Source organism: Delphinus delphis, chromosome 1 (assembly GCF_949987515.2).
Source record: "Delphinus delphis chromosome 1, mDelDel1.2, whole genome shotgun sequence".
NCBI lineage: Eukaryota > Metazoa > Chordata > Mammalia > Artiodactyla > Delphinidae > Delphinus > Delphinus delphis.
In genome coordinates this window covers 59,360,018-59,432,106 of record NC_082683.1, presented here as the reverse complement: position 1 = coordinate 59,432,106, position 72,089 = coordinate 59,360,018, and positions in this window count along the sequence as shown.

Here is a 72,089-nt window from a genome sequence, read left to right as displayed (position 1 = left end):
TATAGGATATTTCCTCTGATCTTCAATTTTTTTAAACTGCCCATTATGTTAAAATTGCTTTTTAGTTCTCAGGAAGCAGACTGTAAAAACACAAGCTTTCCCAAGACCAAGTGGGTAGGTCACATTATTCTTTAAAACTTCTACTGCTTGCATTTATGTCCTAGAGCAGGTCACTTATCTTTAAAGTTTAGATCCTCTGTAAAAGAAAATAATTTATTGAAATGTTATGATAATATACAACAAAGGTAGCATTCTTGTTTAGAAAGGTATAATAATATACTTATGTATTAATATAAATTTCTGCTATGAGCATGTTTATCTAATAAAAATCCAGATTTTAACCATAGAAAAGTTTACCTTTCTAATCATAGCCTAAAACCCAAACTTTTTTATTAGTTGCATTCATCATCTTGTCTTTCTTTTATAAAGAATTGTCAAAATAAAGAAAAAAATGTCCATAGGAATTTGAGACTGTAGTATAACATTCATGGCATTTTCCACTTGAAATAAAGTTAAATCCTTTCTTCTTTTCTCAAGAAATTTTTTCTGTTATGCCCCTTTGTTTTCACTATAGAAGTCCCTTTCCATATCCAGTTCATAATAGCTAATTTTCCCCATCAATGATTCCATCTTCCTTTCACATGTGCATAAATTATGGCTGATGTTCTAAGCAGTGGGTGACAAGAAGTGTGATGCAAAGAAAAGTGAGAAATGAAAAACTGTACAGATTTTGTGTTATTAAACACATCCAGGCTTGCTAGATTGAAAAGAAAATAAAGGTACCACCAGAGTAGACTGTGGTAACAAATAACTCAAATTCTCAGTGATTTGAATATCATGGTTTTTTTTCTTGTTCATGTAGGTCAATAGGGAGCTCTCTTCATCTTAATGTCCCAGGGACCCAGAGGACAGAGCAGCAACATCTCAAATGAAATAAGTTACCATACCAGAGTGAAAGGAGGACTGAAAATGCCACTTAAGCAATTAAATGCTCTGTGGCTGAACTGGTAAATGTCACTTTCACTCAAATCCATTGGTCAAGAATAATCATCTGGCCCCACTAAATCACAAATTGTTCCTGGAGAGTAGATAGAAGAAAGCCAGAAATATTTGGTACATAGCACCATTAATGACTGCCACAGAAACTGAGGCAGATAATTAATTCTGTAAGATTTTTATAAATGGTATTATTTGGGTTGCACTAAGTGGGTCATACTCATATGTTGTATTGGGCTTTACCTACATGAAGCAATTTAGAGAAATTGGCTTCTTTTATACGGGAAATGATTAATGTCTACAGGTATAGCTATTGTATCCAATGTTCTTTTCATTATAAGATCACTCATGTATTTACTGAATATCCAGCATATATAAGGCACTCAGGAATACGAAGATGAATCATCATGTATGGTGTACTCAGGGAATTCACACCATGCAAAAGGAGATAAGATAGATGCATATTATTATAGAACTTATGAAATACTAAATGTGAGAATCTGAATCAGGAAAAGATTACTTTGGACTGGGCAGGGAAATGAGAGTAGAAGAGATCATATTTTTGTTGGGTCTTGAAGATTGAGTATCAGTTGAATACCTGTAGAAATATGGGAGCATTGTAGAGAAAAGAATGGCATGAACAAAGCAATGGTGGTAGAACATTGTGGTTTGTGTGAGAAACAGAGGATATCAGCAAAAAATATGTGAAGTGAAAAGAGAGAATATTGCAAGTGTAGTAAAAAGCATGGCAATAAAGCAGATGAACTTAACTGCAAATATCAGCAAAGAATTTCATCTGATTTCATTTCAAATGTTATAAAGTTTAGAAAATGATCTAGGGGATCTCAGGTAAGCCAAAAGATGAAATAATACCTCTATTTTATGATATGACATTGAGGAAATTAGGAAATTTAGCTGTGAATGAATTTTGAAACAGCGTTCTCAGGGAAAAAGTTCAAAATGATTTAAGGGTAACTCTAGCACATTTAACGTGTGGAGCTGACACAATTGATTACTAGGTAAGACCAAGACTACAGAGAAAGCTGTAATAAAAATTCATTCATCTGTTCACACATTTATTATTTTAGCAAGCACTCAGTCCAAGAAACCACAAGTAACTCAATGCTGCCAATAATCATGTAAGCCTGGAAGTAGATCCAACCTCAGTTGAGCCTCACATGAGACTGCACCCTGGCGGACAACTTGAGGTGTTGTGAGACCCAGAAACAGAGGACCCAGCTAAGCATTGCCCAATCTACTGAACCACAGAAACCATGAAATAATAAATGTGCATTGTTTTAAGCCACTAAGTGTGTGGTAATTGTTATACAGCAATAGACAAGAAATACAGTGACTGAGCCTAGACTTTAGGCCTGCACACTATCTATAAGAGAAGTTGGAAAAATAAGCATTTGAACTTGTTAATTTCTCAAACACAGGAGATAGTCTCAGAGGTTGGGAACCTGTCTGTATTTTTTGTTTCCTAAGGTTGATGCAACAAATTACTACCAACATGGGGATGTAAAACAAAAGCAATTTATTCTCCAAAAGTTTTGGGGGTCAGAAGTCCAAAATCAAGGTGTTTCCTGGACCAAACTCCCTCCAAAGGGACAAATCTGCTTTGCTGTTTTCAGCTTCTGGTGGCTTCTGGCATTCATTGGCTTGTGGCAACGTAACTTAAATCTCTGTCTCTGTTTTCAAATCATCTTCTTTTCTGTGTCTCTTTTTCTGTGTTTTATAAGCCCACTCTCATTAAATTTAAGGCCCATCTTAATCCAGTATGACATCATTTCAGTCCTTACCTTAATTACCTTCACACTAAATTTCCATAAACACAAATGTGCTTCCTGACCAGGATGAAGTTCTCCAAAAGTATTGCCATGTGATTAATTTACTATATCTTGATTTACCTGGTAAAGGTGACCTAGACAGGCCATTTTTTTTTCAGTATGGCTTGAACTACTTATTTATAATTCAATACTTCAATCAAACACACATTTTGGGGAGATTTAGGGGAGATTTCATCTTTGCAGGAGAAAATATCTTAGAGCTTAATACCAAACCAATGATTTCTCTATTTTAATTTAAGCTCCCATCCTTGCTCTGTTCAACACTTACATGTGAAGCAAGAGTTCATATGCAAGTCCACTGAAATATAGAAGGGAATACAACTATACATTTGTAGCAGTGACATGAAGACCCTAAAATAATGCTCTGATTAGAAGAAGGAAATGGAAGATTTTTCTTTGAATAGGAAGTTGTTTGAACTCTGAGGGTATTTCTGATTGTCCTTCATTCAACTTCAAAGGCAAAAAGTTTTGCCAGAGCATTTTGAAGTCAAATGATTCTTTGCTTGTGAATTATGGCCAGTGAGGTCATGTTTATTGTTTTAAAGGTTCTGTCTGTATTCTGATAGTGAGCTCCAATAAAGAACCCTCCATATATTTTCTTTTGAATTTCAAAATGCTCAGCAGGATTGAGTTCTGGAGGCAGGAGGAGAGTTTATAAAGGAAAAACATTATTTTTGACATGATTTACTATAAGACAGAATAGCCACTTTTTGTGATTCAAAATAAAACCAGCTTCTGAAATTCTATGTAAAATTTTATAAGGATCTGGTTATGAAGCCAACCTTTAGGTTGATTCTACTAGACGTTGAAGATGGATGTGAGCTATCCTCAAACTGCGAGCTATACACTCTGCCACCACTTTTTATCAACTATGTTTTCTACATCCCTTCCTTATCTGAAATCAGGTATTATCTTCTGCTTATGTAACGAACTCTTAAAGTAATATTGATTTGGGGTTATTAAGTGTCAATCCTCCTACTTCATATATTGACTGATTCTCTGCTTTTCAAGCATTAAATTAAGAAATACTTTGTACTGTCAGTCAACATCATGCTATAGCTTAATGGTATTAAGTAGAATCATGATATAGCATGTAGTCTTGACAAATGCAATTTTTATTTACTGTACAATATTGAAAGTTGTTAGTATATTCTCCTATTATAGAGTAAGCTCTTGAGCAATGCACGAATAAAGAAGGAATGTAAGTTTGAATTATATAACTCAAAATTTTTATTGGCAATCTTCTAAACATTGTTAAATTATATCAACTTCAAATTTGACTATATTTGTCACTTATTAATCCCAAGATTGATGCAGTATCAAATTCTAGTTCAAGGTATAGAAACCAAATCCAACATGTTGTCTCTATTATTCAGTTTAAATATAGATGTAATTGTGACCTCAAAATCTATATTTGGACTGGTATCAAATATTCTTTAATTGCCAACTTTCTTCTGATGGGAAGAAAAGATAACCAACAGGATTCTTTAAAGATATATGTCTAAGGCTTCCCTGGTGGCGCAGTGATTGAGAGTCCGCCTGCCGATGCAGGGGACACGGGTTCGTGCCCCAGTCCGAGAGGATACCGCATGCCGCAGAGCGGCTGGGCCCGTGAGCCATAGCCGCTGAGCCTGCGCGTCCAGAGCCTGTGCTCCGCAATGGGAGAGGCCACAGCAGTGACAGGCCCGTGTACCGCAAAAAAAAAAAAAAAAAAAGATATATGTCTAATCAGTCAACCCAGCCAAAACTTAACACCATTCAAAGGAGCTTCCTAGAGGTAAGAATGTCTTACTTATTCATTCATTTAAAAATCTTCCTTAATCTGCCACTATGGATCAGCCCCTGTGATAGGTGTTTTTACCCTGTATCAGGTGTTTTGTTGTCCTTTGTCCTCATAATTCTTCAGAGTAGCTGGAATTTTCTTCTTTTTGCAGATAAAAAAGAGAGAATCAGAAAGGTTAAATGAATTTATCAAATAAATTATTTGACTTTAACCAAACATACTCTATAGATTTATGTATAGTTAAGATTTACATAAAATAAATAAACATTATATGCTAATTAGGAACACTTTTTTTTAACAGCAAATAAACTAAAAGTGAATTAAGCAATTTGAGGTTACTTTTATCATATGTCAGATATCTATAGATTTCTGCTGACATTGGTTGAATAGCTCAAATATATAGAAACCAATATTTCTGAAATTCCCTACCCTACATCCCTGCCCCAGCTACAAGAATTATCATATACACATTCCAGGAAAAAGAAAAGAGGAAGAAAGTGGTGGCGATGATACTGATTCAATCCTTTTAACCTAGAAAGCAAGAGCTTTCCCAGGAGCCATTCTAGCGGATTTCCAATTATACATCAAGATCTGTATCACATGACCACTCTCTTCTTACAAAAGAATACGAGAAAGTGAATATTCTTTCAGCCTCAGTGATAGAAAGAGCAAAGGGAAAAGGGTAGGAAATGGGTGTTGGATTTCTCATACAATGCAACCAGAAATCATCACAATACTTGTCTAAAAATATTGCCTATACTTCATGGTAGGAAAGAAAAAAATCCACAAACACAAACAAAACAACAAATAGTAAGTCAGTTCGGAAAAGAGTGTGTCAAAGTGTGTGTACACGTGTTCATTTACATGTGGGCCTGTATGTGTGTGGGAAAGGTGAGTGAAATATAAAGATCAATATCTGGAACCTACATAAAAGATATAGACATAGGAAACAGGACCAGGAAAAAACAATAAAGGTTAGTTTTTAAATATGACAGCTAATTTGTAATCCAGGAGAAGTTGCAGAAAACACACTCCACATAATATCATTCTCTCAGTGGCTTCTCATTGCCTATTAATTTTGGTAGATCCTCCTAACTTGATCTTTAAGGTTCTTCAGTAAATGGTTTCAGACCAATTTTTAGTTTACCTTCTACTCTTAATAATTCTATATTACAGACACTCAGGTCAAACCTATTCCTTGGATATGCTCCATATTTTTCCAACTTACTCATGCTATCCTCCATCTTAATGACCTTTCTTATTTATATTTTCTTGTTTTTAATCAGGATGTCTGCTATTCAAATCTCAGGCTTCCTTTAAGCATGTCTTAGGTGACAGTTTCTCCATGAAGACTTTTAATTTCTCCAGTTGAATGTGAACATTCATACAACTGAATTTTCATAACACTTTAACACTTTTTTCCTTATAGGATGCTTGATGCTTGCATCGCATTTGTTTCATTTAATTATGTGCTTGTTTTCCTTTCATAAGAATATATATTTTTTAACCTTTTGCTACCTTCAGCAGTGAGTCTAGTACCTTGGATAGAAAAAAAAAAAAGACTGAGTGAAAAAAATGTGTTGATTTAATGAACAACACAGAATTTTCTACAGATGACTTTTATTGATGTTTACTTACATCTCATCATACCAGATAAGATTATCAGGAATCCTTAGGCAAGACAAATATTATTCACAGTAGCTGGATGATCTGTATAAACACATTAAAATGGAATAATAGATTATGAGGATGAGAATTGGTGCAATAGGTCTGTTAGAAGTGTAAACGCCCATTTATAAGCATCAATTTGTAGGAAAAGCATTTAGAGCATCTCATTTCCCTTCCCTTCCAAGTACTCTGTGCTATATATAAATTTAAAATGACTTTGAAGTCTGAACTTGATGGCATGAGATCAACTGTTAGATATAAAGGAAAGAGTGATATTATTTTAATAATGTTTTTCTTATAAGACAAAGGACTTTTGTTAGGTTCTGGAAGGGATTTGTTTCAGAAGATTAAACTCTTTCCACTTAATTAATCACTAAAGGTTAATTTTATATAGGATTTATGTCTCATGAGCATGGAATCCATGGTCTCCCAGTTACACGTTGGTCTTGTAGAAAATCCAGCTGCTATCCTTTAGGCCAAGATTAAGGCAGTATCAATTACTTATTAATCATATTACTCTTGAAATATAGCTTTGACATCTGCACTGTGCTCACTAGAAGAGTCATTTACTCCAATACTCTTGATTTTGAACCACTGCACGTGATTCTTCCTCAACAACAGCAGTTCATATTGGATCTCATCCTACTAAAGTAGCTCATTTTTGATCTGTACTGATGGCTTGGCATTAAGCATATCAATTGTATTTCAGAGTTTATTACATGAGTCTGAAGCTCATACAATATTGAGTATAATATGATTACATGATTATTCTGCTAGGCTTCAAATACAATAAATAGGATATAGTTATGGCAGAATGGAGCATATTGAATAACATAGCTCAGCAGGTGTCATGACATCCATATTTCTTCCCAGTGCGGCAGGTACTAATGTCATAAACAGAAAATTAAAAATCAACTCTTTTGTAGGAAAAGTAAAGTTGCCTGCTGTTGTCGCAGTTTGAGTAGAAGACAGAGGCAACTGGAGGAGAAATACGCATGTAGAAAACAGTGCTGAAAGGCATAGCAGGGTGCATACAAAGCACTTTAAAAGAAAGCAAATATCAAGGCTAGTATTTGAAATATTTACCAAGGAATTTTCCTCAGATCTTCTCTTACCCTTTGCACTCCCCCCTTTGGAGGGACAGTGTAGCATAAAAACATTAAAAAAGGTAAATCACTTAGGATTACAAAAGTCTAGTCTTTAGGTGTTTTTTAAGTCTAGACTTTAAAGAGCTCAGATATAACATGCCACAAATGATAACTTTGAAAGAAAAGATGAAGAAATAGACTACCCACCTCATCTCTCTCTCCAGACTAGAAGTAAATGAGAGAAAGACCACAGAGAAAAGTAAATAACTTAATGTATGATGTTTACCTGAGAAGTGGATTTATGCCTTGCCCTTGCCCCACCACATACAGAGCTCTTGGGGAAGGATGGGGAGAATATTCTGGATATACTTGGAGATCTATGAGCAGAGAGGAATTGTAACCTTGTCCCCAGAGTAGAGCCTAGAGTAACCACACAACCAGTATGTTGCTAGAGCAAAAGCCAAAGCAAGAACTAAGCCAACACCCTTCAAAGTAGAAGTACAAAAGTTACCCATAGTCTGATGGGTTTAGAATTAGCAGAATGTATCTTTTGTACATGGAGAGCAGTGTGGCCATGCTGGAGGGATTGGTGCCCTGAGTTTAGAACAAAGAGGGTGAGCAGCTCCCTGGGTGAATCCCTGTCTATAGGTGAGATGGGAACAAGCAATGACTGTTAGAGTAGATAAATGAAAATGGAGATTTTATTGTGCTATCCCACTGTTAACATGGCAAGATCAGAGTGCTACATAGTCCCCTCTTCCTATAAAATTTGGATATAACCCCTGGGAAAGGATGGTGAGACTCCAAGTTAACAGAACATAAATTTCCAATTTCTAGAGGAATGTGGATTTAAAATAAAGTCCATTAATACCAAACATAACACTCCACTTCTTACACACTCCAGTTTATGGCTTGCCCAATATATACAACATATCACTGATAAAGACTTGGTGCTTAACCTGAATTTTAAAGAAAGATAACATGATTTTATCCATCTTGTAACATTAGAACCAAACACAAGATATCACCATTCTACAGCAAGTGGGTTTAAACTAGAGTTCTCCATGACTCAGAATACGACCATATAGGCAGAAGAAGAGTGGGGAGTAGAAGAGGATCAGAATAGAAACTTAAAGATATAGAATTTAATTTTTGTCATTTTTTTAAAATGAGAGAAGTTTAATTTTTTTTTTTTTTTTTTTTTTTTTTTTTTTTTTTGCGGTACGCGGACCTGTCACTGTTGTGGCCTCTCCCATTGTGGAGCACAGGCTCCGGATGCGCAGGCTCAGTGGCCATGGCCCACGGGCCCAGCTGCTCCGCAGCATGTAGGATCTTGCCAGACCGGGGCACGAACCTGTGTCCCCTGCATCGGCAGGCAGACTCTCAACCACTGTGCCACCAGGGAAGCATAGAAGTTTAAATTTTTTATTGTAACCTGGATATATGTTATTAAGAGTAAATAGTATATAATTACATATAGTAAAATAAATTGACTTCTGTTTCTACATCATGGGTTTGGTCATTCTTAACAAATCCTTTTGTCTTAATATGTTCTGAGATTGGGAACATTTTCAGGCATTGTTACAGATCGATATTTGACCAAAGTGTCTCCCATCTGCTTTTTATGATTAGGAGTGCCCTGTGTGAAAAAACTAAATTAGTTATACACCTTATGAAATGTACTTTATCAAGACTTCTTTCTTTCTAGATTTGCTGAATACTAAACATTCATTTTGGAGTCCTTGTATTTAACTTTTTGACCTAGATATTACAAAAGTGTGGTGTTCTAATTAAATATAGATGGATACAATTTTCCCTAAATCTTTATCAAGTACGTATTTGAAAATAAGCAGATTTCATAGGTCTTGAAGAATGGTATTAATATGCCATCTCCCATCAACTCTACTCCAACACCAACATGTTGAAAAAGTATTTTGATACATAACCTAGATCCTTCATGTAGAAGCCTGATATTTTCTCAAAAATATTCAGTGTGTTAGTAGAGAAGTGGGAGAAAAAAGAACTTAATATTCTTCTCCACTTAGAACACGAAATGTCTATCAGTGGAGGGGAAATAACATTTCAAAATGTAAAAAAAATGATACGAATAGACTGAACTATCTACATGTTTAAATGCCCCCCCACACCCCCGCCAAAAGATCTCAGTATAAAAATGTGATATTCTCCACAGTACGTGGCACACCTATTTTAACCAGAAATGTATTAACATAGGACAGGGGGATGATTGGAGGGGTTAGCTGGAGCATGCATAACCAGTTGAGAGATTTTCTTTTTCATTCTGAATCCTAAAATACAATTTTTGAGATAAAGGTGAACAATTTCAAATTAGTCTCATAGTCAATGTTTAACTAAGCTCTCTGGATAAACCTTTAAAAATACTCTTAAACCTACTAAACAAAGGAGAATAGCAACTTAATATTTGTTGTTGTTCTAAGTGTAAGTACACAATTTCAAAATTTTCCACAGGCTGAAAACCTGTGGAAAAAGCATTTTGCTATGAAAATTTGGTATCAGCGTTTTTTTTGTCAGCGTACGTATTCTAGGGCAAGCAAGTGGCCCTCTGTATGGATTCAATGTTTGTATCCTTTCCCCACCCCGAGATTAACGTATTGAAGCTCTAACCATCAATATGATGGTATTTGGAGATGAGTTCTTCGGAAGATAACTAGGGTTAGATGAAGTCATGTGGATGGTGCTCTCATGATGGCATTAATGACCTCATACGAAGAGCCACCAGAGAGCTCACTCTTTCTCTCTTAGCACAAAGAAGAGGTCATATGAACACACAATGAGATGTCTGCAAGCCAGGAAGACAGCTCTCACCAGAACCTGGCCAAGCTGGCACTCAAAGTTTGGAATTCCAGCCTCCAAAACTGTGAGAAAATACATTTCTATTGTTTAAGCCACACAGTTTATGGTATTTTGTTATGGTGTCTTCTACTACAGCCTCTTAAGTAATGAGTAGTATCAGAGTTCCAGGGGGTCAAGAGAGGGAGGGAGGCATTTTCAGCCATAACTTCCTGTGTTGCCCGTGCTTACAAAGCTTCTTAGTCTTGGGGCTCCTACACAATTACCTCTTATATTTCTTCCTAAAAGCCTCCCTTCCTTTTCTCTGTATTTCATGACTTTTGACTTCTGATCTCCTTTGACAATAGCAAGCAATAGGGCTTTCTGGGTTTTTTTTTTTTTTTCTGCTTTTAGTATTGCTGCCTGTGTCTCTGGAACCTACTTTAGATCAGGCATTCATCTGCTCACTGTTATTTCAATGAAGAAGCAGGTAGGGCATTTGAGTGTTTAGGGTGAGGTTGCAAGTAAGATGAAGGGACAGAGAAGAGAAGTAGAAATTATCAATTTACTATGTGAGAAAACAGAAGTAAGTTGAGGAACGATGCACTACTCTTTAAGGGTGATTTAATAGGAAATAAACAAAAGAATTGCAGTTGTTACACAGCCCAGGTTACTGCTAAGAGCTACAACCTGCATACCAGGAATTGGTTGGTTTGCCCACCTTTTAGAGGTGTGAACTTGTTATAATCTTAGGTAGGTCACATCAACTCTCTAGGCCTCAGTTTTCTCATTGGTAAAATTAAAAGTTTGGATCAGATGAATTCTGGGCTTGCTTTCAGATCTTTTTGGAATAGGATGCTTTTATTTTTGCTTTGAATTCTGTCAAACAAAGTTTCTATTAAAAAATAATATAGGTCACCTTTATTCTTTTTTTTTTTTTGGAACCAGTTGATCTGTCCTTCTTTACATCAGAAACCCTACAAGAGGGAATCTTAGACTCTGGGTTCAAAAGGAGTTTAGATCATGTACTCCATTTCACTCAATGCAGCCAATACAAACAATGCAGTCTTGATGTCCAGTAGACACTTGGCAGGCTCCTGGTTAGCTCTCCTAGAAAATGTTCACAAATAATTTTGGAAAAATAAATTGATTTTGTTGAAAAAAATCAAGATCTTTGATATTTCTTCTAAACAGTAATTTGTATTCAGTGTCTACCTATTGGTACTAGTCTGTTAGTGAACACTAAATGTGCTTGATTTCCACCTGAACGTCCTTCATTTCTTGCATCATTCTTCATATGACATGCGTTCTAGAGCCCTCAGGTCAATGTCAAAATTACTATAAAAATGCTCTGTTCTTGAAACATTTCTAATTAATTGTATGGTCTATAGTTAAGTGCTTGTGCCAAAATTCAAGACACCCTACAGCCAATGGAGAGCCTGGGAGTTTCATTCACATTGTAAACCGAGGACAAATCATCATGGGTTACAGTACAGAAGACCATCGTTGGCTAAAGAAACCATGACAAGGTTTGGGGGATTGTAAAGGATACAACTCTGGAGTTTGTGAAACAAAGGGGAAAATGGCTTCATTATAGCTGAATATATGATACACTAAAACTCTGAGAGAAATGACATCCTTTGCAGTTAAAATGAGGGATAATTAGGGGAAAAAAAGGTTTTCTTAATTTGTACTTTAAAAAGCTGTCACAGGTGCAATACTGATGAGACACTTGCCTTAAATCTGCAAGGCATAAATAAATACAAACATGAGTCCATTTACACATCGTTTCTTGACATAAAGGGGAGAAGGCTTGTAATATCTAAAACATCAAACAGTTCTTAACAAATATTTCCAGCCAAAGGCAAATTCCAACATGATAGGATTTTCATAGGATCTTCACATCTGTAAGATCACCTCTGACAAGAAAAGAAGTCTCTTTGAGGTCAAGTCCATTTTATAGTGATATTTTTTTCTTTTTGTGAATAATGCCTCATTTCACACAGAACTGTTTTTAAAGTTCTGCATTACAGTGACAGAAGCTTCTCCTTTAGACATTTCTTGAACTTTGCCATTTTTAAAAATGTGTAATTTTTTCTGTGATTTCCCATTGCCTGTGGAATACCCCACCTCTTATTATGAACTTAAGGTGCGATACACTTCCAGTCCACCCTATTCCTTCCCCTTCCACCTCCCAAGATGATTAAGGTCCTCATCCCATTACAGCTTCAGTTCAAAGTCCAAAACTCCACCACTGAAAGCTTCTAAATAAGGTACCAATGAGTAATCAGTTAAATAAAATTTGGGGCAAAATTCTTCTCCATCCTTGGACTTTTGAAACAAATGAAACAAGTTATCTGCCCCCAAACATCCCAACATATAATCGTGGTGCAGGCATAGGATATAAACATTACTGTTAAAAAAAAAAAAAAAAAAGGTGGAAAATGGAAGGTAAGACAGATTCACGGGTCTAATGTAATTTTGAAATCCATCTGGGCATAATCCAGCCAGAGTTCTTTGATTAGGTTTCAAGGCCTGGGAACTCTCAGTTCTGACTTCTGAGTACTTGCTTATACCCACTGGGCCCTTGGTTCTGCCTTCTGAATCATCATTCCTTTTTCATGAAAAGTAGCAAGTGTTTGCGGCTATTTTTATCAGCCTGCCAGTAGAATTTTGGGAGTCCGGGAGCTTCTTTTAATTTCACACTCTCTGTTTCTTATAGTCCAAGCTGGAAGTGTCTCTGCTGACATAATTTCCACAAGAATCTTGTGGGTCTGTTGTGAATTTCACAGGGACTCATTCCATCACACAAAAACTACATGCACAGATTTTTAAGATAATGCCTTCTCTAGCCCAACCTCCTGTTGAGGTGACTTAGAGAAAATATTCTCAAGCTTCCTAGAGGCCCTCTGGTTTGATTGAGAGGATCTGTAAGCACATCCTTAATCTCTTATGAATGAATCCTCTGATATTTTTGATCTTCCTGAGGTTTCATCAAAGGACTATAGAGTCACGCTCTCAGCCTTTTCTCCAGAGTATGCTTTCCAGACTGTGAGTCTCTTAGTTAAATAGTTCTTCCCTCAATCTGTCTCTTTCCTGTCCCATTTTACCATAAGCAACAAGAAGAGACCAGGTGGAACTTTTTTTTTTTTTTGCGGTATGCGGGCCTCTCACCGCTGTGGCCTCTCCCCTTGTGGAGCACAGGCTCCGGACGCACAGGCTCAGTGGCCATGGCTCAGGGGCCCAGCCACTCCATGGCATGTGGGATCTTCCCGGACCGGGGCACAAACCCGTGTCCCCTGCATCGGCAAGCGGACTCTCAACCACTGCGCCACCAGGGAAGCCCCCAGTGGAACTTTCATATCTTTGCTTGGAAATCTCTTTAGCCATACACCCAGATTCATCACTTACGAGTCCTGCTTTCCACATAACTGCAGGACACAATTTCTGCCACTACGTAGTGAAGATCCATCCTTCTTGCCCTAATTTCCAATAATGACATCCTCACTTCTTCCAGAACCTTCATCAACATCATTCTCAACATCCATGTTTCTCTGAACAGTCTGCTCAAGGTCACTTTGGCTTGCTCAAGCATGCTTCTCACCATTTTCCTTAAACTTCTCCCAGCTTCTGCTCACTGTTCAGTTCCAAAACTATTCCATTTATAAGTATTTATTACAGTAGCACCACACTTCCAGGTCCAAAATTTCTATTAGTTTTCTATGATGATGTAATAAATTACAATTTAGCATCTTAAAACAATGCCTATTTTTAACTCACACAGTATGTAGGTCAGAAATCTGGACATGGCATGGCTGGGTTCTCTATTCAGGGTAGAACAAGGCTGAAAAACAGATTTCTGCTGGGGCAGCACTTCTCATCTGTGGTTTGAGATCCTCCAAACTCACTGATTGTTGGAAGAATTCAGTTCCTAAGGATTGTAGGCCTGAGGTCCCCCTTTCCTTGCTGGCTGTCAGTAGGGCCACTGTCAGCCCCCTGAGGTCACTTGTCTCCTTGGGCAGTTCAACAACATGGATATTTGCTTTCCTCCAGGTCAGCCAGAATGCGTATCTCTGACAATTTATTCTGCGACCAGACAGAGAAAATTCTCTACTTCTAAAGGGCGCTTATGATTATGTCAGGCCCATCTGGACGATCTCCCTTTTTTAAAGTCAACTGAGCCATATGATATAACATAATCACAGGAATAAAATCTATTATTTTCATTAGAGGTACATAATTTACAATTCCTGGAATTATACAGGGCATGTACATCAGAAATCTTGGAATTCTTCCTACTCTTATAATAATATATTAAACAATGTCATCTAGCCCACAGTCTGTCTCTGAAGGCCTGCAAAAATCAGGCTCAATTATTTCTTTTCCCATCCAGATACAATATCAAAGAGACAATAACAAAATTCCCAAAATTACTGTATTATAAGCTTTACTATTTTAAGTAATGCTTAAGGAATCCCAGTGAAATCTATATTGAGATTACAGGATTCAATTAACTAAATATAATACAACAGAAACCTAAATTTTATATATAATCATTTATGAAAAAAAAAAGTCTTTTAAGCACAAGTAATTCAATTTGTACTCAAAGATCAATCATCTTCCTTTCTTACAAAAATTGAGCTTACAGAAATCTTTATGGAAAGAGAAAACAATTATGTGTGCTCTCACATTATACATATTTACATATCAATAAATATAAATGTTGAGTACCAAATGGGAAAAATAGGTTTGTGTATATATGTATATAAATGCAACTGAGAAAGACTTGCAGGTCCTTGCATAGTAGTTCTCAGTCTTGGCTGCCAAAATGTACTCAGGGAGATTGAAAAAGAAACAAACTTCTGGGGACCATCCCTATAGATATTAATTCAGTTGCAGGTCATGGCCTAATTATTCTTGTAAATGTCCTCAAGGAGTTGACAATTTAAAGTGAGAAAAAAGACACTACAAGAGTTAGCTGTTTTCACCAAGGATTTAATATTAACTTTTAAAGTTTAATACAGAGAAGAATGCAAAGTCAAAAGTGTATAGCTCAATAAATGATCACAAAGGAACACACCCATGGAAGGTCCACTCATGTCAAGAACAAAGAACCAGAGCATCCCTCATAATATTTCCAAAGTATTAAATACCTCCTCCCCAAGAACAACCATTTTCTTGAAATTTTAACTTTTGCCTATTTTGAATTTCATACAAATTAAATAACAAAATTTTTAAAATCTGATTGTTTCACTCAACATTATGTGTGTGAGATTCGTTAATGCTGTCGTATGTAGCAGAGATTTGTTTTCTTCCATACTCTATATTTCCTGAATTGTATAAATGTATTACAATTTGTTTACTCCTCACTTACTGGACATTTGGGTTATTTCCCAGTTTGGGACAATTATAATAATGTGATAAACACTCTTGACTTATACATACATGTCTTTTGGTGCACATATGTACACATTGCTAGGTCTGGGATTTCTGGACCATAAAGTATTCACATATTCACTTTAATAGTTACTTCCATGTAGCTTTCTTAGAGTGATTGTATCAATTTATACTCCTACCAGCCTGTGTGATAGTTCTCATTGCTCCACATATTTGCCAACAGGACTATTGCAAATCTTCTCAATTTTTAGCTGTTATAGTAGCTGTGCAGTGATGGCTCATTGCAGTATTATTTTTTATTTCATTCCATTTCTCTGATTGTGGCAATTTGAAAATTCTCTCATATGAAGTGCCTGTTCAAGTCTTTTTGCCCATTTTTCTATTGAGCTGTCTGATTTTTCTTATTGATTTATAGAAGTTCTTTATATAATTTGACCACAAGTTCCTATTTAAGTATGTGTTTTGCAAATGTCAAAACTACATAGATTGGTTTTACCCTCTTTTAAGGGTTTCTTTTTGTTTAAGAGTAATTTTAATTTTACTGTAGTCAAAGATGTACTCCTGGAAACTTATTGTTTCTACCTATAATCTATAAGCCTGACTGTTTGCCTTTCAGTTTAAGCTTTATTAAACATAGTTTTTATGTGTAGATAATTAAGTAAAGATCAAGTCATTGTTTTTCTGCACAGATATCCAGTTAACCCAGCACCATTGGCTGGAAATATTAGATGAAATTCTCTAGAGATAACTTGAGGTTCTAAATAATGTCATCTTACACTAGTGGGGTTTTAAAATTTCTTCTGTAAGATACTAGGTTAAGGGCATTTAACTTTAATGGAAACAGAGATTTCGAAAATTTGAAGCCCCAGGAGGGCTGGTATATTTCAGATTGACCCTTATTCCTGGGGCATAAGTTTTTGGTGTACTATTTTGGGACCCCTCCATTCTTGGTGGGCTCTGATCTGTTTCCCCAGATAGTGAGTCTGCCAAAAGTTCTGTTCACTTTCCTAACCTTTCAGCTACTACTTTCAAATCAGCAAATGCTTGAGGGGAAAGTTGTCCTAAGTGTCAGGTTCACATTTCTATGTTTTCTTCATCTTTGGGAACTTAGTCTGGTGAACTTTACTTCCTTGGTAGCTTACAAACAAGGCTTACACACAGATCTTGTTATTTTGTCTAAATTTTTTCTAGATGTTTTAAGCAGGAGAGTTGGTTCAAAATAAACTAGTCTACATTGTCTAAAACAAAACTTTGTACACACTGCTATATTCAAAAATGTAATTAAGGCACCTAATGGCTATCTAATTTCTTAAAAGAGATAGGAACTCAGTGAATTTCTGTTTATCTGACTTCTCATGATATGGAATAACATGTATGTTTAATTTATTATAAGTACTTAGCTCTTTTAAAAGATGTCAATTTGGAATCAACTGGTGACAAATCAGTGGAAGAAATATATTTTTGGCCAGAGAAGGGAGTCCTTTAGGCACCTTTCAAGTGATAACTCAGAGCTAGATGTTAACTCCGTCTCTGTAAAGGCTCTCCTGGTAATGGGGGTGGTAGAGATTTTCTGTGTTTGTAATAGTGGTGTCTGAAAACTAATGACAACACCAGTTTCTATTGTACAATGACAACTATGGCTCAGCACCTGGTTTTCGGAGAGCAGAAATACTGCGATATCCTTTCTCATTTTGATTTTCCCCCATTTATTGCTCTGTCCTAAATCTTTGTATTGATTAAGAGAAACACAAGTTATGTTTGAAGCTATAGCTAGATGGTTAAGGAGAATCCATAGGTCAGGGGTGTTGCGTAGCTCATTCCAACCAAAACAGATCAGTTTGATCTATATCCCCCTTGTTTTCTCTCTTGGTCTTTCTACTCACGTTTAAGCCTTAAGTATATTTAAGCATATGATGTTATGATGGTTAGGACAATAGAATCTGTCTTTACTTATTAGCACATTAAAGTTTTCAGCTCTTGCTTCACTATTGATAATAATTATGCTAAAAATATTGGGGAGGAAAGGGACATTCTGAATCCATAGAGTTCTCTCAGGGTTTTCATATTCGATAATTTTCAAACATTAGAGAAAAGAATTTGGTACATTTCCTTCTCTTCTGACCAGTAGTAGTACTAAATAACTCAAAAGTATACAATAGGGCTTCCCTGGTGGCGCAGTGGTTGAGAGTCCGCCTGCCGATGCAGGGGACGCGGGTTCGTGCCCCGGTCCGGGAGGGTCCCACATGCCGCAGAGCGGCTGGGCCCGTGAGCCATGGCCGCTGAGCCTGCGCGTCCGGAGCCTGTGCTCCGCAGCGGGAGAGGCCACAGCGGTGAGAGGCCCGCGTACCGCCAAAAAAAAAAAAAAAAAAGTATACAATAAAATGTTGAGATTTCTGAAAGTGTGGTCCAGAGATAAGCTGCACAGAGTCTGAGGGTCTTTAGAATGCATGTTTAATATTTATATTTATAGTCCTCACCCCAGATTTAAGTCTGAATCTCTAGAAAAGGGCCCAGGAACTGGAATTTTAACAACTTTCCTGTGCAAATATGATTTTTATACACATTATTTAACATTTACAGTGGGAAGTTTTTTACATACATTACCTCACAGAGACTTCTAGATAGGTAGGATTATCTCCAATTTCCTAATGGGCAAACTGAGACACAGAGAGGTCAACCACTGGGACAAGCTCACATGTAAGTTGAGCTGACACACCAGCCAGTTCTCCTGCCACCAAGTTCAATGCTTGTCTCACTACATCAGCTTTATTCTCTACAAAGAATTTCTATCTTAGAAAAGAGATTTTTTTCCCCACATACAGCTTTTCTTAAGCTGCATAAGTCCAAACAACCTCATATTTGCTCTGTGATAGCAATTATTGTGACAGGGTATTACTAACAACTTTCAGTGCACACACTGGGTTTTTCGGTCGCAGAGTGCCCAATTTTGTCAAGACATTTTAGTGCTTGCTTGAAGGTTCTGTATATAAAAGCCATGCCCTGGAGAGAGTGCTTTTAACACCCGTGAGCAGCAGTGCAACGTGAGGTCACCAGGAGCAGGGATGCTGCCACTGTTCGAGCAGATACAGATGACTTCTAACAACCTTTGATGAATGACTCAGCCCCAGCTCCACAGAGGTGAAACTCAGCAGAACCACTCAGAATTACCTTCCGGAACAAACAAGAAAAAGTGGCATTTCTTATCTGAGAATAGGAAACTGGCCCGCAAAATAGTTACTGATAGAGACTACTGATTAAATTACTGATAGAATACTACTAATTTACTGGACTGACTGGAATTTGGGGTATTTTTTTTAGTTGTTTATTCCCTCAAGCAAACACATGAAGATAAAAAGTGTGGCTACCACTGACAGCTACTGATACTGAATGCATCATATGCCACAAACTCAATGTAGAGCTTTATAACAACTGTCTTACTTTACTCATCACAACAAACTTATTATTTGTTTTCATAAGAGAAAACTAAAGACTACGGATGTCAAGTAATTTGCCCAGGGCCACCTTGTCTGGTAAATCCTTGTCTACCTGATTCTAGAGCCCATTAACTTAACCACTTTACTACATTTTCTTTCTTGATGTACTGAAGGTCCATTTTCATATGATGTAGATGTGTTATAATTTAAAACAAGTAAAGAGAAAAGACTAGAAAAATCTTTTTTCTCTCACTGAGTGAGAGATTTTCTAGTAGTACAGTACCATGAGAATGCTCTTCTCACTCTAACACAAAGGATTAGGATATGGGGGCACTAGCCTTCATTCTTCTGCCCATTTTTCATTCCTGAAAATTTTATTTTATTTTTTTTTATTTATTTATTTTTTTGCGGTACGCGGGCCTCTCACTGCTATGGCCTCTCCCGTTGCAGAGCACAGGCTCCGGACACACAGGCTCAGCGGCCAGGGCTCACGAGCCCAGCCACTCCGTGGCACGTGGGATCTCCGCAGCACGTGGGATCCTCCTGGACCGGAACATGAACCCGTGCCCCCTGCATCGTTGGGTGGACTCCCAACCACTGCGCCACCAGGGAAGCCCGGAAATTTTAATTTTTTGAGGAATCTCCATATTGTTTTCCATAGAGGCTGCATCAATTTACATTCCCACTAACAGGGTATAAGGGTTCCCTTTCTCCACATCCTCACCAGCACCTTCTGTCTTTTGTCTTCTTGATGACAGCCATTCTAATTGGGAGCATGACTGTTAAATTTTAAGTGTGAATTTGATTAACTGGTCATGCAGGCTAAAGATATATGGTGGCCAGTAATTGGCTTGGCTATCTATCAGGCCAGCTGGCCAGTAAAACATCTAGAGTTTTAATATTGTAGAAAAGGCAAGAGATTTTACGGGTTAAAGGGGAAAAGGAGACATTTACATGCCCAAAGAGAAAACACAGTTTTGAGAGTATATGCCACTAAATTCAAGACCAAAAGAAACATAGGGTGGCTGTGTCCTGCATAACTGAATTTAACTCTCAGATGTGCAGAGTGCAAAGGAATAAGAAATGCAATGAATGTAGTCCAGGCAAAAATAGCAGTAGCAGTAAAAGTATTCTCTTAGGAGTTTTCCTGATCCATATTAGTAGGCAGAGCCACATCTTTAGAGGAAATTAGGTATAATTTAGGAGTTACATCTCTTGAATGGCTCTGATTCAAACATGCAGAACAACTTTGCAGCCCTGCTGGGCAGAAGGAAATTTTATTATTGCATGGTATTGTTCTCTGAAGTTATATAAATTGTCTATTTGGTAATGTTATTGGTATCCACACTTTCCTTTTTCCTTATTCCACAATGACTACTGTATCACTTATTTTCAGATAATGATTTTATACAATTACATTTTTCATATTTCATATCCATGACTATTCAAAAATATTTTTTTTCAGATAAGAAATTAAGACAATTTATATTCTAATCTTTATAAATCCCAAAATGGCTGAGCAAACTGGAGGGTAAAATTTCTAAAAATAAATATGGCTAAAATATTACATACTGGCACTTGACCATTACTAATGGGGATCATGCTCTCAGGGTATAGCATTACCAAAGAATATCACTGTATCAGTTAGCTATTGTTAACCACCCCATAATTTAGTAGATTAAAAAAAAACTTTTAGGGAAGGCAGAGACAAGATGGCGGTGTGGGAAGACATGGAGTTAGCATTTCCCCACAACTAGGGCACCTGCCGGTGGCTGGCAGGACTCTGACACCCAAGAAGAAGGGAGGAACCCTAAAGTGAACTGGTAGGACGTAGTGGGACTGAGGAGTGGGGAGAAGTGGAGGATAGAGAGGATAGATACCTCTGAGGCCAGGGAGATCAAGAGAGGCAGGTGGGAGGAGCTAACCAGGAGGAGCAGGAGAGGAGAGGAGGGATTTTATCCCACCCACTTGAGCCCAGGAAGTCTGCTGGGCTCCCACATGAGGTCCCCTGACTTCTGAGACCAGGGGTAGGGAGCACGCCTGGGCCCCTTCTGTTCCTTGAGCCTAAGCCCCGCTGCCCAGCCCCCAGGACCTTTTCCATCCCTGTGCATCTTAAGCATAGGCCCCACCCACTGCCCAAACCTCACCCTTGCTTAGGCCCTGCCCTCCACAACCAAGGCCTTTTCCCCCTTGTTTTTTTTTTTTTTTTTTTATTTTCCCTCTGCCTCTTTTTTTACTATTGTGATACTGATGTACCTTCCGGTTGTTGATTCATCTAAATTTTTATTTTTATATTCTTTCTAACATATCTGTTAGTTTCCTAGCCTAATTTTATTTTTTATTTTGTTATTGCTCTCTCTTTTTTTTTTTTTTTTTGCCACTCCACGCCGCTTGTGGGATCTTGGTTCAGGAGCCACAGATTGGGTCAAAGCTAATGCAGTGGGAGCTCTGAGTCTGAACCACTGGACTAACAGAGAACCTCAGACCCCAGGGAATATTCATCAGAGTGAGGTCTCCCAGAGCTCCTCATATCAGCACCAAGACACAGCTCTACCAAATAGCCTACAAACTCCAGTGTTGGAAGCCTCAGACCAAACAACCAGTAAGACAGGAACACAAGCCCACTCATTAAAAAAAAAAAAAAAAAAAAAAAGAGAGACAGAAAAAAATATGTCACAGATGAAGGAACAAGGTAAAAACCTGCAAGACCAAATAAATGAAGAGGAAATAGGCAATCTACCTGGAAAAGAATTCAGAGTAGTGATAGTAAAGATGATCCAGAATCTTGGAAATAGAATGGAGGCATGGATGAGAAAATACAAGAAATATTTAACAAAGATCTAGAAGAACTAAACAACAAACAAACAGAGATGAACAACAAAATATGTGAAATGAAAAGTACACTAGAAGGAATCAATAACAGAATAACTGAGGCAGAAGAACGAATAAGTGAGCTAAAGACAAAATGGTGGAAATAACTGCTGAGGAGCAGAAAAAGAGAAAAAAAAAATGAAAAGAATTGAAGACACTCTCAGAGACCTCTGAGAAAACACTAAATGCACCAACATTCGAATTATACGAATCCCAGAAGAAGAAGAGATAAAGAAAGGATCTGAGAAAATATTTGAGGAGATTATAGTCAAAAACTTCCCTAACGAGGGGAAAGGAAATAGTCACCAAGTCCAGGAAGGACAGAGAGTCCCATACAAGATAAAGCCTAGGAGAAACACACCAAGACACATATTAATCAAACAAACAAAAATTAAATTCAAAGAAAAAATATTAAAAGCAGTAAGGAAAAACAAAAACAACATAGAAAGGAATCCCCATAAGGTTATCAGCTGATTTTCCAGCAGCCACTCTGTAGGCCAGAAGAGAGTGGCAGGGTATACTTAAAGTGATGAAAGAGAAAAACTTATAACCAAGATTACTCTATCCAGCAGGGATCTCATTCAGATTCAAATGAGAAATCAAAAGCTTTTCAGAAAAGCAAAACAGAAGAGAATTCAGCACCACCAAACCAGCTTTACAACAAATGCTAAAGAAACTTCACTAGGTGGGAAACACAAGAAAAGAAAAAGACCCACAAAAACAAACCCAAAACAGTTAAGAAAATGATAATAGGAACATACATATCAATAATAACCTTGAATGTCAATGGATTAAATGCCCCAACGAAAAGACACAGACTGGCTGAAGGCATACAAAAACAAGACCCATATATATGCTGTCTACAAGAGCCCCACTTCAGACCTAGGGACACATACAGACTGAAAGTGAAGGGATGGAAAAGAGATTCCATACAAATGGAAATCAAATAAAGCTGGAGTAGCAATACTTGTATCAGATAAAATAGACTTTAAAATAAAGACTGTTACAAGAGATAAGGAGGGACACTACATAATGATCAAAGGATCAATCCAAGAAGATATAACAATTATAAACGTTTATGCACCCAATGTAAGAGCACCTCAATGCATAAGGCAAATTCTAACAACTATGAAAGGAGAAATCAACAGTAACACAATAAGAGTAGGGGATTTTAACACCCCACTTACACCAATGGACAGATCATCCAAACAGAAAATAAAGAAGGAAACACAAGCTTTAAATGACACAATAGACCAGATAGATTTAATTGATATTTAAAGAACATTCCACCCAAAAGTGGCAGAATACATTTTCTTCTCAAGTGCACATGGAACATTCTCCAGGATAGATAACATCTTGGGTCACAAATCAAGTCTCAGAAAAGTGAAATCATCTCAAGCATCTTTTCTGACCACAACACAATGAGATTGGAAACCAACTACGGAAAAAAAAAAAATTGTAAAAAACACAAATACATGGAGGCTAGACAGTGTGTTACTAAATAACCATGAGATCACTGAAGAAATCAAAGAAGAAATTAAAAAATACATAGAAATAAATGACAACGAAAACACAACAACTCAAAACCTTTGGGAAGCAGTAAAAGCAGTTCTAAGAGGGAAGTTTATAGCAATTCAATCTCACCTCAAGAAACAAGAAAAATCTCAAATAAACAACCTAACCCTACACCTAAAACAACTAGATAAAGAAGAACAAAGAAAACCCAAAGTCAGTAGAAGGAAAGCAATCATAAAGATCAGAACAGAAATAAATGAAATAGAAACGAAGAAAACAATAGCAAAGATCAATAAAACTAAAAGCTGGTTCTTTGAGAAGATAAACAAAATTGATAAACCCTTAGTCAGACTCATCAAGGAATAAAGGGAGAGGATGCAAATCAATAAAATTAGAAATGATAAAGAAGAAATCACAATGAACACTGCAGAAATACAAAGGATTATTAGAGACTGCTACAAACAACTATATGCCCATAAAATGGACAACCACGAAGAAATAAACAAATTCTTGGAAAGGTACAATTTTCCAAGACTGAACCAGGAAGAATTAGAAAATATAAGCAGTCTTATCACAAGTAATGAAATTGAAACTGTAATTAAAAATCTTCCAACAAACAAAAGTACAGGACCAGATGGCTTCACAGGCTAATTCTATCAAATATTTGGAGAACAGCTAACACGGATCCTTCTCAAACTCTTCCAAAAAATTGCAGAGGGAGGAACACTCCCAAATTCATTCTACAAAGCTACCATCACACTGATACTAAAACCAGAGAAAGATATCACAAAAGAAGAAAATTAGAGACGAATATCACTGATGAATATAGATGCAAAAATCCTGAACAAAATACTAGCAAACAGAATCCAACAGCACATTAAAAGGATCATACAGCATGATTAAGTGGGATTTATCCCAGGGATGCAAGGATTCTTCAATATACGCAAATCAATCAAGGTGACACACCACATTAACAAATTAAGGAATAAAAACCATATGATCATCTCAATAGATGAAGAAAAAGCTTTTGACAAAATTCAAAACCAATTTATGATAAAAACTCTCCAGAAAATGGACATAGAGGGAACCTACCTCAATATAATAAAGGCCATGTATGACAAATCCACAGCAAGCATCATACTTAATGGTGAAAAACTAAAAGCTTTTCCACTAAGATCAGGAATAAGACAAGGATGGCCACTCTCGCCACTCTCATTCAACATAGTTTTGGAAGTCCTAGCCACAGGAATCCGAGAAAAAAAAAAATAATAGGAATACAAGTTGGAAAAGAAGAAGTAAAACTGTCACTGTTTGCTGATAACATGATACTATACATAGAAATTCCTAAAGATGCCACCAGAAAACTACTAGAACTAATCAATGAATTTGGTAAGGTTGCAGGATACAAAATTAATGCACAGAAATCTCTGGCAGTCCTATACACCAACAACAAAAAATCAGAAAGAGAAATTAAGGAAACACTCCCATTTACCATTGCATAAAAAGAATAAATACCTAGGAATAAACCTGCCTAAGAAGGCAAAAGACTTGTACTCAGAAAACTATAAAACACTGATGAAAGAAATCAAAGATGACATAAACAGATGGAGAAATATACCATGTTCTTGGATTGGAAGAAGCAATATTGTGAAAATGACTATTCTGCCCAAAGCAATCTGCAGATTCAGTGCAATCCTTCTCAAACTACCAATGGCATTCTTCACAGAATTAGAACAAAAAATTTTACAATTCGTTTGGAAACACAAAAGGCCCCGAATAGCCAAAGAAATCTTGAGAAAGAAAAACTGAGCTGGAGGAATCAGTCTCCCTGACTTCAAACAATACCACAAAGCTGCAGTAATCAAGACAGTATGGTACCAGCACAAAAACAGAAATTAGATCAATGGTACAGGATAGAATGCCCAGAGATAAACCCATGCACATATTGTCACCTAATTTATGACAAAGGAGGCAAGAACATACAATGGAGAAAAGACAGCTTCTTCAATAAGTGGTGCTGGGAAAACTCAACAGCTACATGTAAAAGAATGAAATTAGAACACTACCTAATACCATACACAGAAATAAACTCCAAATGGATTAAAGCTTAAATGCAAGACCAGACACTATAAAACTCTTAGAGGAAAACATAGGAAAAACACTCTTTGACATAAACCACAGCAAGATATTTTTTGACTCACCTCCTAGAGTAACGGAAATAAAAACAAAACTAAACAAATGGGACAATTAAACTTAAAAACTTTTGCACAGCAAAGGAAACCATAAACAAGGCAAAAAGGCAACACTCAGAATGGGAGAAAATATTTGCAAGGGAAACAACAGACAAAGGATTAATCTCTAAAATATACAAACAGCTTATGGAGCTCAATATCAAAAAAACAAACAATCCAGTTTAAAAATGCACAGAAGACCTAAATAGACATTTCAGCAAGGAAGACATACAGATAGCCAAGCAACACATAAAAAGATGCTCAACATCATTAATTGTTAAAGAAATGCAAATCAAAACTACAATGAGGTACCATCTCACACCAGTCAGAATAGACATTATCAAAAAATCTAGAAACAATAAATTCTGGAAAGGGTGTGGTGAAAAGGGAACACTCCTGCACTCTTGGTGGGAATGTAAATTGATACAACCACTATGGAGAACAGTATTGAGGTTCCTTAAAAAACTAAAAATAGAATACCATATGACCCAGCAATCCCACTACTGGGCATATACCCTGAGAAAACCATAATTTAAACAGAGACATGTGTCACAATGTTCATTGCAGCATTATTTACAATAGCCATGACATGGAAGCTACCTAAATGTCCATCAAGAGATGAATGGATAAAGAAGATGTGGCACATATATACGATAGAATATTGATCAGCCATTAAATAAACAAAATTGAGTTATTTTTAGTGAGGTGGATGGACCTAGAGTCTGTCATAGAGAGTGAAGTAAGTAAGAAAGAAAAACAAATATTGTATTCTAATGCATATATATGGAATCTAAAAAAAGAAAACGGTACTGATGAACCTAGTTGCAGGGCAGGAATAAAAAGGTAGACATAGAGAATGGACTTGATGACATGGGGTGGGAGGGCGAAGCTGGGGTGAAGTGAGAGTAGCAACGACATATATACACTACCAAATATAAAATAGTTGGCTGGTGGGAAGCAGCAGCATAGCTCAGTGCTTTGCGATGACCTAGAGGGGTGGGATAGGGAGGATGGGAGGGAGGCTTAAGAGGGAGGGGATATAGGGACATGTGTATGCATATGGCTGATTCGCTTTGTTGTGCAACAGAAACTAACACAGTATTGTGAAGAAATTATACTCCAATAAAGATCTATTTTTAAAAAATAGACTTTTACTTGTTCAAGGTTTTGTGGGTTGGCTGGGTGATTTTTCCAGTGTGGGTTCATTCATGCAATTACATTCAGCTGGTGGGTTTGCAGGGGGACTGGGCATCCAGCAGGGAGGGCTGGAAAGCTGGGCCTCTTTTTCCTTGTAGGGATTCATCTTCAAGGACACTAGACTGGGTTCCTTCACGTGCGGTTTCAGGCACTTTTAAAAGAGTGCAATCCTCAATGACTATCAAACATGTACTGCATTCAATTTATCCTACTGTACAAAACTAAATGATGTGGCCAAGCCCTGCATCAATGTCCAAGGGGACTAAATGAGGGTGTGGATACCAGATGTAATTCACTGGGGGCCTTGAGAATAACAATCTACCACCAGCCATAGCTCCCCTTCTCTCTGATTTCATATGAGGAGTATTAACCAAGCATTTCTACCTCACATTCCCAAGTTAAGTCATGCTTGAGGACGGACTAATGCCCAAGTAGAAAAGATAAAATTCCCATAGTGGGGGCAAAAGTTGCTTCATGTGTCAAGGATTTCACCTGATTATTGTTGCCTCCACTCCATTCCTCTGTTCCCTTACCTACTCTCCCTTTCACTGACTTCTCACTTGCTATAGACATCCTTTCCCTTGTCTTCTCTTTTAGCACTTGTCTCAGTTAAGGCTCAACCAGAGAAGAAGATAGGAGATAGATATTAAAATATTTATTGCCAGACTCATGTTGATTGTGGGAGCTGGTTAGGAAAGTCCAAAATTCATAGCACAGGACATCAGGAAGGGCAAACTGAACTCTGGGATTCTGGGTCGTGAGATGAAGCAGCTATCCACAAATGGTATTTCTTCTTCAGGACAACTTCAGCTCTTAAAGAATCAGGCACACCCAGATTATCTAGGATAATCTCCCTAACATCAAGTCAACAGTCAAGATGTGATTAAGGACTTTAATCACATCTACAAAATACCTTCACAGGAACATGTAGATCGCTATTTGATTGAATAACTGGGGATTGTAGTCTAGCCAAGTTGACACATCCAAAGACCAGCACAACATTTTTCAATACTTGCTATACAGTAGCAAATTTGATATCTCTTATTGACTTGACTAGCCACTACTGCATTTTCTTTTTCCTAAAAACTGTGGTTTTTTTCTACAAGTTCTAGCTTGGCTGCCTAACCCTGACTCATGATATTCGTTTATCTAATCTTACGTTCTTGTACTGTTTTATTTTCTCTGACTTAGGGGTAGAAACTGGTCATGGATGCTTCTAATTTTCAGTTCACTTCACTGTTTTTTGTTTTTATTTTTCCCCAGTTTCCCAACAACTGTAAGTGCTTACAACAGTGTAATTAATTCCTTACATAAAACACCTTACCTGGTTGTTGTTTTCATGACAGAACCCTGACAAAGGCAGTATGTATAGTATAACATGTAGTTCATTATAGTAACTCAATGTATATTGTTATTTCATAAAAGAAAAAAATATATATATATGAGCTGCTGGGTTTGAGTGCATCCTTGGTTACATGTGATGTTTTCATTTTTCTTACATCCATTGCTATCTTTCTATTGATTCATCCTTTCACCTACCCATCATTTGACTATTCCTAAAGAACCTGATCTACAACAGTCTTTACCATCTCTGTTAATGACTATTGCATTTTTCCAGTAACTTAGATCAAAACCCTGGGCTTAATCTTGACTCCTCTTTTTCTCTCATATCCCATATCCCATATGTCAGTGAATCTGTTGGTCTCCCTTCAAAATATTTGCACTTCTCAACATGTGTTCTGTCACTACCTTGGTCTAAGCCTCCTTCATTTTAACTCTTGACTGGACATTGCTAACAGTGTCTATAATAATCTTTCAGAAATGAGTAAAAAATGCTATAAAATTTACATTAAAATATGGCTTTTTTTCAGTGCCTTCTGGCATTTGCTTTTCCCTCTCTCTAGAATGTTCTCTCCCGAATCCTCCTGGCTTATTGCTACAATTCCTGGAGGGTGTTATCCAAAAGCCCACTTCTTATTTCAGCCCTTTTTGACCACCACATGTTACATTTCAACCAACACTCATTTCCTGCTTTATTTTTTCTTTAGCATTTTTCTCGTTTATTATCTATATTTCCCTCATATAGCAAGTCAACGTCTTGAGGGCATAATTATTGTCCAGTTTGTTCCCTGGTATATCCTCCAAGTCTAGAACAATGCCTGTTATGGAGTAGATACTTAATTTTTTTTGTTGTTGAATATATAAATGAATGAATGAATGAATGAGTATTATTTAAGTGATGCAATGACTCTGGGAGGATGACTATATAGTTAAGAAAAACAACAACAGCAACCAGGAAACTCCCTAGCCAATGTATACCAAAGTAGACATGAAAAAGCATTAGGTTGTTGTTCAGCTCTACGAAAATTTCAGAATGTTTTTCCTTAATTGCAAATAGCCACTCTAAAATACTGTAGAGCATCAGAAGGAGAAAAATAAACTAAAATATAGAAACATAAAATTAAAGAATATTCTTAATAGTGAAGAATAGGTTTTATAGAGTCATAAAATTGAAATACATACTTTGGTAACTAATAGGAGGGGTAATTTTCAGTATTGATGGAATACTTAAGATCTTCTCTCTTCACAGAGTTCAGAGAGGCTTGAAAGATCTAAGGCTAAGAAGGAAATTAGGATGGCTTCCTTCCTAAATTGCACTAAGGGACCTCTTGGTATTCTTGAAACAACTTCCATATTGACAAATGCCCAAGTAATCTTCCACCAATTGGAAATATCCCCAAATTGTCATATATATGCTGGTCACAGAGTAGTCTTAAAAACTTCACTAGAGGTAGTGAGGTAGTGTATATGCCAGGTACTGGCAACAACATGGACTCATAGAAATGAACTAAGAGTCTCAATAAGAGGCTAATATTTCAAAACTCTAAGTCCAGATCTAAGACCTGGGGTAGGAGTGGGATTTAGTGAAGTCAAATGCAGTTTGGGTTAATGTCATTTTCTAAAGTATATGCTATCTGTGATGTGGAGCTGTACAATACCTACTTCTTTGAGATAAATGAGATTTAGGGCATCAGTTGTGATGTTAAAGTCACAGTTAAGAAGAATCATCTAAGGCAATGTAATAGATACCAGAACCAGGATTCAGTTCTAGAAATCAAAACTGGCAGCCACTCATCAGCAGGTCAGGTGTCTTCCATTCAGCTTTGGATTTAGGTAGAAGTAATTCAGGAAAAAATAAGTGTATGTAAGTATGTATGTATGTATGTATTGTACGCATGTATGTATGTATTTATCAGAGAGTTAGACCAGGCAGATAAACTTGCCACAAGGGTAAGGAAGTTCTTGCCTAGTTCTTTCTCGGAGATTCAGAAATTACATTTTCCACAGCCACTTAGTCAATTGGATGTAGGAGAAGCAGGTTACTTACACACTCACGTTCCACAGAAGGTATAGAACTCCTGGTATCTCGTTCGGTCTCCCTATTATTGCCTCAGTGTCTGGATGAGGTGGAACCCAGGTCACTAGCCATAGCTGTTGGGAAAGATCAGTAAAGAGGGACTGATCCTAATGCCTGACTTTTTAATTAAGATATAAATTTTGGTTTTAGAGTGACAATAAAGTGAATGCCCCAGAAAACAAAAATTAAGAAGAGTAATATAGTAGTGTTCAAAATATAAGTATATTTTTGTAAACTATATATATAGAGGATGTGAAAGAGACAAAATATTCTGTAAAAAGTTAACAGGGTTAACTCTGAGTGAAGAAATCATGCATGAATTTATATTTTATTTTTCTATTTCTCCTTTGTACTTTGCTAGTATCTTATAGCTGTATATTTATTATTTTTCTTTTTTTTAATTTTAATTTAGTCTAGTAGAGTTCCAATGTCACACATTTGCTGTTAGTTTCATGAATATTAAGGGGAGATCTTGTTCTAAACCAGGAGGTAGATCACCAAGATATATTGTGAATTTACTACTAGCCCCCAACTCTACCAAGTGCTCAAGAGCAATGAGTCTTAATTTTTTAAAAAAAATTAGATTTGAGAATGCATAAAAGTTTTGAGCACTTTAGGTCAGCTCGGTGCTTTGTGACCACCTAGAGGGGTGGGATAGGGAGGGTGGGAGGGAGACGCAAGAGGGAGGAGATATGGGAATATATGTATATGTATAGCTGATTCACTTTGTTATAAAGCAGAAACGAACACACCATTGTAAAGCAATTATACTCCAATAAAGATGTTAAAAAATGCAGATCTGAAAATTAATACATTTTGCATAAAATTTAAGGGTGTTAAAAATCCCTGAAATCCAACTTGGGGCCGTTCTGTGCATCACACATTAAAATCTGAGGGTTGGAAAAAAATGTAAAACCCTATGTCTGTTCCTTAGTTTTTATCTATTTATGGAAACCAGTCCTAGAGCCATGAAAAATTAAGCAGCAAGGGAGAAGCAAATGAATGGATGGATGAATAAATGAATAAATTAGTGATTGTATATATGCATACATGCATATGTACAAAATTTCTTCAAGGAAATATACAGGTAATAGATAAATGAGAAGGACTTATGTTGTACCAGCAAATTAGGTACAATTACACCAATTACACAAAGCAGCAGAATTATCTGTCAGGTAAACTGACCTATAAAATAGATTAATCCAATGGATCAGTATTAAGCTTTAAAAAGAAAATATAGCCCGAATAGTACTTGAAGTCCATTCCAACTTCCTAGATGTAATAATTCTACTTTGATTTTATTGTTGATATTTCTATATGTAGAATAAATAAGGAGTGACATAAAAATAAATATTTCCTAGTCAATCCAGCATTTGGCTTTGAGGTAGCATGGCATAGTGAAAAGAATTTGGAGTCTAAAACAATCTAAAATTGGAATTTTTTTTTACCATTTGTTAAATATGTTTTCTGGGAAAAATCTTGACCTTTCTGAGCCTCAGCCTTCTCATCTATAAAATAGGGATATTCTGGCTATTTATCGCTGTGTACAAATAACTCTAAAACTCAGTGGCTTTAAGGGATAATATTTCATTATACCTCATGTTATTGAGAATCACTAATTTGGGCATGGCTCAGCTGGACAGTTTCTCTGCTCCATGAAGTGTTGGCTGAGGTCACCCATGTGTTATTCATTTGGGAGATTCTCTGGCCTGGAGGGTCTTAAATGGCTTCACCCCCTTGTCTGGAACCTTGTGTGTGGGATGTTTGGACTCAGCTAGGCTTAGATGATTGGAGCACCTACATGTGGCGTGCTGTAACATGATACCCTCAGGGTAATTCAACTTCTTCATTGTGGCTTAGGGTTCTAGAGAGAGGTTTAAAGGGAAAGGAAATGGAAGCCCTCATCAGTCTCTTAAGGCCTCAGTCTTAGAAACTGGTAGAGCACCACTTCTGCTGTTTTTTCACCTTAGAAATCACAGAGACAACCTACATTCAAGGTGAGGACACACAGACTCCATCTCTTGTTGAAAGAAATGTCAGAGAGTTTATGGCCACCTTTTGTCTGCTTCAAGGAATAATATTTCCTACCTTATTAGAGCTATTATGAGAGTTAAATAAAATTTAAAATATATGAATCACGCTTAATGAAATACTTGAAAAAGTTAGAAAGCAAGCATGCTGCATGCTTATCTCCCAACAATTGCTCCTACAAACTATCTTATTTTCTGGGGTTTGTTTATCTTCAATCCTGCATAAAATTTCAACAGATATCATAAAACAGTTAGTCATCATCAGGTATTCAAAGGATGTTTTCTTTTCCCAGGTTTTACTAACAGAACAGTCCATAAACATTTGAAACATTGAATTCTCATTCAATTAAAAACTTTTCTTTCCCTTTATCCTCTAGTGGGGATAGGCTGGGAATGCTTCCATTCTTATTTTCACTTCACATCTTCCAATGCCAGGTAGTTGTTTTGTGACACAATAGATGGTAAGAAAGGTATGGAACAAAGGAGGTCTTACTTGTACTTTTAAAGTTTCAGTGACATCCACTAGATGTGGTGGATGTCCAAAGCCATTTACTTATTTCCTTTGTCACTTCTATGGATCTCTGATTTTAGCTTGTTGGTGCATGTGACAATCTCCAGCTGGCCACATCCATCCGCCTCTAGCTTTTGCCTCTAGCTTCTTTATATCAAGGTCGCCTTAGTCTTTGGAGGAAGCAGATTGACGTAGTCATTTTCAGGACAATTCATGGCTAGCCTCTTTCTGACACATGGAACTCACACAGGAAAACTCTAAAAGTTTGTCTTGCTTTCAGTGAAGACTTTTTTATTCTGCTGCTATAGGCTACTTCAGCTAGTCAAAGCTGCTAGCCTTTAGACGTCTTAGGCATGAATCAGACAGTAGTCACTGCATCCTTCAAATTGCAGGAGTTGCATACCAGACTCTCCAAATTCTTAAAGAATCCCTTCATCTCAGGCAAGAGCAAAGTAATCTCCTCCCATGCCCTGTTTTTCACCGTGGTTGACATCAAGAAGTGGAATATAGGACATACTGACAATTTTTCCAAAGCAACCTTAATGTTTGCTAATTCCTCACATGTGTTATTTATCCCCAAAAAGGGTGGTGAGCTAAGAATTTCAATACCATTTTTACAATTTTAAGCATGCCATGCCTAGGCAATCTGATGCCTTGGCTTTTTGAAAACATGGCCCCCCAAATTTTGATTTCCATTAAAAGGAGGGTCTATGTCTCCTCCTGTTAAATGCATGTAGGCTTTGATCAATAGAATATGGGGAAAGTAACACTGTGTGACTTTTGATGCTGTGTCATAAAAGATGATGTAGCTTCTGCCTTGCTTGCTGAAACACTTACACTAGAATCCCTGAGCCTCCATGTAAGTAGTCCAAATCCCCTGAGGCAGCCATGCTGTGAGGAAACCAAGCCACCTAGAGAGGGCACACTCAGCAATTTCAGTTTTCAGTTCTACTATTTGAGTCCTCCCAGCCCAAGTGTCAGACGTGTGTGTGAAAGAGCCTTTAGAAGATTTTGGCTCACAGTTTTTGAGTCACCCCCAGCCCTGGAGTCAGTTGAGCGATCATATGTTGGTTACATAATTCTGACCCACAGAATCTGTGAGCATAATAAAATGGTTGTCTTATGCTTCTAAGTTTTGTCTTAGATGGTCACCCAGTAGTAATTGGAACAAGTACTGGCTGTGTGTGTCTGTGTGTGTGTGTACGTGTGTGCATGCATGTGTTTGGTTGGGATCTCAACCAAATCTGAGTAAGAAAGAGTCATATTAATGTATGATTACATAAAGCACTTGGAATACAATATGTACTTAATAAATAAAAGATAGTTGTTATTCTTCTTGAATAATACAAGGAACAAAATCTCAGCAAGACTGCTTTACTCTCAGTATGGCAAGATCCAGGAGTTTTTAAAACCATTTTTCTAAAACATGCCAATAGGAATAAAGAAGGGCTACCCAGATAAGTCTGTGCCATTCCATGCTTTGTCAAAGCATTTACTTGTTTGCCTGTCACCATACTGTACTGTTCATATGACATGTGATCTGTCATATGACAAGGATCAGTACTTCTGTACACAGCCTGTTAAATGCAGATGATGGGGTTTGGGAGAAAGTGGCAGGACTGTATCCAAAGTAAATACAGGAAAATCTCATTTGATCAGAAAACAAAATGTCAAAAGTGAAGGAAATTCTTGAACAGCATCTGCTCCCACCCACTACTCCTTCTATCTTACTTTGAGTCTAAAGAATCATGGGGAGCTCTGGGGAGACAAATGTGGTCCTTCATGAGAATTGTTCAGGTCTTCAGACCTGCAGAAACTCACATGCATCAAAGGGACTCATCTGTGTAAGAAATGCATCATGCTTTGGTAGTGAATTTTCTCCTGACAGCTTGCAAGCAAATGGAAATTCTAGTTCAAGAAATATTTGTGCTTTAATCAACTGAAGAATTTCAGCCTTTGATGAGCTCATATTTTTATATACTAAAGTCCAAATTCCTCAATACTCTACTATTTTGTAATGTATACCTACAGAGGTATTTGCTTAGCCCCTTGCCTTATCCTGAAAGAGATCCTTCTACAGTCATCATGGTGATATGTTGATCTTGTATCAACCAAGATTGAATTATCTCCATGCAAGAGACTAGCCAGGAAAATGTTCTTATTGCCTTATCATGAGCCAACTACTTATTTCTTTATCAATCAATCAGTTACAAAGTGACTACTGGGGACCACCACGACAACTGTATAAGGAGTTCTTTCAGTATAATGTCAGGGACTAAGCAAAAATTTCATGAGTATACACTATGAAAAGCAAAGAAAGACAAAATTATAGCCTATCAATTAGAGACAGTGTCAGCTGTGAGCATGGAGAATGAAGCCAACCCAGAGAGTAGAGCAAAGACAAATGATATAAAGGGAATTCTAATACCATTATAGTTCTGAATTCACTCCTTTCTTGGGACCAAAGAGTTCCTTGACATGTGGGTTCATGAGATATCACATTAAGCTTATAAATATAACCATTCCTTTACTTGTTTAAGCTAGAAACAATGTGTCTCTCTACTTTGCTCCAAAAGAATCCTAATACACTCATCTTTTAATATTCCCTCTTCACACTCTGAACTTTAGCCACAAAAATGTCTCAGATTCCTGAATTTGATATTCTCTTTCTTCTTGCTAAGTGTTTACACATGTTGCTCTTTCTGCCTTCTCCCTTCCTTCTCCTTCTCCTGGGCTCACCCAGCTTATTCTTGCCCATGCTCTATAGCTCAGCTTAGAAATCACTGTTTTGGAAGCTCTTCTTAACCCCTTACATTAGACTTAAGTTCTCCTTAATGCTCCCATAGTTCCAGTATATTTCCTATCATAGAAGATATTTTCCTATATTTGCCTGTGTCTTCCAATAGACCTTCTAATAGTAGGATCTTTAAGATACAAGGACCTGGGTCACTCTTACCACCATCATATCTCCAGGTCCTGCAATACAGTCTGGCACATGTAGGGATTCAATAGCAATATCTCAAATAAATGTACAGATTTATTTTTAAAAGGCACTCTCTTGCTCTTTCTTGCTTTCTCTCTCTCTCTCTCTCTCTCTCTCTCTCTCTCTATATATATATATATATATATATATATGTATATATATACACTAAAGATGCATAAAGTACATTAGTAATACATACAATAAAAATAGTGAAGTAAACAAAATGTGTTCTTTTTAGTCTGAATAGTTTGTGCTTCTCTGTTCCTCTGAGCTTGATTTCCTTCTTTTGTTCCAACTGAAATGCCTTTGTTTTTGTTTTTACTGAATCTGCCATTCTTGAATGGCTTCTCATATTCAAGACCCTCTTATTTTCCTCTTCTCCAGCAAAACTCAACAATTTTGTGACCTATTCCTTCATATCCTTCTTAGGCCGGGACACTTATTGACACATTAGCACCATAGCCATTGCTAGCATGCCTTTTCCAGTCAGTTCATATGCATGGCCTGAGTGACCTTCTGAAGGAAATGTCTCAATCAAAAAATATAACTCACTTCATAAGAAATTCATGCAAAGGCAGCCCAGAGGGAAGGTAACATTTTTAAGCAGGTAAGACCCTGTATTCCTCAAATCAAATCAATAGCCACCCATCTTCCTCTATTGTAGGGTCAATCCCACCTATACATAATATCAGTGTATCTCACATATGTGAGGAGAGAATTATCAATTATCCTTACTTTTTTAAACTCATAAGAATAAGTACCTTGTAGATAATCAAGCACAAGAATATTTATGCTGACAATAAATAATAGGACCTAAGTAATTCCCCCAATCTGATTCTATTCTATTTAGCAAATTGCCCTTTCTCTTCAACACTCCTTAGTAGATATATCACTCAATGAAATATGAATGTGGAGAAGAGCCAATAAAACTTGCTACACTTAGCAGAAGAGATGTGAATAGTGGTCAAAACTTGTACTTTCAGTATAGGTCATATTCTTTAATTTTTTTACTAAGCTCTTCAGCAATCTTCTTTGGTAGGGTTTAAGGTTATCTCTGCTGCACTTTATTCATACTGTTTTACAGCACTTTACCATGTTGTGTCATAAATTTTGTTCTCTGTTTATGTCCCCCATGTAATTGCTCTGTATTCAAGGATAGGGTCTTTGTTATATTGGTTTTGAATACTCAGTATCTGGTACTCTTCAGGCACTCAGTAAAGTTTCGTGGTAAAATAAAGAAAATTCATTCTACATATTATTATTTATTTGGATGCTTTAATAACATATAAAGTCTAGAATTCAAGTGATCTTTATTATTTATCTTAAATTATTTCCTTCTGAAGATGTCATGGCATGTTAACCAGGGTTCTATTACTTACTAGCCAGAAAGGAATGAACATGCAAACCTCACCTGTTTATGTTAAGGAATAAAGGCTGATGGTGTGATTTTCCCACTTTATTCCCAGCTGTGAATATACTTACATCCATGATTTCTGTTCATTCTCTTGGGGCTTCCTCGAGACTACTATCTGCAATTGTAATATATGAAAATTGTTTAATTAAAGAAGGTCTCTCTACAAGGTTTAAGTGTCAGACCCTATGGCAGTTTGAAATTTCAAAATCGTGAACTTTGTTCTCTGATTTGATCTTTCTCTAGCCACTTGTTTGTATCTTTATTTTGTAATATTCTTAATGTTAAATTCCATCTGTTTTTCTGTACATTTTATGTCTAGTTGCTTTTAGTTTCAATTACTAAATAAATTAGCTTGGTTATTCAAGCTAATAAATTCATCTTAATTATTATATTCTACAGGTACCTTTTCTTCACCCATCTTTTTGTTCATTCACTCCTTAAACATTTATTAAATATCTATTTTGTACCAGGCACTGGACTAGAGATATAAAGACCACGAATATAGTCAAGGAAAAAAAAAATGCAGTTTTGAAAAACACAAATAAATGCACTTCAGTTTTTATATGTTTTTAGGAGGTTGTTTTTTTTTTTTTTTTTTTGTCACAAATAACAAAGTCTCAGCTTAAACTAGTTTAAGCAAAAATGGGGACTGTGAGCTATGAGTGGCCCATTCTGGACCATATACCCATCCTGAACTAATGGACTGTCCAAGTGGCAGTAAGTGGGGAAGAGTCTCTGATTGGCCTAAGCTGGGTTATGAATCACTCCTTATCAATGAACTGGGGTCACTGGGTCATGTCAAAGTTGTATAAAATGGCTACTTCCAAGGTAAATATATACAATGGGTAAGAAATAATTACTGGAAAATAGGCATGTGTAGGAAAAACTATTTTCTTAGCACAGTATTTGTGATAAGTTTAGGGAATTGTGGTGTCACAAGTAGGTCTCATATTTGGGGATGAAGTCAGAAAAACTTTATGAATAAGGTGTACCTAGAGCTTAAAGTCTCAAGTGATAAATGTGTGTTTGCTGGATGGGTCAAGATTGAGAGTAGAAAACTCCCCAGGCAAATGGAACAGCTGGAGCAAAGGCTTGAGTGTAAAAGAGCCTGATGAGTTACAGGCACAGTGTGTGGTCTGAAAACAGATAATACCTATGGATGGAAGAAAAATGATTGAAAGGGGGATTCAGGATGAGACACATATTGGAGGGGCAGTGAATGGCCGGAGGATGGATTTATTCTGTAGATTAGCTACTTTTGGAATTTTAAAGCACAGAAACTTTTTTCACTGCAATTAAAAATTTATGTGGAAATCCAATATATAAAAGAGGTAAAATATTGGCTTGCTCTGCCTGAAGGCAGAGGGGTAAGTCGGGAAGCAGACGGAGCTGGCCCAACTTGCTCTCATCACCCCTATAGTTTCCATGAAATATCTTGAGGACTACTGCTGTAAGCAAAGGAATCTGAAAGAGTTGTATTTTGGAAAGTGTTCTCTTAAACAGTATGGCTGATAGGGTGGAGACTCAAATTTGTGAGGAGATGATTTCAATAGCCCAGTTGAATGAAAAACTAAGACTATTTAAAGCTGGGATGAAGATAAGAAGCATTATAAGACAGTCCCTTGGGAATAATAATTACCTAGCATTCAAAGATCTCAGTTCATAATGATGCACACAGCAACATGAATGAATCTCAAATTCAGGCTTAGCAAAAGAAGCTAGACACAAAAATGTACATACTGCATGATTTCATTTATGTGAATTTTAGAAAAAGCAAAAGCAATCTCTAGGGCCTGAAAACATATCAGGGATTGCCTAGGGCCATGACTGGTTGTGATGGGGAATTGATTGCAAAGAAGCACTGGGAACTTACTGGGCTGTTGTCAAGTGTTGTGTATCTTGATTGTGGTGTTTCATGGGGGTATGAAATTTTCAAAAATCACCAAATTGTATACTTCAAATGAATTAATTGTATTGTTTATAAATTATACCTAAAAAAAGTTGATTTAAGAGGGAAAAAACCCTCAATTCATAATTGGGTCTATTACTAAGTAACTGGGTGACTAATCAATCCAGTATATCTTCTGAGCCTCATTTTCTACAACTGCATGATAGAAATAATGAATAACTCTACTCCAGCCTATCTAACAAGTTTGCTTGTGAAGCTAAAGCCAAATCGAAAATGGATAAAAAAGCACTTTTTACCCACCATAACAAATAGAGATGTTATTATTGGATCAGAAATTTGAAGACTAGGATGATAATTTGTTCTAAATAAAGGGTCTGGGATTAGTCATATTCTACAGGGCTGGTGAAATGTTTGTCAAAAAACTGTAAGTCATAATTCAATTCAAAATCGAATCAAAATTATCCTGGTCAATTTTTAAAAGAGATAAAGAGATTAAATGATGTAGAATGTTATTAATTTTCCTTAAATTTGGCTACAGAAGAAAATAATGAAAAGACATAATTTATATATTATTCTTGTTAAACTAATCTTGTTTCATCACTATCAAGGAGCATTTATAAACCATTTACTATTCATGAAGCCGTGTGTGCTTAAAAAGAAATATGACATGTGTTAAGTTTAAATTAAATTTCATTTTAAAGTATTCATGATTTAATGTTAAAGCTACCACAGGGAAGCATTCAGGAGCTTAAATCTAGAATAATAAATTCTATAGCAAATATAATATAGCATGGATATCCTATCTTAAGATAGCATGAATAATTTGGATTAGATTTCAATACACTTTTACAAGAAGATAAAGGAGTTTGGACATAGCTTTAAAACTCCAGAAGTTCAGATGAAATGGGTGAATAAGTAGAACAGGAACTCCAGATATCACTTTCTTATGCTCCTGAAAAAGTAAAAGTTGTTGTAAGAAACAAAAACAAACAAGCAAACAAATTTTTTTAACTCTGCTTGTGGTCTTGTAATATCTGGTTTGTGCCTGTTTCCCGTGGAAAGGTGCATTCATTATCTGAGGAGAGGCATCATAAGTTGGCATTTGTAAATTTTCTGTAGTCCAGGCTGTAACCCTCAGTGTTTATGGTCTCCAAACTTAGTTTTATAAAGCTATCAAGAAGTAATATAGGGGCTTCCCTCGTGACGCAGTGGTTGAGCGTCCACCTGCCGATGCAGGGGACAAGTGTTCATGCCCCGGTCCGGGAAGATCCCACATGCCGTGGAGCGGCTGGGCCCGTGAGCCATGGCCGCTGAGCCTGCGCGTCCGGAGCCTGTGCTCCGCAACGGGAGAGGCCACAACAGTGAGAGGCCCGCGTACCACAAAAAAAAAAAAAAAAAAAAAAGAAGTAATATATTTTGTAGCAACAGATCCCCATAAAGTGAGTTTAAAAGTGATGAATAGAGCAAGAATACCAACAGAATAGCTTATGAGAAGTATAACTACTGTAAGAAAACAGTAGGTGAACATTGTCACTCCATTTCCTCTAGAATATCACTTGGTGGGCATGAAAATACAATAAGAGGCATTAGAAGAATTGGAATCAAGCTAAAATAATTTTTTCAAGATAATGAGAATAATTTGTGATAATGGTCTTTCCAACGGGATAGAAGTTAGGAGTACTATAAGGCGCTTTACTGAGTCTCCTCCCTGGTGGCCAGTGTTTCAGTGAAGTGGACAATCTTGCCTTTGTGACTCTTCCTTTATTATTCGGCTGTGGCAGACCAATCCCTGGTCACTTTCAATTGATGAACTCTTTCTTTATAATTATTATCATATTCAATTATATAACATTGAATATGAATACTCTGAATCATGATATATTAGAGCTTACAGATACTTCTTGCCTTCTTGGAGCGCAGTCATGTTTGCATCATTTGCAATTTCTTTATTTTCTTAATAATGACAAGAATTACAGGTTTTTTAGGGAATAAGTTTTGTCATTTTTGTATATCTTATCTCAATTGCTAAAGTTCTAATCGCATGCTTGAAACATAATTATTGATTAATTAATTGACCAGCATGATTCAAAGTGAATTCTTTCCCTATTAGTTCAAACTATTATCCATATATTTAACATGGTGAATGATTAAAAATAAATATATACATAAGTAAATGTTTCCTGAGTAAACATTTATTTATAGTCAATCCTGGTGTTACACCAGAAAACTTATTTCAGTCTTTCTTTTCCTTTAGGATAAAACATTTATTCTCTGTTCATATCAGTCAAGGGTCTGTTGCAAGTATCAGATAGGCAGAAAATAGGTGGTGTACGAAGAACATTGTTGGAAGGGTTAGAGGACCAGTTGCAGACTGAGGATCGATTACTTCCAGAACACCATCATAGAATGGCCACTAGGGGAGCTGCTGCCTTCTAATCAGGATGCTTAGAAGTCAGGGAGCTGTTCCTCTAACTCCTCGCTCCAGGATCAATCCAGCTCTGCTCAAGTCTGAAGGTCAAGATGTTCTCACCAAACTCTAAGCTCTAAGGCCTGACCACCTCAGCTCTAGTTGTGAAATAAATGAGAACCACGCCAACTACTAGCTTCAGGAGCATATTATCTCAAATATGTTTCATTCCAGTAAAATGGATGTTCTGCAGGTTCCTTGCCTTCCTTCTCCCTCTAAATGCCTGCAAATGTGGGGAACAGCTAATGGAACCTCTGATAAAGCTAAAAAGGAAAATCCACACTCCTCCTACTTGTGGGCCAGTAGAAACAGAAGAATTCCCAGGAGGGGGACTATGTATAACTTGTTACTTCCAAATCTCATAAGGGTGTATTTTGGCTTATCAGAAGCTAGGTCATAGGTGGAACTGAGCTGTCAGGGAGTTTGGGAAGCAGGATTGAGACTAGGGTGAAGCAAGAGAGACATCTAGGGTACAGAGTTTAAGGTGGCACTCATTCTAAGGTGCCAATCCTGTACTTGCACAAGCCTTAGAGTGAATGCATTCTTAAATATGTGGGACTGGACACCTCACTTGTCTCACTCTAGTCCTGGCCACATTGAGAAGCCTTTAGCAAATGGAGTGGTTTGGAAGAGAGTTCATAAGCCAGTCTGCAGTACTGGCCACAGTCTGAAACTTGTCTGCTTAAGATTCAGCCAGTCCTTTCTCCTGTAGTCAAACTACCAACAACAACCCAATGGCCACACAAAGCCATTATGTGTGCCTTTGTCTACCACAATACAACTACCTCACAAATAAATGAAAATTCAACACCTTTTCTCCATTTTAAGTGAAAGACAACTGTTATCACCTGTAAGATACCCAAAAGAAAACCAAATGCCCTGAGACCATAACATTCAGTAATCTGCTTATTTTATCTCTTTGTTCAAGAATCCTGGTAGCCATAAAAACATGGCTCTGATCAATCTGATTCATGGTAAAAGATAACTTTTTGTTATTCTATATATTCATTTTTTAACTGGAAAAGAAATTATTTCTGTATTCTTTCATAATTTAGAGTCATCTTGTAGATAAAATGTCAAAAACAAATTAAAACCATGATTCAGATTTTGTGCCTAGTAGGAGAAAACATGATCAGAAGATATTGCTGCAAAGTTCCATAGATAAATAATCCGAGATATGAGGATGTTACTGAAAGTTTCTTGAAGTAGTTTTCCCTTTTAACAAAGAATACACAGAGAGCTTACCTAGGATGATACTAAGCATTTAATAGAGGAGAAAGAATCAAGCCTATTTGTCTCTAAAGTAATTTCTCAGCTGACTGATTTGTGAAAGCATACTCAAGAGGAAAATTCTCCTTAATAAGACACTAAAAAGACAAAACATGCCTGTAACACAGTACCAGTAAATTCCAATGGCAAAGATAAAGTGAGGAAGACAGGACCTGTCAGAGGGGTGAGGGTGAGAACTGCAGTTTTAGGTGGGGTGTCTGGGGAATGCATTACTGAGAAGGGAACTTTCTAGTAATAACCCCAAACTGAAGGAGGAAAGTGTAATGCTTGTAGATATTTTGGGAAAAGGGTAGAGCATCCAACAAATGAAAGCACTGAAGTAGACGCGCCTTCTGCAGTGTCCCGTGTGCCTGGGGTGGTGGGCAGGAGCAAGGTAAGGAATGCTATGGAAGAGATAATAAGAGAGCTGGGTATGGCCTCGGTTCTGGCCATTTGTAAGGACTGGTCATTTTAAGAAAAAACATTCATTCAGGACCCAAAAAAACATTCATTCAGGACACAAAAAATGGAGCAAAGACAAAAAATAAATACAGGCACTTCTTTAAGCTGATATAGGAGACCTACAGAAACATCTAGAGTGTGTATTATATTTAAAGATAAAGTATTGAGTTAAATATTCTGACTAATTGGATTTTAATGATTGTACCTTTGATGATTTTTATAGGGGATTTTATATTTGAACCACAAATATATAACAAGTCTGTTAAACAGATTTATTTTTATTTGGAATAAAAGTCTGTATATTCCAAGTTATGAAGATAGTCTTCTTTGTTATAGAAACATTATTTTTATTGTCTTTCACATTTAGATTTTCAGTACATCTGGGATTGATGTTAGTATATGGTATGAGGTAAGGTTAAAATTCTTTTTTTCCCATTCAGATATACAATTTGCATAGACCATTTATTAAAAAGTCCATACTTACCCACTGCTCTGCAGGGTCACTTTTATCATAAATCATCTAAGCATAAATAGTCCTACTTCTGTAGTCTGTGGTTTTTCCATTTGTCTGTTTTTCTACTCTTGAGCCAGTACTAAACTCTGTACATTATTGTTGCTGCATATTAAGTTTTGTTATTCTACCTTGATCTTCATTAAAACAATCTTGGCTTACCTTAAGCCTGCTGCAGTTCCAAAAAAAAAAAAAAATAATAAAAGTAAAAGAAACAAAAATATAACAGTTAGAAAGAAAAAAGAAAAATCAATATTGCAGACGTTGCAGATGATATGATTGCTATTAAAAATAATGAATCCACAGATAAAAATATTAGAATTAATAAAAATAAAGGATAATGGGTATTAAGCCAATATTCAAGATAAAAGCAATGACTGATTAGAAAATGTAATCTAAAATAAACCATTTACTACATATAGGGAGGAAAAACATGATATTTAGGAATAAAAAAATAGTTTAAGATTTTTATGAAGAAGGTTGTAATATCTATCTGAAGATATTATAGAAAACCTGAATATGGAGAGGTGTTCATATCTTTAGATTCACTATACTAAAAATGACACCTCTCCGTAGACCAGTATTCCCACAGGATCTTTGTGGAAATTTACAACTAAGTTTTAAATTGTTTGGAGGTATAAAGTGTCAAAAATAACCCTGAAGAAGATTTTCTTTACTATAAAAAATTACTATGAAACTAAAATTATTTTAATAGTATAGTATTGGCTTAAGGATAGAATTCTAGAAAAATGGAACAGAATAGAAAGTCCATAAATGGTCATATCTGTGTATGAAAGTATAATTTAACTTATGACATAGTTGTCAGAGCAGATCAATGGAAATAAATGGTTTTGAATTATTGTTTATCCACTTGGGGAAAAAATGTCAAATTAACTCTCTACATCATTCAAGAATCAATTCCAGATAAAATAAATATTTAAATGTGAATGGAAACCTCTATAATTATTACAGGACATTTTTTATGACCTCAGGGCAAGGAAAAGTTTACTAAGCAGAAAATGCAAATCATTTAAAACAGACTGGGAAAATATATTACTAGATTAAAATGACTTCTGATCATCACAAATACCATAAAGACCACAAAATACAAGCTAAGAACTGAGAAAATTCTCACAACATATATAACCAATAAAGGATTATTACCCCACCAATCAATCAACAAGAAAAAAAAAAAACAATTAAAATTGAACAAAAAACACAGACATTTCATAGAAGAGGAATATGAATGACCTTTGAATACACAGAAAGATGCTCAAGCTCATTAGCAACCACAGAATTACACATTGCTGTCTCAGTAACACATTGTTTTACAGCACTCTGTGTTGTCAGGAGTGCGGGGCAATGAAAACTTTCATCCGCTGCTCATCAAATGAAAATTGTGGCAAACACTCTGGAAGACAGTTCGCCAGTGTCTAGTAAAACTGGGAAAATCCTGCACCAGTACGGAAGAAGGTAATTTACAAGGCAGGATTGTTTGTGGTAGAAAATAAATTTTAACATTTTTAATGCTGATCAATTGTAGAATAGATTAACAATTGTGCTAAATTCATACAGTATGATAATATTCAGCAATGAAAATAAATTGACTACAGCTATGCACTGGGTTAATCTAATTCCCAAAAACATAATATTGAGAGGAATATATCACAGAACGACAAACAGTATAATTCCATCATTTAAAAAATAAACAACACGGGGCTTCCCTGGTGGCGCAGTGGTTGGGAGTCCGCCTGTCGATGCAGGGGACATGGGTTTGTGCCCCGGTCCGGGAAGATCCCACATGCTGTGGGGCGGCTGGGCCCGTGAGCCATGCCCACTAGGCCTGCGCGTCCGGAGCCTGTGCTCCGCAAGGGGAGAGGCCACGACAGTGAGAGGCCCGTGTACAGCAAAAAAATAAAAAAAATTTAAAAAAATAAACAACACGAATTATATATTCTTTACAGCCACCTGTATATGTGGCAAAAACGATAGAGAAATTCAAGGAGCTGATTAGTACAAAAATAAGAATGGTGGTTTCCTCTTGAGATGAATGGGACTAGTGTGATTGAGGAGGTACACACAGGGGACATAGATGAAGCTCCTAAAATACTAGTCATGGTATCTCTTAACTTGGGTTGTGGGTCTCCAGTTATTCCGTTAGTTAATAGTCTTTAGATTTGAATATGTGTTTTAAAGTTCTCCAAACTTAAGGTATGTTTAACAGTAAAGTATTTTACACAAATAAATGGGTAATTTTTATCTATTTATCCTTGTAAAATAAAGACTTTGAGGTTTCTAAATTATTTCAGGACTCACCTTTACATAAAATACTTCTATGATTCCACTCACCCAGGTCTCAGGCTTTATTTGATTAATTCGCATGCCAACATTTTTCAGATTTCCTCAAAAATCTACATCCACTTACAGAGCTGTATTCTTTGATCACCTAAGAAACTCATTATCTGGTAGAGGAAAAGTCAAATGAAAGGAATTTTATCAGTATGTAATTATCCTCAGTTTTGCCTGTTTCAACACAGGGAACTGAAGAACTGCTGGATTCTGAATCAGATGATCTGCCAGGTATTTACAGACAGTATCTCAATTAATTCTCATGAACTCATAATGCATCTGTTAAACTTCTATTTTGCAAATAAAAAACAGTCTCAGGAATGATTAAGTAATGTATGCCTGAGTACCCAGCTAATAAAGGATAGAAGAGAGAAGTAATCTCCAGTTTTCAGGTCCTAAAGCCATGGCTCTTCCCACTGCATATGGCCACCTACAAGGAGACTGGGATTGCCAGGTGCCATAGACATCAAGCACAGTGCTTTCGATGGATTAAGAGCTTAATACATAGCTGATGGATGAAAGAATAAATAAATGAGTTTCCTGAAAAATACGGTCCTTACCTGAACATTGGTTTTTATTTTCTTAGTCTGTAGATCTTTCTCTCACCTTCGATAATGTGTCTGTATAACCCTGGACCACAGAAGTTCATTTAATAATTGGAAATCACACTTTCTCATACATAGAGCATTTTAAACAACATGCTAAATAAACAAAGTTACCATTATTCAACTCTTTTACCTGTTTTCTCCCCCTTTTTTATCATACTATATCGTGCCTTAGAAAACAGGACTGTAGCAACACACTTTACTAGTGGTAACTACTAATGATAAGTACTGCTATGAAAATTATATAGGATAAAATTTCAAGTTATAAAAAATAAATTAGGTCTCTGTTACAAATTCTATAATTTCAAAATTCTGCAAAGTGATTGTATCACAGCCATATTGTGGTAGATGGAGGAAATGTTTACTTTTTAACATAAGGTTTCCTCAAACTCAAACTATACTTAATTCAAGAGTCTAGAGACTATCTCTCCCTTTCCACTGAAGTAGCTATGCCTATTAAATAATTATTGTGCTTCAACAGCTTCTTAATTTATAAGCAAGATCAGTTGGATAAGCAAGCATCTGTGCTATTCCCCAAGACCTCTATCCACCAGCTTGGGAATGTTTTGCTAATAGAATCACAAGGCTTTTATTGTAGAATTAGTGAACTGGAGAAGAACATTTATTTGCATGTCATACATGTAGTATTTTTTAAATCTATAAATAATGAAATAAAGTGCTTGGATTTTGTCTGAAAATAATTTCTAGGTGCTTTAGGGAATTGGTGTCAAGAAAGAGCCTGCTCAAGGGCTTGCTGACTGTTTTCATGTGTCATAAAACAGCTACAGATTAACTGATTCCCATTTTAAATAGTAAAGAAAGACAGACTTTTCATCTTTTGGGTAATTTGTATTTAACATTGATGAAATGATCAATCTGAACAATTTCACAATTCCTTCCTCACTGCCTCTCTCCTCTTTCTTTCTTTCTTTTTCTTTCTTTCTCTTTCTTTCTTTCTCTTTCTTTCTTATCCTTCCTTCCTTCTTTCCTCCCTCCCTCCCTCCTTTCTTTTTCTTTCTTTCTTCCTTTCCTTATTTCTTTCTTTCTCCTTTCCTGCTATCCTTTATTCACTCTATTTTTCTCTTCCTTCTATTCCTTTCTAACAGGAAAAAGACAGCAAAGGTGGAATTTTTAAACCCTACTATTGCAATAGAAAAAATAACCTCTGGGTTTTGAATAATGGAGCAACTTTAAGAAAACTTTAGTCCTGACAGTAAGCTGGTGTATTAATTTGTCAAAAAATTTATAATTTGCAGTGTCATACTCTGAAAACAATAAAGAAAATTCAATGTAGCTGAAGACCTCTAAACTAAGAAATAGTACAGACGTCAAATGCAGGCCCTAGTCTCACCTCACCCTAGTTGTATAATTTTAGGTAGCTGATTTAGTATGCTCATCTACAACATAGAGTGTTTATTGAAGGAAACTCAGGTGAGATTTTTCATGTCAAAGCAAGTTAAAAATGGCAAAGCTTCATATACATGCAAGACGTTATTATTTGAGAAGAAGAGAATGTTTCTTTTCTACCCTTTAATGTTTACAATTAAAATGGCTGCAATATTTCCTGGATTTACTGTAATTCTATTTGGCTTTTTGGAGAAGAGTAATTAGAAAATGGAAGTCTTCCAATCTGGCCTTTTGATAAAAAGTTGATATATTTGATGTTGTGGGTACTCATAAGAGAATATCATTTTACCTAAAGCAAACCAGCAGAATGCTTTGCCTTACAGCAGTAATCCTATTTAGTATTCAATTTGTCAGCTGTGTCACAATCAGGAATATTTTAAACTGATTTTATGTTAAATTCAAATGCAGAATGTGGAGTACATAAATATTTATCCAAGCTATCAAATAAACCAAATTCTTAGAGTGACAATAAAGATATATGTATATATTTTACAAGATTAAACCTCTTCTGTTTTCATTTTTACTGTGTTTCCATAATACCCTCTCATTTAACTTGGTTGGTTGGTCTGCTCATACAGGTGAGTGTAAGTTTTTAGTTCTTGGCCTGCCCTCTCTAGCCTGGTATGATCAAGACCAAAAAAAAAGAGCTTGCCTTTGTTTCTTCTCACTCAGCGGAAAGCAAGTGAAGATTCTGGGCCGGGAGTGGATGGGCTCAAGGACACTGGCATCTTTACTTGGCAAAATTTACTTGCTAATTGAAACAACTAGAAGAAAAGAAAAGGTCAGAGAGAAGGTCTTAAAAAGGATTATGGAGCTAGTGAATGCTTTATTGAGTATGTCAAAATTCATTAATAATTTGGAAAATACTACCCAGAAAGTCTTCCATGATTGTGTTTGTATTGATTAACATGCTGAAATCTCATTCCCCCCCCCCCCCCCCCAGCTACCTATAAATCCTTGGGGAAACTCTTGTTTTGAGTTTTAGTTCTCTTACTTATTCCCACAATGTTTGGTGAACACCATACACTCTCTGAATTTTAACTTCATCTATAAAATTATAATAACAATAAGTACAGGAATCCTGAGAAGATTTCCATTATTATCTATAAACACATACAATGAGGAGGTTTAAATGGATGGGTAATTTGTACCCTACTTATATTTGTTTTGTTCATATTAACAAGCTTTTTCCCGGGGAATTGTCAAAAACGTCATGCTTCATTTACATGAACAACCATGCAACTTTTTGAATTCTTTATAACTTGAACAGGGTAGGTAGTTACTGTTTTATTTATCTATGAAACAAAAGAGTAGCAAAGCAATGATGTTGTTAGCAACCAGAAGAGGCATAAAGCAAGATTAATCCATTCCTCAGTCATTTTAAAGAAAACATCAATTGTTATGACTGCCTTTCAGCCTTTGTGTGATAAAAACTCACTTTGTCTCCACCCCTCCTGCAGAAGAGTTTTCACTCATAGTATGAACCTGCATCCTTCCTGGGTTGGTCAATCAGAAACACTCCTTTTGCTTCAGTCAGATCTATCAGTTGAGGGTGGTGGGTGGGATCTAAGGTAGATAAAACAGACTTTCTTAAGACAATTAATATATGACTAATCAGAATACATTCTTATACACTATATTCATGTCTTCAGAAATTGGTGACTAACCTTCATATCCTAGAGAAAACAGAAAAAGATTGAGAGATGTCTGATAACATTGGCATCAAAAATGAAAAATCATGGTCATAGAAAAACACTTAGCAATGTAACATTCCATTAGTAGCATTATGAAGCTTTATTTCCATGTCAGGTATGGTTCCTTACATTAATATCTCTGAATCAGGGTCTTCCCTGATGGTCCAGTGGTTAAGACTCCGTGTTCCCAATGCAGGGGGGCGGGTTGGATCCCTGGTCAGGGAACTAAGATCCTGCATGCCGTGTGGTGTGGCCAGAAAAAAAAAAAATCTCTGAATCAGCAAAATTAAATTCATTAGACAAAGAACATGTAAGCTGCTTGCCTCAGCTTTCCCAGGTTAAGGAAGTAGTCCTTGGCCTCACATAGGAAGAAGAGAGAGCCCATCTAAAAGGAGACAAGTCAGATCCTGATCCTGGAGGAGCAGATCCTTTGTTTACCACTCAAGGTACCCAGGTGGAAGAGGAAGAGGAACAATGGTTCACACACATCAAAGTTAGATAGCATTTTATCTGCTTCGCAATCTCAAACCCAGAAAATAGTGTTCCCAAATTTAAGTAATACCTTCGTTCTTACAGAGGAATATTTGCAAGACTTTGAACAAGACGTCGTCTTGTTCTAGCCCCAGATTCATTCTTGGATTACAATAAGTAAGAGAAAGGATGGAAAGGGGCACGATCATCTCTAACAGCAATTATTTTCCCCCAACAACCATCTCTCTCATATATATTCCCAGGTAAAGTACTGGAAGATATTTCCATTTATATTTTCCTGTAGGTGATTTCACTAGTCCTTGGTTTTGAATCTTACCCATATGCTGATAAAATCAAAATTTATAATTCAGCCTAGAAATGTCCCTTAAAATTCCAGACTTGTGTATCCAACTTTCTATACTTCCACCTGGTTGTTTAATATCATGTCTAAAAGAGAACTTCTGTTCTCCCAACTTTTCCTTTTTCAAAGTAACTACCTTTCTGTTCATGTTCACAATTTGGGAAAATCCTTCACTTACTCTTTTTAATCCATTCAAGCCAACTTCCTTCACACAATCACCGGAGAGATTTTTCTCAAATGTCTCATAAAATAGAAATTCTTTTGGCATGCAATGCCCTTTATGATTTACTTTAGTTCTATCTTTAACAAGTACTACTTTTCCAAATGACCACAGTAATCTAGTCATAATAAAGAATATCCATTTCCCATAAAGTGATATGCTCTTTCCATATGCTGAAACATTCCCGGAATTATCATCTCCCCACCCAGTTCCTGCTGGCTTCCCATCCATACTTTAGAATTCAACTCAAGCATCACTTCTTCTGTGAACTGACCCTGACATTCAGGAGCTGCCTTCTTTTGTTGCCATAGCATCTTCTGCTTACATATATTAGAGTTATTTTCACCTGGAATCTAACAATCTGAAATAATATGAAATTGTGTCTCTTTTCTCTTCTTATTAGATTATGAAGACTTTGAGGCTAACAATTTTTTCTGTTTTTCTTCTTGCTTAACTTTTTTTTTTTTTTTTTTTTTTTTTTTTGTGGTACGCGGGCCTCTCACTGTTGTGGCCTCTCCCGTTGCGGAGCACAGGCTCTGGACACGCAGGCTCAGTGGCCATGGCTCACGGGCCCAGCCACTCTGCGGCATGTGGGAGCCTCCCGGACCGGGGCACGAACCCGCGTCCCCTGCATCGGCAGGTGGACTCCCAACCACTGCGCCACCAGGGAAGCCCACCTGCTTATCTTTAAATCAACAAGAACGTAGCACAGATTCTGGCAAAAGATGGTACTCTAATAATATTTTGTTAAAGAATAAATGCTACCAAATAAAAAGCATGGTTTTGTTCAAATAAAAAGCATGGTTTTGTTCATTTAAGGTAAATCATTTAAGAATTATTTCACATTATTTTGTTAACTAACATATTTTTGTTAACTAATATAGTAGGCTTTTAGTAGTTGTATTCCTCTGTTGACACCATCTTCACCCTTAATACCTGACAAACAAATCTGCAGCCTAAAATACATTTTTTACTCTGCTGTGAAGAGATAAAAATAATTTGTATGAAAGCTATGTTTAAAGAGTGAATTATTAAATCTCTAGCATAGTTCAAGGTATAATAAATAACTTTATCTGTGATTTGAGGTTTGAGACATTTTCATAAAAGGAGATTTGAAGTTTGAGTTTACAGTGGTTTTACAAGGACCATCCTGACGAGCAGAGAGATGTTCTAATCATCTATAGCTAGAGAAGAAAGCCCCAGGGTGGAAAGGAAATAAGAAGCTCTGGCTCCAGTTGTATAGAGATCATGATCCCTGAGCGAAATTAAAGGTGAGAAATCTAAATCTGGAAGAAAAATATTTTAAAATATTAGTGAGAGAAAGGAAAAAGCAATCTTGAAAAAGGAACATAAGGCTGGAAGTCAGCAGACCTTGACTCTGAACTTTGCTTATTGGGGGAACTTATGCAAATTCTCCATTTGTCCTAATAGTGTAGATACAGCCAGATATGTCTGCCTTTGCTTTCTGCCCTAAAGTAAGCAAAGGTTAAGATGGGAAATAAATGAGGAAACAATTTTGAGAAAGGAAAACCCTCTTCTAACTTAAGCAATTATTATTATTATTTACAATAATAGTAATAATGAACAGATTAAAAAAATATTAATAAAACAAGAGGGACTTCCCTGGCAGTCCAATGGTTAGGACTCTGTGCTTCCACTACAGGGGGCATGGGTTCAGTCCCCAGTTGGGGAACTAAGATCCTGTATGCCTAGCAGCATGGCCAAAATAATATATATATATTAATAAAACAAGGTGACTGGTGATGGTGCTCAGTTTTAGGGGGAGTCTGCCAATGGATACTAACTTTGAAGTGTCAAGTTGCTCCCCAGATATCTGAAACTATCTTGTTCAACTTCTTTACCCATTTACATTCTGTCATTCATTCACACTCAGATCAAGTTAGAGAATTTTAGAGGTTTTGGGTATTTCAAAAAATCATTAATCTAATTGCTCCTCTGTTTCATAGCAAAGGAAACGTATAAAGCCTGGAACATTACACAATTTGCTCTAAATCGCCCTGCCCAGGGTAGCAACACCACAAGATCATATATTTGCCAACCACCAATTTGATACCATTTCTGCCCCATGAATCTCTCTGTCTACCTGCAGCCCGGAGTCTAACTACTTGAGTTCACACAGCAGAAGACTGCAAATAAGAATCAAATCCCATCTCTGTCACTGACTGATTGATTTAGGCAAATAATTTATCTTCTCTGAACATCTATTTTTCATCTGCAAAACAAGAATATAATAAATGGAAAAAGTAATTAAAGAGAGATCAATGGAACAGGATAGAAAGTCCAGAGATAAACCCACACACATATGGTCACCTTATCTTTGATAAAGGAGGCAGGAATGTACAGTGGAGAAAGGAGAGCCTCTTCAATAAGTGGTGCTGGGAAAACTGGACAGCTACATGTAAAAGTATGAGATTAGATCACTCCCTAACACCATACACAAAAATAAGCTCAAAATGGATTAAAGACCTGAATGTAAGGCCAGAAACTATCAAACTCTGAGGAAAATATAGGCAGAACACTCTATGACATAAATCACAGCAGGATCCTTTTTGATCTACCTCCTAGAGAAATGGAAATAAAAATAAACAAATGGGACCTAATGAAACTTCAAAGCTTTTGCACAGCAAAGGAAACCATAAACAAGACCAAAAGACAACCCTCAGAATGGGAGAAAATATTTGCAAATGAAGCAACTGACAATGGATTAATCTCCAAAATTTATAAGCAGCTCATGCAGCTCAATAACAAAAAAACAAAAAACCCAATCCAAAAATAGGCTGAAGACCTAAATAGACATGTCTCCAAAGAAGATATACAGACTGCCAACAAACACATGAAAGAATGCTCAACATCACTAATCATTAGAGAAATGCAAATCAAAACGACAATGAGATATCATCTCACAACAGTCAGAATGGCCATCATCAAAAAATCTAGAAACAATAAATGCTGGAGAGGGTGTGGAGAAAAGGGAACCCTCTTGCACTGTTGGTGGGAATGTAAATTGATACAGCCACTGTGGAGAACAGTATGGAGGTTCCTTAAAAAACTACAAATAGAACTACCATATGACCCAGCAATCCCACTACTGGGCATATACCCTGAGAAAACCATAATTCAAAAAGAGTCATGTACCTAAATGTTCATTGCAGCTCTATTTACAATAGCCTGGAGATGGAAACAACCTAAGTGTCCATCATCGGATGAATGGATAAAGAAGATGTGGCACATATATACAATGGAATACTACTTAACCATAAAAAGAAACGAAATTGAGCTATTTGTAATGAGGTGGATAGACCTAGAGTCTGTCATGCAGAGTGAAGTAAGTCAGAAAGAGAGAGACAAATACCATATGCTAACACATATATATGGAATTTAAGAAAAAAAAATGTCATGAAGAACCTAGGGGTAAGACAGGAATAAAGACACAGACCTACTAGAGAATGGACTTGAGGATATGGGGAGGGGGAAGGGTAAGCTGTGACAAAGCGAGACAGTGGCATGGACATATATACACTACCAAACGTAAGATAGATAGCTAGTGGGAAGCCGCCGCATAGCACAGGGAGATCAGCTCGGTGCTTTGTGACCACCTGGAGGGGTGGGATAGGGAGGGTGGGTAAGGAGGGAGACGCAAGCGGGAAGAGATATGGGAATATATGTATATATATAACTGATTCATTTTGTTGTAAAGCAGAAACTAACACACCATTGTAAAGCAATTATACTCCAATAAAGATGTTAAAAAAAAAAGTAATTAAAGAAACATTCATAGAACACCAGATTTCATGCTTGGTTCTGAAAATACAGATTTAATTGAAACAGACCATACTCCTAAAGATCTCACAACTTTTCAGTGCAGCATTTTATAAACTGTACTCCACGGCACCCTGGTCCTTCAGGAAGTTAACATTGTTTGGACGGAAAAGTATAACTGTATGTCAGCTTTTGGAGATTTGTAATGCACATTAGCATGTTGAAGACTTTCAGAAATTCTACTTTAAATCAGTTTAGTATAAACAAATAAAGATCTGAGATAATATTTATGAAAGTCCCTTGTTAAGTGTAAAATGGAAGACATATAATATTCATCCTGCTCTTCTGCAAATTCTTATTAGAGTTCCTACTTGTCTTTTTTTAATTTTTTTTACTTCACTAGTCTTTTTCTCTTTCTTTAGTTCATGTCTCCTAAGTAGTTAGTCATTGATGGGCTCTTGAGGTAAATTCAGATTCAGCTAATGCAATTTGCCAGGCACTGAGCTAAGCATATTCTCCATGCTTTCTGGCCCAGCACATAATAATCAGTGTAAAATTATTGGCTGCTGCTGTGAGGATGAAGCGGAACTACAGATTCCTCTGAGCTGGAGGCCAGTATCCATGAATCAGAGAAGTTGTCTTCAACACCTCTCAGAATTAAATTGCCACTCACTCTTCTCATTAGCTCCTTTGAAACTTGGTCCTTGATGAAATATATACGCTTTTGTTCTGAAAGTCACGTTAAAACAAGGACGATAGCAAACTGCTTCAGCACGTTTAATAACAGCAACTATTGACATCAATGAAGCACTTCCGTATGCCAGGCGCTGGGAGATTATACACGTAGGCATTTACTCCTCCCCATAACTCTACCAAGCATGTTGTTGTCATTGCTGGTTTCCCCCTTTTTTTTTTTAGGCTACTGTTGAGATGATCCTGTTTTGGAGAGTTTATCCTGTTAATGTGGCAAATTAGATTTGTTGATATTTAAATATTAAACCAAAGTTGCATAACTGTGATAAAGCCAGCTTGTTCTTGATATAATTTTATTTGTTTTTAGATTTGAATAGCTAGTATATATGAAGAAAGTTCACAGCAATGTTCATTAAAGATATTAGTCTGTATTTTTCTTTTCTTAAAATCCTTAAAGTGTTTTCGCTAGGTTTTGGTATTGGAGATATACTGGGCTTATAAATAAATTGGGAAGTGTTCCCTCGTCTTCTATCTTCTAAAATATATTGTGAACATTGTTATTTTTCCTTCCTTAAAAATTTGATAGAATTCACAAAAATATCTTCTGGGCATGAAGTTTTGTTATTTTGCGAAGGTTTTGATAATGAAATCTTTTAACATGTAATTGCTATTCATATTTCTATTTCAACATCTTGTACCAGTTGTTTTTTTTTTTTTTTTTTTTTTTACGGTATGCGGGTCTCTCACTGTTGTGGCCTCTCCTGTTGCGGAGCACAGGCTCCGGACGCTCAGGCTCAGTGGCCATGGCTCACGGGCCCAGCCGCTCCGCGGCATGTGGGATCTTCCCGGACCGGGGCACGAACCCATGTCCCCTGCATCGGCAGGCGGACTCTCAACCACTGTGCCACCAGGGAAGCCCGTACCAGTTTTTTGAGTTATGTGGTTCAAAGAACTTGTTCATTTTATCTAAGTCATCAAATTCATTGGCTTTATGTCATTCATAATATTTGCTTATTATCCTTTTATTGTCTGTAGGATCTGTAGAGATATCCCAATGTTATTCTTGGTATTGTTAATTTGTATTTTTTTCTCCTTTGCTCTTTATCAGTATAGCTAGGGTTTTATTAATTGTATTAATTTTATCAAAGGACCAACTTTTGCCTTTGTTATTTTCCTCTATTATGTCTGTTTTGTATATCACTTATTTTTGTTCTTCATATTTTTATTTTTCATATTTTTATATTTATTTTTCATGTTTCCATTTATCTTCATTTAAAATGTCCTTGCTTTTTCTAACTTCTTATGGTGGACAATTATAATATTGAATTTAAACCTTTCTTCTTTGCTAATATAAGCAATTAGAGCTATAATAGTTTGCCTCTAAGCACTGCTTTAGCAGTTTACCATGAATTTTGATATATTGTATTTTCATTATCATTCAGTTTGATATATATTCTAATTTCCCTTGTCATTTCTTTATTCACCCTGGGTTCATGTAAAAGTGTGTTGTTTACTTTATAAATAATTGAAGATTTTCCAGTTATCCCAGATATCTTTATATATTAATTACTAATTTAATTATCTTATGGTCAAACTCTTCTGCAAAAATCAATTTTTTCAAATTCATGAGAAATATTTTATGGCCCAATAGATGATCTGTCTTGGTGATGTTCCACGTTCATTAAAAAGAATGTGGGCTTCCCTGGTGGCGCAGTGGGTGAGATGCCGATGAGGAGGATGTGGGTTCGTGCCCCGGTCTGGGAGGATCCCACATGCCGCGGAGTGGCGGGGCTCGTGATCCATGGCTGCTGAGCCTGCGCGTCCGGAGCCTGTGCTCCGCAACGGGAGAGGACACAGCGGTGAGAGGCCTGCGTACCACAAAAAAAAAAAAAAAAAAAAAAAAGTGTGTATTCTGTAGTTGTTAGTTGTTAGTGAAGCATTCCATATCAATCAGATTTAGATCTCCAGCCATGATTGTGGATTTTTTTTCTCGATTTCTGTCATTTTTTGCTTCATGTATTTTGAAGTCTGTTATACATATATATTTATATATACACATAGAAAGTGAGAGACAAGAAGTATGTGTGTATGAATATATGTATACATATATGTTTATATGTACATATGTGTGTATATATATATACATATCTGATAATAATTCTTGTTCTGATGTAGACTTCATCTAATCTTAATATAGCCACAATTGCTTTCTTTGCATGGCATATATTTTCTATTTATTTACCTATCTGTGACTTTATGTTTAAAATGTATCTCTTGTAGACAGCATAGAGTTGGGTAGTGCATTTTTATCCAGTTTGAAAATTTGTGGCTTTTAATTAAAATGATTAATTCAGTATATTTAATGTAACTTTTAGATTGTTTGCTTTAATTATAAAATTTTGCTAGGTGTTTTTTTTGTTCTATATTTTTTCCCCTTTGTTCCTTCTTTTTTTGCCTTCTATTCAATTAAATGAATATTTTTGAGTATCCTATTTTAATTCTCCTAATGAGTTTTTCATTTTTATTACTATTCTATGTATTCCAATATGTATCTTTGACTTCTCAAGTCTTCCTAGAGTTAATATTGTATACTTCACACTAAATATATTTTTTAAATGCACCTTACAACACTAAAACTCCATTTTTGCTCTCATTGGATGTTCTATTTTTGTCATATATTTTACATGTACAAATATTATAAACCTCATAAGAAAATGTTTTTTTCACTTAAACAGTCAATTATCTCAAGGAAATGAAAAAGAAAAAAAAATGGTAATCTATCCTATTTACCCAGAAATTTACACTTTCTAGTGGTTGTCAATCCTGTTTGTTATAGGTTGAATTATGTCCCCTCAAAATTCATATGTTTAAGTCCTAACCCATAGTACTTCAGAATATGATCTTATTTGAAAGTAGGGTGGTTGCAGATGTAATTAGTTAAGATGAAGTGTTAGGGTGGACCCTATTCCAATATGACTGGAGTCCCATAAAAAGGGAAAATTTGGACATAGAGACATATACACACAGCGAGAACGCCATGTGAAGATGAAGGCAGAGATCAGGGTGATGCTCCTATAAAATAAGGAACACCATAGATTACCTGCAAACCACCAGAAACTAAGAGGGAGGCAGAAAACAGATTTTCTTCACAGCCTTCAGAAGGAACCAAAGGCTGATATCTTGATTTTGGATTTCTAGCCTCCAGAACTGTGAGACAAAAAATTTCTGTTTCTCAAACCATCCAGTTTATGGTCTTTTGTTGCAGCAGCCTTAGCAAATTAATACACTGCTCACAGATGCAATTTTCTATTATAATTTCCCTTTAGCCTGAAACCCACTGGACTTGCTCTGTATATTTTCTGTAGGTATATCCAGTTCCTTAAAATTGGCTACAGGCAAGTTTTTTCCCACTGTCCTTAATGCCCCAAACTTGACTCACTTCTTTTTTTCTATAGTTGTTTCTGATCTCCTTTTGGGAATATTCCTGATATAAATGAGCTTATCTATTAACATTTAAGAAAGTCATCTCAGAAAATTGGCCAAAGTAGCAGTTTTAAATTAACCTTCTGACAACTTATTTTGCATGTGAATATTTAAAGTAAGGAAGTCCAAACTGAAGGAAATAAGCAATCTTCCAAAATGGGCTTTACAAATAGTGATAATAATAAAAACAACTTATGTTCCCTATTCCTTAAAGTAGCAGCCATGCTGGCATTCAAATTACTGCTGTTAACTTAGGGTACCACATTAATTTTCAGAAATGTTTCATTTATAAAGAAGCAGGAAAAGTCCTGCTTCCTGATAACTACCTCATATTTCCATTTCAGGTGAACAGAAGTTGAATGGAAATACAGTTCATAAAAAAGATGTAAGCTGAAAATAAGTAACTTCTTGACATCCAGTAGAAATGGAAGCTTAGATGGGAAAGAAAATTTTGTTCATACCCAGTATCAAATGTATCTGCAATATTATTGAAGAAGTAATGAGAATTTATCTCCTGAAGTCATTTAATACCCATTACTAAAGGAGTTCTCAATTGCTTGTTCTGTGGGTACATACACACCTAGGCCTTTGGCGCACACACCAAAAGATATATTGCAATTATGTTGGCTGTATTTTCTAAGCCTAACATCATGTCACATAGTTTGACCATAATATTTAATATTGTAATCAAGATAACATTATACAATTTAGAATGTTATGATCATCATAATATAGATATGTACTAGAACTGAGAGAGAAAACTAACATTAAATGAATATTTATTATTATGCACTAGACATATTGTATATTGCTCTACTGATTTCTAACAGCATCATTATTGCTAGGCAGGAATTGTTATTTTTAATATAAAAAATTAAGATTCAGCTAATAAGTGAAAAGATAAAATATGAATTTAAGTCAGTCTGACTTATACAATATGTTAAAACATTTTATAACATCTTTCAAAGAAAGAAGATTAATTAAGAAGCCACTGAGCATTCAGATTAAGACTATATAAATTAAGATATAGTCAGTGGTAACATACAAAAAATATTTAAGAATATTTATGAAGTAAAATTTATAGAAGTTGTCAAATATTTTTATGTTAGTAGATGAGGGAAAAGAAGAATTTAGAGAATAAGTCAACAGTTCTCAAGTCCACATACATAAAAATAATACTAGCAACTCCCCTTTCTTTATCCTGAAATAAAATTTCTAGATATCTAAAAATTATCTGCATCCATTTGTTAAGCAAAATCAGTATAATCCTTTAAATGTGACATATAATAAGAGAAATTAAAGGAAAACAATTTTAGCAAAATGTACTTCAGTATATAAACCACAGCATGATTACCTTGGGAAAGCATAAGGAAGTTTTTATGCCTTAAATGGATGAATGAAAGAAGAATGAATAAAGTGATTCTACAAATTTTTGTACCCATATGAATGATAACTATGAATATGACAGCTACAAAAGCAGACTTATGGAGTAGTTATTATTGGAGACTCAAAGACCATGAGCTGTGTTGCCAACAGTGATATAATTTTTTGTAATGATGAAAACCTCTTGGCAGTATTTAGGAAAATGGACAGTTTACATGGTGTATGAATTTCTGGAAATTCATTATATATTGAAACTGCCAAAAATTCTGTATGCTTAATGTAACAGAGAGTTGGATTCAAGGATGAAGGAATTTTTAAGAAAAGTTTTTTTTTACCTTTCTGAATGTCCGGCCAGACATTTAAAATTCATTCAACTTGTGAAACAATTTTGGGGGGAATGTGGGCAACCTGATCTACAGGTTGTTTAGCATCTCTAGCCCCTACAAAAGAAATTGTACTGGTAACCCTCAATTTTTATGACAACCCCAACCCAAAAGACCACACAAATGTCCAAAATGCCCCATTAGGAGAATATCTTTCCTTTCGAGAACTCCTGCACTAAGATCTTGAGCCTTGGTGTTGGGGATTATGTAGATGCCGTTCATAAAGGTTGGGAACATGTAAGAAAGAGCAAGTTTTGGAAGGACAGATAATGAGATCAGTTTTAGATATATTGAGATGGAATTAATGTAGGATATTCATGTAGGGTTATGCATGACAAGTTGGAAATAAAGAACAATAATTCAAAAGAGAGACTAGAGAGTAGTTTGGAACTATAAGAATGGGGTAAATGGTCAGAGAAGAGGATATAGAAATTAGAAGGAAAGAAATATAAAGACAGATCCATTTAAAATTATATTTAGGGAAAAGAAAATCAAATGGCAACCAGCAAATTAAAGCAAAAAGTAAAATACAGAGGGATAACAGAAGTAGGACATATATATATATATATATATATATTTTAAATTTATTTTTGGCTGCATTGGGTCTTTGTTGCTGCGTGTGGGCTTTCTTTAGTTGTGGCGAACGGGGGCTACTCTTCCTTGCAGTGCACGGGCTTCTCATTGCAGTGGCTTCTCTTGTTGTGGAGCACAGACTCTAGGCGTGCGGGCTTCAGAGGTTGTGGCACGTGGGCTCCGTAGTTGTGGCTCGTGGGCTCTAGAGTGCAGGCTCAGTAGTTGTGGCTCACAGGCTTAGTTGCTCCACAGCATGTGGGATCTTCCCGGACCAGGGATCGAACCCGTGCCCCCTGCATTGGCAGGCGATACTTACCCACTGAGCCACCAGGGAAGTCCAGGACATACATATTTTAATGAAGAAAACGGAAAGAGAGATTTAGAAAGAAAGAGTGGCTGGCACTCTCAAATACTTTAAAGAAGTGAAGGAGAACAAGCTGAAGAACAAAGACGTTCCGCAGGATTTGGTAGCATGACATAGTTAAACGCCACATGTGGAAGGGATTGAGAGGAGTAGAAACTGAAGATGCAGGAACGGGAATATGCATTGTTTCCTTTACCAGCTCTACTTGACATCAGACTCGAAACATTCAAGTTGCGAGCTTAGTCCAGGACAGACAATTGCTGAGAACAGCTAGACAATCTAGAAAAAAAAAACAATCTGGTAGCATTATAATGGCCACATTCTCATTGGCATGTGGATCTGGAATGAATCCTGTTTCCTTCACAGCATTCAGTGGATCTTAAATGAGCTCCGGGCATAAGACTAGCCATTCATTGGTCTCCATATCCTGTAGAGATAGAAATTCTGCCGTGGCAGCGCCAGTCTGACAGGGTCTGCACGCTCAGCCAGGCTCCTGTGCATGCTCTGCTTCTGAAACCAGACCAGCTCCAAAATCCCAGCGCCTGATTAGAACCCTCGTCTCACTGAACAGACCTTCTGGTGTGCAGTCCTCTGTGCCTCGATGCAAATATCCCCACTAACCAAAGACATCTTTGAAACTTTGACAAGCCCATGCCAGGTGACACCAGGATCCCTTCCATTCCAGTTCTTCATGCTGTTATGGACACCATATTTAAAGTGTTGGCTTTACAGCCAGGATTCTAGCTTCTTGCTCTTCCCCATTAGCTTTCATGTTCCTACATCTATAAGAGGCAAGCCTAGATGAATAAACTCAGCTGAGGAAAAGGAGGTGAGTGCAGAATGCCCACTCAAGAAATTTAGAGGTAAAAACGGCACAATGGACATTTTCCTCAAGCAGTATTATTGATGAGATCATTGAAAAGCCATCCTGGGACAAAAAACTCAGATACTAAATAAATGACAACTTGCTTTAGAGAGAGAGAGAGAGAGAGAGAGAATAATAAGCCAAAAAATTCAGAGTAAGATAACTCTTCTGGGGTGTTGGGAGAGTAACATGATTGTATAGTGTCTTCAAAGGCAGTGCTCACACATATTTTATTTCTTAAAATGGGTAACAGTAGGTATTTGTTTTATTATGGATACACATATTATTGGGGTGTATGTAATATTGCACATGAATAGAAGGTATATTTTTAATGGGGTGATAACAACCAAAGCGTCATCAACAATAATCTAATCCTTTGTTATTTGTACATCATGTTCCAGATATTATGATACTATTTTTTTTTTTTTTTTGCGGTATGCAGGCCTCTCACTGTTGTGGCCTCTCCCGTCGTGGAACATAGGCTCTGGACGCGCAGGGTCAGTGGCCGTGGCTCACGGGCCCAGCCGCTCCGCGGCATGTGGGATCTTCCCGGACTGGGGCACGAACCCGTGTTCCCTACATCGGCAGGCAGACTCTCAACCACTGCGCCACCAAGGAAGCTCTGTGATACTATTAATTTTCACAGAAATTCTGTAAGATAGTGATTATTATCCTTACCACCCATATGCTATAGAAGATCAAGTAATGTGATTGCGGAAAAGGGCCCTGGAGTCTGAGGACTTAGGTTCAAGTCTATGAACTGCTACCCACTTGCTATGTGTCCTGAAGTAGTTTACACACTGTTTTTACGCCTCCACTTCCTCATCTGTAAAATGCGGATAATAGAGCTGTTTACCTCCAAGATTGGTTATGAAATAATCAATGTACAACTGTGTTGTTATTCTAATTCCTTTTAGTATTCCTAACTGATGGTGTCAAGCTTCATATTTCCAAAGTCTATGGTGTACCATTGTTTAACTTAAGGGCGGGACTGGCAGACTATTTAAGAGAGTGAGGATAATTAATAAATCAAGGTCTCAGGTAGTAAGAGAGAATGGAACGATCTCATTTCTTTTAGGATTTAGCCTAATAGGCATAAAAGGATAGAGCATCTAGTTTCCTTTTCAGCAGTAATTTTGAAGCTTTCTCTGCCCTTTGCAAAGCTGGAGATTTCACATGAGCTAGATCTCAAGGGCTCTGCTTGGCACCAGGAATAAGTACATTTGACCAGGTTTAATAGGATGAATAGCAATGCCTTTGCTGAAGTAAAAGTCAGACCATATTTTTCCTTCTTTTCAAATATCACACTTGATATCCCAGCCCGCCAGGAGAAAGATGTGCAATTTTCCATATTTTAAACACAGTACACACAAAACCAATCTATGTATCAAGTAGGAGCCATAGATAGCTATGATTTCTACCTGAAAATATTTTAATCTAAAAAAAGTCAGGAAGAACTTTGTAAAAATTGGACAGAATTTTATGGAGTCATTTGAATATATTCCAGGGAATGCCCAGTGTCCATCAGTGATCAGCAAATGAAGAGGTTATTCACATCACGATGGCTGTTTCAGAGGCAGTGTAACATGGTGGTTAATGCTGTGGGCTCAGGAGCCAGAGTGCTTAGCTTTGTATCCCGAGTCTGTCACTCACTAGCTGCATGACCATGGACAAATTACTTAACCTTTTTGTGCCTCAGTTTTCTGTTTTGAAATGGGTTCATTAAAAGTACTGACCTCATAGGACTTGCAAGGTTTAGGTGAGTTAGTACTTACTATACAACCTGCTGTTCTAAGAAAAATTCCAGGCACTTAGTAAGCAATCAGTTCTAAATGTTACCACAATATTAATTATTTCTTTATACCATTGACATTGTTTTATATCAGAGGAGTTTATTATAACTCATAAGAGACTGTAAAACTTTGTGAGATAGGAATGATTGATTATTCAATTTATAATAAATGATTTTTTAAAAAAATCAGTGGAAGACTTTTTAATCATCAAGTTGGGAGAAGACAATGGAAGCTAAAATATAATATTTTAGCTTCAGTATGGTCAAAATATTACACACCCTTTGAAACAGCAGTTCACTCTTGGTTATTTCTGCCAAAAAGAAAATTTCCAGCTATTTGTGCAAAAACAGACATAACGATGCCCAGGAGAGCGTATTTAATAATGCTAAAAATTGGACAGCAACCTGAACATCCAACAATGGAAAATTAATTTACTAAACCGTGGCATAATACTATATGCATGAAAAATATGTTGTTAAAGAATATTGCTGTGTAAAATGGTAAGTAGAAAACTAAACGGCTACAAAACAGCATTTACATTATCATAATGTATAAAGGCAAACATATGTATTAAAATTTACGTACAAATTACATATACAACAAAATACTTATAATGGGGCATTTAATTAGTGGAATTGTTGATTTTTTTTCCTTTGTGCTTCTCTGTATTTTCCAAGTTTTTGGAATTGAACATATATTAACTTTATATTTATAAAAGGTTATTGAAATTAATTATGACTAAAAATATTGGATATGTAAATTGTAAATTTACAAGTATGTAAAGTTCAAGTTATAAAAATAATGATATTAATTTCAAGAAAATAATATCCAAAAATTTTAGTAAATATAAACACGTTTTCCCTCTGACAGATTCAGCAAACACAATCCAGATGCTTTAACAGCTCCAAAGAGGACAGAAATTTAAAAATAAGCCATTAGTTAGAAAAGCATCACAGGCCTAAACTTCAGGTGGCTGATTATTGGTAGACATTAGGCACTTTATGAACCTAACCGTGATTTGATTATTTATAATAAAGGATAACATAGCTGTAAACAAAGCATGATGTGGATTTTTGGTGGGCTGAAAACACTGATGTTCATTTCATTACCAGAAATTTCACCGATTAAAAATGTGAATATTGTAGAATTCCTTTACACTTATTAATTCATATATTTTTTTCAAAACTATTTACCAAATACTTTCTAAATTATTAATGCCTTGGACTAGGCAATTTAAATAGAGAAATGAATCGTATGTTTCCTGTTCTAAAGGCTTTATACGAGTTATAATACAATGTTTTGCAATACATTGTATTGTTATGTGTTATAAATAATGCGTTGTATGTAGTTGTGTGGCCCTTTCCAGATTCTTGGACAGCAATACCATAGAAATGAATATCGTTTCCACAAGACTCTTAGGCAAGCAAAGCTTTTTATTAAAAGAGATAGATAGCTTCTGCACAAGGGAGAATGCAGGAAAAGAGTGCAAGCTCTCCAAGTAGAAGGGGCGAGTTGCTTTTATAACAAAAGGGAGGGTTTGTCTCATGATCACTGATAATTTCCAGAAATGGTCAGACTCCTATGATCAGCAGCAGGTGGCTCCATTGTGGCAATCAGGAATAGCGGGGGCTTCTGAGGAAAGGAAGAAATGCATGAGAATTTTCTGCAAGAAAACACAGGAACAGATAAGGTTAAAATTTACAGTTGAGCTTCTTGTCTTGTGGCAACTAGGTATACTCCTTAGTGTAGCAGAGATAGTTAATCTTTTATCCCTGGGAGCCTGACGTTTGTCTCTGGGACTCAGGCCCCCAGGGCTTTTGTTCTTTAGTTTTCAAGGCTTGTTTTGCCCAAGGCCATTCCCATGTTCTTTTCCAAAATGGCTGTACTCTTGTCTTTATGTATCATTTGTGTATAGTTACAGTACAATGTGTTTTGTTCTGGATTAGCACCTAACGTGAAATGAATTTTGTTGCATTGTATTAACTCGTTCTAGAGTCTTCATCATTAGTACTGAGAAAACTGACTCATCATTTCACTTAGTACCCCATGTCCAAATAGACACCATACTCCAAACCGTGTGATACAGTAATTTTTAAAGACTTAAAGTCAAATGCTCTGTCCTTTATCAATCCAACTTCACCAAAATCAGCTTTAAACTACTTTAGTCATTATTAGTCACTTATGGATATGGAAAAGTACCTCTAGATTGATTAAGATAGTAACACCTGAAATTCATGAATTGCAACGAAGGAATAATACTTGTCCAATCCACTGGTTTTAAATTTCTTCCAGCTCTTCACTTGGCAAGTAGTTGTCTAAGAGCTTGACATAATCAGGATTAAATGTTGTTAAGTACAAAAGGATGAGAGTATATTTGGATTTTCATGTCATTGACATTCCATGGATAAGAGTGCACAATCAGTCACTCATCATTTTGAGCTGTAAAGAGATTTTGTGATTCAAATCAGAAAAAAAAATTTTTTCACTGAATCATCACAACTGTAGAAGTGGTTTTGACTTTGATGGCACTCAAAATTAGTGAGGAAAAAAACACCTCAAAAGCCTGCAGTAACATCAAAATATTAACATTGCATCAGCTGGCAAAGCTGTCTACCTATTTCAGGACTGTTTTAGCTCTATAGTTCAGAAGGATTAATAAACCTTTATCTTCCCAGTACACTATATACATTTCGCTGGGTCTCTGCCAATCTTTTGGATGGACCTGAGCTTATTAGTGTCCCTAAAAGTTGTAGCCAGAACAACTCAGAAGCAGTTCTGCTACCTCGAATATAGTTATGACAAACTCATAGCGTTGTGGAAGTAGAAAAAAGAATAGGATCAAGAATTCTTTGTCACTAATGGACAGAAATACTCTCAGTGAAAAATAACACACAGTAATCTTGACAGCCAAATCTGTCTGACCGTGTCCTGCTTCTCACATCATGATCAAGTCTACTATCTAAAGGGACTATAGCCAGAGTAATTGGCAGGTGTATAAAAACCCACCACGGAAGTTCTTTGGAAGGGAATATATGACTGCACAAAATAAAGTGGTTAGCCTCAAATAACGAAAGTCTGTTTTCCTGGCGTCAAAGAAGGACCTCGATTGGAGAAAAATAAGAAGATGATGAGATGATGATAAGAAGCATTTATATAGTTCTTACTAGTTGGTAATCACTGTTTAATTATTTGTATATTTTAATTCATTTATTCAGCAAAGAAACTCTTATTATGTTAGTACTATTTTCATCCCCACTTTAAAGATATGAAAACTGAAACTCAGTCAGGCAAATTCACTTGCCTAAGGTCACACAGGTAATACATAACACAGCAGGGATTTCACACTGGCAGTCTGCTCTGTGTCTGTGCTCTTAATTCCTCTGTTTTGCCATCAGCAAATAGTGAGTGAATAGATGCATAGGAGCAAAATATTTTCAAGAATCAAAACAAACAAAAAGGGCTTCCCTGGTCGCACAATGGTTAAGAATCTGCCTGCCAATGCAGGGGACACGGGTTCGAGCCCTGGTCAGGGAAGATCCCACATGCCGTGGAGCAACTAAGCCAGTGTGCCACAACTACTGAGCCTGCGCTCTAGAGCTCACAAACCACAACTACTGAAGCCCACGTGCCTCGAGCCCGTGCTCTGCAATAAGAGAAGCCACTGCAACGAGAAGCCCGCGCACCACAACTAGAGAAAACCCGCGCACAGCAACGAGCACCTAACACAACCAAAAATAAATAAATTTAAAACAAAAAAACAAGTTCATATATACTCTTGAAAGTTCTTGGCCCTGTCTTTCAGAGACCTAAACAGTGATAAGCAACTTATGACCCATAGGTCGCACAAAATCTAATTCCAAAAACAAGAGAAAAAAAAAGTTAAAGCTGATGCAATGTGAACACTGCAACACGATAGCAGTTGAATAGCAGTTGATATTTGGCACCTGTAATTACTAAAGGCAATTTAATTATCCACGCCTCATATTTTTTAATTCTCTGGGAAACAAAACTCTCATCAATGTTTATTCCCTCAGCATGTGAAATGGCTGAAATCTCTGCTTTGTTTCTCATCTTCACAGCCCTGCTTTCTCAGCCTCTCAGCAACTATCTATGAATCAGCCAAGGCCTGGCAGAGAAAAGCAGTATGGACTTTGGAGCACCTCTCTGGATTTTCTTTTTCTCACAAGCCTTGTGTCTTGGTAGCATTCTGATAAATGAAAATAGATTTGCTTTTAAAATATTGTTTCCATCTACTCCAATTCTTCTGAATGTGAGGCTTGGTTCAAAGCAAGGCAAATTAATCCATCATTGTTAATTAAAGACCTGCCCTCCTACCTAAACTTTAAAGGGAGATTTTTTTTTCCAGAGCAGAAAATAGAGACCTTTAATCATTTGACCATTAAGACAATTGTTTACTCTTAAATGCTCACCAACCAGTAGTAGGTAGCTAAAGGGATGTACCTTAGCCTACCAGTCTACATAATTTTCTCTTTTCTTTTTCTCAAATAGGTATTTTTATGGCAGTTATTCCCTTCAGGGTTCACAGAATATGGGATTCCAGAACACAAAATCCAACATCAGGGCCTTATAGGGGTAATGCACATCATTCAGTGACTATGAATTGGGAATTAGATGCAGTAACTGTATGAGTCTTTGGTTGTATCTTAATGGAAAGAGAGAGCATGCGTTTTTAGTTATAGGAGAAATAGTTGCATTGTACTACTGTCAGAGAAAAAGTGGAAAATTTTATTCAAGCCAAATTTGAGGATTATAACCTGGGAAGAACATTTTAGAAATCTCTGAGAACTGTTCCACTTGTTAGAAGTCAAGGCACAGTTATATAAGTTTTTTGAGACAGAAGGCTGTACATCAAATGACATATTATTGACAGTTTACATAATCCAGATCTAGGTGCCATGTGAACCCTTATCAAGAAGCAATATTATCTTAAGGAGATGTCTTATTGATGCTAGGAAAATACTGCTCTTTATGATTGAGCAGGTATTTCTGCCAATGAGGAAGTCTTGGTTGATACATAATGCAGGTACACCATGCACAGTGAGGGAAAGAGGAGGCCAAAGGAAAGAGATTTTTTCATTAAAATTTTTTTTGTCTTGCCATAAGATATGAATTTTATTTCACACTACTTATGAGCATTATTTAAATTGTGGCAATGAGATGAAATTTGTGTTTGTGTGTGTACATTTGCACGTGCATGTGCCATCCAAGCGGTTGATTGTGTTTTATATTTGTTGCTTTTATAGCCAACCTTCTGTGCTTCCTTCTATTAAGTGGATAGAGAATTTTATTTGAATATACCTTTTCCCTACTCCCTCAGTTCAAGTGATAATGGTATAGCTGGCTCTAACACTTGTGTATGGTCAGGCCACTCAAGATGGCTGTTCTCTTGCTCTTTGTACATCCCCTGCCCGACCAGTGCCTGCTTCACCTACGCCCTACCCACTTGACTGACCTTCCTACATACTTGCCTCAGGCTCCAGTTACTGATTGTTCCAAAAGGCAGATGCAAACAGTTGCTAATCAGGGAAGTGAGGGAATGCAGAATCTAAGGAGGAGTAGTCAAGAAACAATAGTGCAGCCATGGGACAAGGTCCTGGTTCCTCCTTAAGGAATATACATAACAATATATCTTTGAGTTCTTTTATAGGAACTAAGGCCTCCACCCATATAGAAGATGGTAACTATAGGCTCAGACACCAGACTGGTTGAAAACCAGAGGCTGATGATTGAGAGTCCTGGAACACTGCCCTGTTACCTCACCATCAAACAATCAGAAGAAAGTCACGCACCCTGAAGCCCTCACTCCAAATTTTGCCTGGAAAAATTTCTCCCCAGAAACCATCAGGGAGTTGGAGATTTTTGAACATGAGCCACCCATTTTCCTTGCTTGGCTCTGCAGTTAACCTTTCTCTTGCTCCAAACTCTGACATTTCACTTTGTTTGCCTCACTGTGTAGGAACTTGCATTCCATAACAAACCCACACTCTTCCTATAATTGTTAGACCTAGGATTTTTGCTAGAATTATTGGGAAAGAAGCATGCTATGTCACTGTGGTTTCTAAGCTGGGATGATATAAGTTTGAAATGGTCATGGGCCACCACAAGAATGTGTGAGCCTAATTGTGGGAGAAGTAGAGCTGAGGAATCGAGACAGATTCCTGATGATCTGAGTACTTCCTGATAACCACCTTTACCTAAAGGAAAAGGGAACTACTATAGAAGGATCCCAGAAGTCAGACAGAGCAGACTGTATACTTTCAGAATTTATACATTTCCTTTATGTTTTTCTTTTTGCTCAAGATAGTTTGAATTGGATTTTTACAATTCATATCTGAAAGAATTCAATTGATAAATATTTTGTGATTGCTTGATGGAGTAGGATTTGCTAAGCAAAAAAGAAATGGGAGAAATTTCAAAGGAAGAGATATAAAGATTTCACTGATGTCAGTAGATGAAAGTCATTGTGATGCTTCCCATAAGACCCTTGAAATTAGAAAAATAAGATTGCTCTGTGTGAATTAAACCAAGAAATCAATGCCTAATGAATAAAAATTAAGATAAGCAAAGTCACACTAAAGCTAGAATGTGGATTTTGTTCTGGTTGTATAGTCTTTGGAATTAAAAAGGAGGTCTATGGCTTCCTCTTTATCAGGCCTGGCATTGTGAAGGGTTAGTTGGAAAGCCTTACCAAACATCTTCATGGAAATTTTCTTTCTTTTTTTTTTTTTTTTTGATCAAAAAATCAGACCCAGCTCATCTTGTAACTGAGCAGGACCCTATGGAGCCTTCCCAGACCAGACTACCTCAGCACCATGTCCTCCACCTGCCTCTTGTCTGCAGAAAAACTGTAGCCTCCTCGGCCTTCCCCGAGGTCCAAAGAGTAAATTTAATCAGAGAAGTGAGAAAATGCAGTAAGAAAAGAGAACAGTCAAGCAAGACAAAATAATACTTTAGCCATTAAACAAAGTCAAGGACCTTTAGTTCCTCTTCAAGAGCTATAGATAATATTCTGGACCATGTCCTTCGAGTTGTTTTGAAGATACTGAAACGACTTCACCAAGTGAGAGCAGTTAACCGTATGCTACCTACAGCACATATGTAAACCCAAGACCAGTTGGAACCAGGAGGTTGATGATGTTGATTCCTGATTACCTCACCACCAACCAATCAGAAGAATGTCCACGAGTTGATCACACACCTCACAACCCCCCTCTCTCACCCTATCTTTAAAAACCTTTCCTTGAAAGCCTTCGGGGAGCTTGGGTCTTTTAAGCCCTAGCTGCCCTGGACTCCCTGCTTGTTGCCTGCAATAAACGCTCCACTTTCTTTTACCACAGCCCGGTGTCAGTAGGTTGGCTTTACTGCACACAGGCAAGTGGACCCAAGTTTAGTTCAGTAACTATTTGACCCAAATATCATTCCAGTAGTTGCACTGTGTTCCCTTTTGTGCTATGAGACATTTAATTTGTAAAATTCTGTGTAGAATGCTGAAACTCAGAGAGAGAGAGAAAAGGAGAAAGATTCCTGTAAGATGTTGCAAATCTGCCAGGGCGCCAAGACCCATGTGAAGGGAAGAGAGGTTGAATAAGGTTATTTTCAGTGAGCTGAAAACACTGTACTTTAATTATAAAATTGCAGGTTAAATAAGCTAACAAAAAGGACAGGAAATTAAGACAGAGGTAGTTTGGGAACCAAGGGATTTCTCCAGTTGCTGTAGCAGATGCTGGATTTCCTGCTGAATTACCTCAGAGAGATCTGCATTCTGGAAAGTCAGATCTCTTAAATAAACTCAGGAATTCCATCCTATGGATTTTTAAGATACATACCAACAC